Raw genomic sequence first — 60,000 nt, forward strand, 5'->3', positions numbered from 1 at the left:
GACAATAGACTCTTTATCGATGCGACATAAGCTGTTTTCAAAACGAGAAGTTGCTTTTCAGGGGGCAGTCGCTCTTTAACTGCCACCATGGTAGTCATGGTGACACTTCTCATTTGACATCACGCTCTGGAAGTGAAGACTGCGGTGTTCCTATAGTCTAGAATCCTAATGTTTTGTGCACTCAGTGTATACTGTAGACCCTACTCATACTGGATAACATGCAGAAATGCAGATGAGTGTTCAAAGTGGAAATCTCATATAAGGCCTCTCAGTTGTGTGTAGAATGAGGTGGTGTGTGGGGCCACACATCTGTTTGGATCACTCGCTAAGAAGCCTACTGTTCTACCACATTACCATCCTATGTGCTATGGCATTGTTCTAGTGAGAGAGCGTCAGGGCCAGCTGCACTGTTGAGTAAGAAAGAGCTTGAGGCCTCCTGAACTCCACAACTCAGCAAGATTACAACAGCAGGTCGACTGAGGTTAAAAGGCTGTGCTTTTTAACTTCACTGCTTTATGGCAGGATATTTCTCAACTTCCCCTCAGTAAAACAGACTTTAACGGGGAAAACACAAAACCATCGGAATGAAAGGAGGTTTATTTCCTTTCCTCCAGCGTCCCACAGAATTCTTTAAGACGTTATCTGACGCACTCAGAGTCACTGAGTCATGGAATTCATATAAAAGAAGTGGACCCGGCCAATTCTAACGGCTCTGTAATAAACACGCACACCTTTTCCAGCACGTTTCAACTCCTCATCGGTTTGAAAGAATCTCTTTACTGCAAAACTATTTATTTTCGTTGTAAGTCGTTTTTGAGTTGTTAGTATGGTTCATACAGTATGGTTCTAGTTCTAGCATCTGGTAACTGAAGTGCTACTGTGATTTCACGGTATGAAGTAGATGCACAGGAAAGCAACCCTATACTTTTCACTCTCTCAAGACAACTCCTGAAGTGGAGAAATAAAGACTCATTACCATACAGACTCTAAACATGAAGGCCAGAGTTTTTTAACTTTTTCCACTTCACAGACAGATGTATTTGCGCTTTGGGTACCATAATTGAGTCTTTATATATAATGTTGTCAGTTTGTCCAAGGATTGTGTCACGGATCCCCCCGGTACTGCTGCTCATTCCGTTCACCAGCTCCGGAGGTCTACGTCACCGGCCTTCTAGGCGTCACTGATCTGGTTCATTACCAACAACCCCAGACTGTCTTGTCTCATTACGCACACCTGGTTCCCATTCCCCCTGATTAGTATGTGTATATACAGTGGGGAAAAAAGTATTTAGTCAGCCATCAATTGTGCAAGTTCTCCCACTTAAAAAGATGAGAGAGGCCTGTAATTTTCATCATAGGTACACGTCAACTATGACAGACAAAATGAGGAAAAACAATCCAGAAAATCACATTGTAGGATTTTTAATGAATTTATTTGCAAATTATGATGGAAAATAAGTATTTGGTCAATAACAAAAGTTTCTCAATACTTTGTTATATACCCTTTGTTGGCAATGACACAGGTCAAATGTTTTCTGTAAGTCTTCACAAGGTTTTCACACACTGTTGCTGGTATTTTGGCCCATTCCTCCATGCAGATCTCCTCTAGAGCAGTGATGTTTTGGGGCTGTCGCTGGGCAACACAGACTTTCAACTCCCTCCAAAGATTTTCTATGGGGTTGAGATCTGGAGACTGGCTAGGCCACTCCAGGACCTTGAAATGCTTCTTACGAAGCCACTCCTTGTTGCCCGGGCGGTGTGTTTGGGATCATTGTCATGCTGAAAGACCCAGCCACGTTTCATCTTCAATGCCCTTGCTGATGGAAGGAGGTTTTCACTCAAAATCTCACGATACATGGCCCCATTCATTCTTTCCTTTACACGGATCAGTCGTCCTGGTCCCTTTGCAGAAAAACAGCCCCAAAGCATGATGTTTCCACCCCCATGCTTCACAGTAGGTATGGTGTTCTTTGGATGCAACTCAGCATTCTTTGTCCTCCAAACAAGACGAGTTAAGTTTTTACCAAAAAGTGATATTTTGGTTTCATCTGACCATATGACATTCTCCCAATCCTCTTCTGGATCATCCAAATGCACTCTAGCAAACTTCAGACGGGCCTGGACATGTACTGGCTTAAGCAGGGGGACACGTCTGGCACTGCAGGATTTGAGTCCCTGGCAGCGTAGTGTGTTACTGATGGTAGGCTTTGTTACTTTGGTCCCAGCTCTCTGCAGGTCATTCACTAGGTCCCCCCGTGTGGTTCTGGGATTTTTGCTCACCGTGTGATCATTTTGACCCCACGGGGTGAGATCTTGCGTGGAGCCCCAGATCGAGGGAGATTATCAGTGGTCTTGTATGTCTTCCATTTCCTAATAATTGCTCCCACAGTTGATTTCTTCAAACCAAGCTGCTTACCTATTGCAGATTCAGTCTTCCCAGCCTGGTGCAGGTCTACAATTTTGTTTCTGGTGTCCTTTGACAGCTCTTTGGTCTTGGCCATAGTGGAGTTTGGAGTGTGACTGTTTGAGGTTGTGGACAGGTGTCTTTTATACTGATAACAAGTTCAAACAGGTGCCATTAATACAGGTAATGAGTGGAGGACAGAGGAGCCTCTTAAAGAAGAAGTTACAGGTCTGTGAGAGCCAGAAATCTTGCTTGTTTGTAGGTGACCAAATACTTATTTTCCACCATAATTTGCAAATAAATTCATTAAAAATCCTACAATGTGATTTTCTGGATTTTTTTCTTCTCAATTTGTCTGTCATAGTTGACGTGTACCTATGAGGAAAATTACAGGCCTCTCTCATTGTCACGATCGTCATGGAGAGACCAAGGCGCAGCGTTGAATGCGAACATTATATATTTATTGAATGATGATCACACGATCAACACAACAAAAACGAAACGAGACGTCCCTGGTTACATAAATCAACCAACACGGAACAAGAAACCACAAACACAACGTGAAAGACAGACAGTTAAATATGGCTCCCAATCAGAGACAACCAGCTGACACTCGTTGCCTCTGATTGGGAGTCACTCAGACCAACATAGAAAATCAAACATAGAATTACACACCCTGGCTCAACATAACATTGTCCCCAGAGCCAGGGCGTGACAGTACCCCCCCTAAAGGCGCGGACTCCGACCGCGCCAACTAAATCCCACAGGGGAGGGACCGGGTGGGCACTCCGCCTAGGCGGCGGATCCGGCTCCGGACATGACCCAGGCACGGGTTGTGCTGGACTGACGACGCGCACCCCTGGCTTGGTGCGTGGAGGAGGAGCGGGCCTTACCAGGCTGACGACGCACACCGTAGGCTTGGTGCGTGGAGCAGGGACAGGCCGGACTGGGCTGACGAAGCACACCACTGACTTGGTGCGGGGAGCAGGAACGGGCCGAGCCGGGCTGACGAAGCGCACCACTGCCTTGGTGCGGGGAGCAGGAATGGGCCGGACCGGGCTGACGAAGCGCACCCCTGACTTGGTGCGGGGAGCAGGAATGGGCCGGACCGGGCTGACGACGCGCACCACTGACTTGGTGCGGGGAGCAGGAATGGGCCGGACCGGGCTGACGACGCGCACCTCTGACTTGGTGCGGGGAGCAGGAATGGGCCGGACCGGGCTGACGACGCGCACCTCTGACTTGGTGCGGGGAGCAGGAACGGGCCGCGCCGGGCTGACGAAACGCACCACTGACTTGGTGGGAGTGGCAGGAACAGGCCGGACCGTACTGGGAACACACACCACTGGCCCTACTTGGGGATCAGGAACAGGCCGGACCGGACTGGCAACACACGCCAGTACCTCTCGCCGTGCCTCTACAACCTCCTTCCCCCTGGTGACCAGTGACTCCCGTAACCTGGCGGCCTCCTCTGCCAACCCGCTGGACCGCTCTATCGTGGCCTCCTGCTGCCCCGACGTCGTGAGCCCCCCCCTAAAAATGTTCTGGGGGTCTCTCCTCCCCGTGGGCCAGGCCTCCATCGTTCTCGCCCAACTCTCGCTCCTCTGTCTCCAACTCTCGCCATTCAGCTCCTCAATGGGCTTGACCCAGTCGAAGCTCCTCCTCAACTGGTCCCAAGTCCACCCTCTCTGCTCCTCACTAGCCTTGACCCAGTCGAGGCTGCCACGGAGATCTGCCAGCGATGGCTCCTGGACACGCTGCTTGGTCTGGTTTAGGTGGTTTCTTCTGTCACGATCGTCATGGAGAGACCAAGGCGCAGCGTTGAATGCGAACATTATATATTTATTGAATGATGATCACACGATCAAAACAACAAAAACGAAACGAGACGTCCCTGGTTACATAAATCAACCAACACGGAACAAGAAACCACAAACACAACGTGAAAGACAGACAGTTAAATATGGCTCCCAATCAGAGACAACCAGCTGACACTCGTTGCCTCTGATTGGGAGTCACTCAGACCAACATAGAAAATCAAACATAGAATTACACACCCTGGCTCAACATAACATTGTCCCCAGAGCCAGGGCGTGACACTCATCTTTTTAAGTGGGAGAACTTGCACAATTGGTGGCTGACTAAATACTTTTTTCCCCCACTGTAAGTGCCCTCTGTTCCCAATTGTTCTTGTCGATTATTGTCCCATGTCGGTTGGTCTCGTGAGTACCGTGTATTGTGCTCTTGGTATTACTGGTCTCGTCCCGTGTATTGTTTCGAGATTGTGCTCTTGTTATTACGGGTCTCCTCCCATTTATTGTGTAGAGGTTTACACCTCGCTCTTTTGTTTGGGTTACAGCCCTGTGTTATACAGTGAAAACAGAAAAACGCATGTCAAAAATGTTATAAATTGATTTGCATTTTAATGAGGGAAATAAGTATTTGACCCCTCTGCAAAACATTACTTAGTACTTGGTGGCAAAACCCTTGTTGGCAATCAGAGGTCAGACGTTTCTTGTAGTTGGCCACCAGGTTTGCACACATCTCAGGAGGGATTTTGTCCCACTCCTCTTTGCAGATCTTCTCCAAGTCATTAAGGTTTTGAGACTGACGTTTGGCAACTCGAACCTTCAGCTCCCTCCACAGATTTTCCATGGGATTAAGGTCTGGAGACTGGCTAGGCCACTCCAGGACCTTAATGTGCTTCTTCTTGAGCCACTCCTTTGTTGCCTTGGCTGTGTGTTTTGGGTCATTGTCATGCTGGAATACCCATCCACAACCCATCTTCAATGCCCTGCCTGAGGGAAGGAGGGTCTCACCCAAGATTTGACGGTACATGGCCCCGTCCATCGTCCCTTTGATGCGGTGAAGTTGTCCTGTCCCCTTAGCAGAAAAACACCCCCAAAGCATAATGTTTCCACCTCCATGTTTGATGGTGGGGATGGTGTTGTGGTCATAGGCAACATTGCTCCTCCTCCAAACACGGGGAGTTGAGTTGATGCCAAAGAGCTCCATTTTGGTCTCATCTGACCACAACACTTTCACCCAGTTCTCCTCTGAATCATTCAGATGTTCATTGGCAAACTTCAGACGGGCCTGTATATGTGCTTTCCTGAGCAGGGGGACCTTGCCTGCGCTGCAGGATTTCAGTTCTTCACGGCATAGTGTGTTACCAATTGTTTTCTTGGTGACTATGGTCCCAGCTGCCTTGAGATCATTGACAAGATCCTCCCGTGTAGTTCTGGGCTGATTCCTCACCATTCTCATGATCATTGCAACTCCACGAGGTGAGATCTTGCATGGAGCCCCAGGCCGAGGGAGATTGACAGTTCTTTTGTGTTTCTTCCATTTTGCGAATAATTGCACCAACTGTTGTCACCTTCTCACCATGCTGCTTGGCGATGGTCTTGTAGCCCATTCCAGCCTTGTGTAGGTCTACAATCTTGTCCCTGACATCCTTGGAGAGCTCTTTGGTCTTGGCCATGGTGGAGAGTTTGGAATCTGATTGATCGCTTCTGTGGACAGGTGTCTTTTATACAGGTAACAAACTGAGATCAGGAGCACTCCCTTTAAGAGTGTGCTCTTATCTCAGCTCGTTACCTGTATAAAAGACACCTGGGAGCCAGAAATCTTTCTGATTGAGAGGGGGTCAAATACTTATTTCCCTCATTAAAATGCAAATAAATGTATAACATTTTTGACATGCGTTTTTCTGGATTTTGTTGTTGTTATTCTGTCTCTCACTGTTCAAATAAACATACCATTAAAATTATAGACTGATCATTTCTTTGTCAGTGGGCAAATGTACAAAATCAGCAGGGGATCAAATACTTTTTCCCTCACTGTGTGTATATGTGTTTGTTTTGGGCTTTGTCCCCGTCGTTGTACATGACGTACCTTGTGTTGGGTGGAGAAAATAAAACCCCTATTACGTATTCCTGCGCCTGTCTTCAAATCCTTATACATGACAGATTAGCTCGGAGAAAAGAAACTGTATGGTCATTTTCCCTCTGTACAGTATGAAATTGCAGTGACAGCTTATGGAACAGATGCATTTAATGACCGCAATACCAGGTGCTAGCAGCTACCGTGTCACTTGGATATCCTACTTAAAATTGCAATAATGGTCAATTTCTGTACACAGGCTGCATTTCTCAGGAGGAATAATAATTCTCTCTCCATCTGGACTGAACTGAACATGCATGCTTGGTGTTAAATCCCATGTTTCTCACTTGAGAACAGAACACTGAATACACCACCTCCGCAACCCGTTCGAACCACATTAAACAAATAATTGAGTGTCTTGAGGAATGGCAACTCAGAAAGTGCTTTGCTTGAACCCCCCCCCCCCCCCCCCCCATGAGATATCTTTAACATATAAATTGTGTGTAGAGACTAACTGTCTTCAACAGTGAGCCATTCATTCAGTATGGCTTCTCCGGGCCCGCGTTGGAGGGATGAGTGTGTGTGGTTTCGCCAAGCTAGTGTTGCAGGGATGGATGAGAGTAATGGTGGTTACAGTCAAATCTGGACCTGCTTTCAGTAATTGAATAGGCATGGCAGTTTCAGATATTCCCATCCCTCCCTCCCTCCCTCCAGTGACAGGGCAGGCCTGGTGATGATTCTAGCTGTTAGATGCATCAGGATGGAGTACAACACACTTCAGCAGATGTGCATAAATAGGGCCTGTTGTTAATGCTAATAAGGATGAAGTATAGAGAAGAGGACTGTCTCAGCTGCCATAAGCACTCTGTCAGGCAGCCAGTTATGCCATAAGCACTCTGTCAGGCAGCCAGTTCTGCCATAATCACTCTATCAGGCAGCCAGCACTCCCATAATCATTCTGTCAGGTAGCCAGCAGCACTCCTTAATTTCTCCACTCTGAGGGATTCATCAGATGGTCCAAGGAGGAAATCTCTGGCCCCAGGAAGCAGCAGCATGATGATGAGCCTGGTTGGCTGTAAGACTTCCTGTCTTCACCAGTCTATAGCCTGGCTGACACAAGCTATACAAGCTACACTCCAGACCTGGGGTCAAATAGGAGAAGTTTCCTTCAACATGGTTTAGCTGCGCTTGATTGAAAAAAAAGCTTTTGCAAAAAAATTGCCAACAGAATAGTCCCAAAAGTGCAAACTTCACCCATCTGCCATTCCAGGCACCTCAATCAAATGTTCAAAGCATTTTGAAAAGAAAACGGATAGTATTTGAACCCAGTCAGGCTCCTGTAGGTTTTAATGAGGACCTCCTCATTAATGAGCAATTAAACCCTGCACTAGCAAAATAACATGATATTTAAACACATTTACATCCCTCTATATTCTGTAGTTAATATCATTATGTTGTAAAGTAGGAATGTAACTACTCAGACAGAAACCCTGCCCTGTAATAATAATAATAATAATAATATGCCATTTAGCAGACGCTTTTATCCAAAGCGACTTACAGTCATGCGTGCATACATTTTTGTGTATGGGTGGTCCCGGGGATCGAACCCACTACCTTGGCGTTACAAGCGCCGTGCTCTACCAGTTGAGCTACAGAGGACCACCCTGTGGTGGATTCAATAGGCTTGTTCTGGACCAGAGCGCAAACCTCACCTAGTGTACACCTCAGTGCGGACAGACAGACCTCCCTTGCCCTTGGGAGCTGAGGGGAGTCCCCTGCCCTCACACAGAGAGAGCTCGGCTTGGGCCTGGCTCTGACTTCATGTCTGGGAATATCCTGTTGTTCTGTGTGTTTGTGTGTCTAGGCTTGAAAATTGGGTATTAGTATTAATTTATAACTAAAAACATTAGGGCTGTAAATCATCAGAACCAGCCCAGCATTCTAAGTCAGTAAACCTTACACACAATAACACATAACATGGTCATACGAAACACATCGTTATTTTTGAGTCTACACAGGGAGAGGGATATACACTGTGTGTACAAAACATTTGGAACACCTTCCTAATATTGAGTTGCACCCCTCCTTTTGCCCTCAGAACAGCTTCAATTTGTTGGGGCATGGACTCTACAAGGTGTCTAAAGCGTTCCACAGGGATGCTGGCCCATGTTGACTCCAAGGCTTCCCACAGTTGTGTCACGTTGGCTGGATGTCCATTGGGTGGTGGACCATTCTTGATACAAATGGGAAACTGTTGAGCGTGAAAAACCAAGCAGCATTGCAGTTCTTGACACAAACCGGTGAGCCTGGCACCTACTACCATACCCCGTTCAAAGGCACTTAAATCTTTTGTCTTGCCCATTCACTCTCTGAATGGCACACATACACAATCCATGTCTCAATTGTTTCAAGGCTTAAAAAATCATTCTTTAACCTGTCTCCTCCCCTTCATCTACACTGATTGAAGTGGATTTAACAGGTGACATCAATAAGGGATCATAGCTTTCACCTGGTCAGTCTATGTCATGGAAAGAGCAATAATGTTTTGTCCACTCAGTGTATCTTTATTTTGTTGACAGACAGAAGCTGATTCCTGTTGTAATGGAGCAGTGAATAGGTTGTGTGTTTGTGTGTATTGTGACAACCACCCAACAAACTGCCCACAAGGCATTCATAATGGTGTGTATTGTGAATAAAGAGGCAGGATTGGCCTAGCTGTGAATAGGGTTAGGATGGGTTGAGCTCAGCAGACTACAGGGTGGGGTTGGGCCAAGGTCATTATTGTGATTGTGAGCTACATGGTCTGTTGTATTGACTGTATGGGTTACACCAGTCATATTTATGACTCTGGGTTACACTGGGTGTGGGCATGACACAGGCAAGCAAACAACTATTAATAAGTTAATACCGTTTCTAAATAAATACCCATTTGTGTGTTCTTAAGCCTTTATAGCCTTTAAGTACTTGACACAGCCCTATTAGGTTAAAAACAAATGCCAGATGATGTCATGACTACAGTAGAAGGAAAACCAATCCCATGATGTGTGTATTGTAAGAGGTTAATGTACTGTAGGAGAAACCACATGGGTATTACATGAGGTCAGCCTGGGACAAACCACAGCCATAAATGTATATACAGTACTGCTTGTCGAACATCTCATTACAAAATCATGGGCATTAATATGGAGTTGGTCCCCACTTTGCTGCTACAACAGCCTCCACTCTTCTGGGAAGGCTTTCCACTAAATGTTGGAACATTGCTTTTGGGACTTGCTTCCATTCAGCCACAAGAGCATTAGTGAGTTCGGGCACCGATGTTGGCCGATTAGGCCTGGCTCGCAGTCGGCGTTCCATTTCATCCCAAAGGTGTTCGATGGGGTCGAGGTCAGGGCTCTGTACAGGCCAGTCAAGTTCTTCCACACCAATCTTGTCAAACTATTTCTGTATGGACCTCGCTTTGCGCACGGGGGCATTGTCATGCTGAAACAGGAAAGGGCCTTCCCCCAACTGTTGCCACGAAGTTGGAATCAAAGAATAATCTAGAATGTGATTGTATGCTGTGGCGTTAAGATTTCCCTTCACTGGAACGAAGGGGCCTAGCCCAAACCATGAAAAACAGCCCCAGACCATTATTCCTCCTCCACCAAACTTTACAGTTGGCCCTATGCATTGGGGCAGGTAGCGTTCTCTTGGAATCCATACTAACCCAAATTCGTCCCTCGGACTGCCAGATGGTGAAGCGAGATTCATCACTCCAGAGAACACGTTTCCACTGCTCCAGAGTCCAATGGCGGCAAGCTTTACACCACTCCAGCCGACGCTTGGCATTGCGCATTGTGATCTTAGGCTTGTGTGCGGCTGCTCGGCCATGGAAACCCATTTCATGAAGCTCCCTACGAACAGTTATTGTGCTGACATTGCTTCCAGAGGCAGTTTGGAACTTAGTAGTGAGTGTTGCAACCGAGGACAGACGATTTTTACACGCTTCAGCACTCGGGGGTCCCGTTCTGAGTTTGTGTGACCTACCACTTCGCAGCTGTGCCGTTGCTGCTCCTAGACGTTTCCACTTCACAATAACAGCACTTACAGTTGACCGGGGCAGCTTTAGCAGGGCAGAAATCTGACAAACTGACTTGTTAGAAAAGTGGCATCCTATTGCAGTGCCACGTTGATAGTCACTGAGCTCTTCAGTAAGGCAATTTTACTGCCAATGTTTGTCTATGGAGATTGCATGGCTGTGCTCGATTTTATACACCTGTCAGCAACAGGTGTGGCTGAAATAGTCGAATCCACTAAATTGAAGGGGTGTCCACATACTTTTGGTGTATAGTGGGGTCCTGGGACACACACACAGGTCAAACCACAGGAGATCATATCAAAAGTATAGATAGAAAGTTTAATTAATGGATTCAAAAGACAGAAGCAACATGACTGAAGAAGTGCAGCCATTTTATTTTTTATTTTTCCTCTACAAACAGTGTTTTAAAGGCCTACTACACAAAACAGACCATAACTGATCATCATAATCAAAACATCGCAAAAACAGTCATACTATATATAATACTAATGCACATTCTAACAGAATGCTTTGTCTGCAGTGTGTCAATTACTCTGTGTGCGTCCAGAATCGCACCCTATTCCCTGTATAGTTTAATCCTTTTGACCAGGCCACTAAATAGGGAACAAGGTGCCATTTCAGACACACAGGGTTCTATAGAATACCTCCAACTATATTACTTCAGCTCATAGTAATCTCAGGGTGGAATACGTCCGGGTTTCTTACTACAGTAATACTTCGACCATATAAAATTGTACAGCTTTTGGATGGTCTATATTCTACGAGTTTGTTTAGTCACTGTTGCCTCACCTTCTTTCCTTCCTTCATATGTCCCATAGGGGTAGCCGTAGTACAATGCAATTTCCTTATGCAATTTTACTGGTATATTCTTATTCTTAACCAATCAATAAATACATCCTGTGTATTTGGCTGTCAATTAAACCAATTTAAAAGGATTTCCATGCCTGGACTCCATACAGTACCGTACATACACAATTTACCCTGCCAAACCAGTAACAGGACCCTCAGAATAGCCTGGGTCCAGATGTGTTTGTTCTGTATAGCATACTCCTATGGTATCCATTGGAAATACAGGAATCTGGAACCAGGCTACCCTCAAAAACCCACCACCCTAAAATACCATATTTTAACATCATCCAGACTCTTTCTGAAACCTAAACCCCACAGAGAGACTTTTTTTTAGATCATCCATTTGATCAGGAATGTAGTTGGGCGTCCAAAACGGTATACATCTGGGTCTTTAAATCCCTGCTGTTAAGATGAATGGATGAAGTAGTGCTCCTGTCCTAAATCAGCACCATCTGCACCTGCAGACAGATTACTCCCTCTCTCCCAGGTGTGCTAGGCCAGGGGTAGGGATCTGTCAGCATGTTACCGTGACAACGCAGCACCTTCCTTTAAACGCCATGTATCACTACTCTGAGGAAAGCCTAAAATGAGTTACGTTTACAGACAGGGATTATTTTTAAACTTTTCACATGGTCTCTAAACTCCCCCTCAACGGATGTATGCTGAACTGTCCCGTTAAGGGTACTTAAAATGAAAGGGAAATAAAATATGTTTTATTGCAATTCTTAAAGTAAAAGTTAACATGGGGTTGTAATACGTATATATCCACACTCGTAAATATACATAAACATGACAATCTGATCATGAGCTCATAAAAGTGAAGAATGGGCTTCTTGGCCCTTATGTTTTAGTGGGGAGAGAGAATGGCATTCACATTCAGTAATGTGGTGCTTTGGTTTTCACTATGGACCCACTCAGGGTTAAATTGTTTTCAATAAATATAATTTGTACAAAATTAAGTGTAAATAAAATATAATTTAATTCTGAAGTGTCTGGAAGCATCAATCTTATCCTGGAGGCAGTCTATATTAGAAGGCTGCTGTGCTAGGAGGCTGAAGTGGGCGTAGCCAGATGGTACAGGTTTGGGGTCAGGGGTTAAAGGGGAGGAAATAGAGGCTAGTGGCAGGGTCTCAGGTCTCTGGGCTGCTTATAGAAGGAGCTATAGAGGCTAACTTAGTGATAATAACACTGTGTTGGATTGTGGTAGTAGTATTGGAGAGGTCAGGTTGGTCTCGGAGGCTGGGGACTGGACGGGACAGACAATCAGACCGCAGCAGCTCAGGGCTGGGTCTCTGTACTGACATCCTTCTCGTAGATGTAGCTGCCTACACCACCAGTGTTCACCCCTGGAGAGACAAGAACACCACAGACATACAGGTGTCCAGGCAGCGTCACATGCTGAAAATGTATCGCAGTATAACTAAACATTTATTTTCAGTTGGTGGTTTTGAAACAGCCTAAGTTGCATCACTTTTGTGTCGGAAGAGCAATACGAGTAGGTTCTTTAAAAAGCTATTGTACACCGCATAGACTACTGTTACAGTATAGCTAATACTTATGTGAGACAACAGCACCACCTGGTGGTTGAATAAAGAAGACAAGCGAAGCGCCTACCTTTGGGTCCAAAGAGACAAGCATAGCATGGCTTGTGGCAGTATGGCTGGCCATCATGCTGTAAAAAAAAAAAAAAACACACATGAAAACGTCATCATGCCATGTATTCATTGTTAACATCCACATTAGAATGCTTTTATCCCATTCAGGTGCATTCAAGAAGACCTGCCTGAACAAGGTGTTGTGTACATTCCCTAATTTTGATATTAATAATGAGTAGTTATTTACGATGCAAGATGATTTGTAGATCAGTGATTCTGTGCTATCAGGGCCTTGTTCAGGCCGACTCCCTTGAACACTGTGATTGTCTTTTTATAGCTGGCCCCTTCCTGTTTAAATGCCCTTCCTCTTTCACCCTCCTCCTCATCCCTTTTCCCTCCATCACCTCCCCTCCTTCCATCCATCTCTCTATCTCTCCTACCTCTGCATGGCTGCCGGCGGCCAGGGTCTTGCTGCACCTCTCACAGCGGAGACAGGGCCGATGCCAGTCCTTCCCCAGGGACGTCACCTTCTCAGCTGTCAAACACACACACACACACACACACACACACACACACACACACACACACACACACACACACACACACACACACACACACACACACACACAGCTTAGAAATGAGATGCATTCATCTCAGGGTTGCTCCAGCAGGTGCCTCGGATATGTTTCAAATTTAATTCAAAGGAATGACACACAGGAGCACCCGATACCATGGCAACTGCACGACAGATAATTCTCACCCTTGTAGTGTGATAGATACTTAATATAATGGCTACTTACCAAAGTAGACCTTCTTGTTGCACCTGGGACACAGGTTGGCCTCACCGGAGAAGGTGGTGATGCTGGAAGCTGCACACACACACAAAGTAGTATGGCCTCTGGCCTGCAACTGTGCAAAAACCCAGGGTGAACAGCTAAAGAAACTACCCTGTGACCGTCCCTGGTGTTAGCCTGGTGTTAGCCTTTACCCCTGGAGTGAGCCTGGCCTGTATAGTAGGGCTCTAATCACAGGAAGACAACAAGGGTCTGCTACTCCTTTAGGGTCAGGCTGTTAGCCTGGTGTTAGCCTGGTGCTAGCCTGGTGTTAGCCTGGTGCTAGCCTGGTGTTAGCCTGGTGCTAGCCTGGTGTTAGCCTGGTGCTAGCCTGGTGTTAGCCTGGTGCTAGCCTGGTGTTAGCCTGGTGCTAGCCTGGTGTTAGCCTGGTGCTAGCCTGGTGTGAGCCGGGTCTGTATAGTAGGGCCTGTATAGTAGGGCCTGTATAGTAGGGCCTGTATAGTAGGGCCTGTATAGTAGGGCCTGTATAGTAGGGCCTGTATAGTAGGGCCTGTATAGTAGGGCCTGTATAGTAGGGTCTGTATAGTAGGGCCTGTATAGTAGGGCCTGTATAGTAGGGTCTGTATAGTAGGGCCTGTATAGTAGGGCCTGTATAGTAGGGCCTGTATAGTAGGGCCTGTATAGTAGGGTCTGTATAGTAGGGCCTGTATAGTAGGGCCTGTATAGTAGGGTCTGTATAGTAGGGCCTGTATAGTAGGGCCTGTATAGTAGGGCCTGTATAGTAGGGCCTGTATAGTAGGGCCTGTATAGTAGGGTCTGTATAGTAGGGCCTGTATAGTAGGGTCTGTATAGTAGGGTCTGTATAGTAGGGCCTGTATAGTAGGGCCTGTATAGTAGGGCCTGTATAGTAGGGCCTGTATAGTAGGGTCTGTATAGTAGGGCCTGTATAGTAGGGCCTGTATAGTAGGGCATGTATAGTAGGGCCTGTATAGTAGGGCCTGTATAGTAGGGCCTGTATAGTAGGGCTTGAGTCAGCAGGAAGACAACACAGTCTGCTACTCCTTTCTAACAAAGTCAGCTCCTTCGGAAGATACTTCCACTATTTCACAGCTTTTCCCACGTCATCACTTACACAAGTGGACACGTAAACATGCATGCGCGAAAGAACGCGCACACGTAGCATGTACCTTTAACAGGAGGCCTGGGTGCGAACACCTTCTTCTCCTCAGCAGGTTTGGGGGGGGCATCCACGTCAGTAGGGGCTGGGCTATTGTTGATGGGGGCTTCATAAACATAGGACCCTGCTCCTCCGATGTTCACACCTACAGAGGTCAGAGGTTAGGTTCAGCCCAGAGCCATATCTATATAGATACCATAATATACATGTTTTTTCATATAACATATTACAAACATTTAACAATCATAACATATGGCTGTGGTTCAGCCCATCTGCATACTACACAACAGTGTGTTTCGAAACAGTACAATCAAACTGGAGGTTATCAGGAAGTCAGTTTGAAGTTCTTCAGATACTTTTAACCACTGGGCTTTGGACAGACGTACAAGTGTACTGCACCTTTTGGTCCGAAGAGGGCAGCATAGCATGGTTTGTGGCAGAACGGCTTCCCATCGTGCTGTTGAGGGAACAAAGAGAAGGAGAATGACAGACAGTGAGTAAATAACAATTGTAAACTAGGCGGTTCCAGCCCTGAATGCTGATTGGCTGAAAGCCGAGGTATATCAGACCGTATACCACAGGTATGACAAAACATTTATTTTTACTGCTCTAATTACGTTGGTAACCAGTTTATAATAACAATAAGGCACCTCGGGGGTTTGTGGTATATGGACAATATACCACGGCTAAGGGCTGTGTCCAGGCACTCCGCGTTGCGTCATGCTTAAGAACAGCCCTTAGATGTGGTATATTGGCCATATACCACACCCCCTCGGGCCTTATTGCTTAAGTCTAAAACACAAGACTAACAATCATAGCTTGGCAATTTCTGTTTTCTAGCCACTCATGCATTTTGGGAAAAAAAGGTTATTGGATTGTGTGTGTGTGAGAGAGAGAGAGAGAGAGAGAGAGAGAGAGAGAGAGAGAGAGAGAGAGAGAGAGAGAGAGAGAGAGAGAGAGAGAGAGAGAGAGAGAGAGAGAGAGAGAGAGAGAGAGAGAGAGAGAGAGAGAGAGAGAGAGAGAGAGAGAGAGAGAGAGAGAGAGATAAAAACACGACAGCCTCCTGAGAAAGGGAGAAAGAAAGGGAGTCTGGCTTGATCCCCACTATCCATTCTACCATGTCTGTGTGTTGTATCTACACTGCGGTTGTAACCAGGAGACCAGTACTGTTGATTTATCAAACGCCTCACATCAGGGTCCTGTTCAGGAGATGGGAATGGTTTTGAAACCTACTGAAAATTACCCAGGATAAGGGTTGGAAAATTCTGGTAACTTACCCAAAACTCCCAGGTTTTCCAGAAAATGCAGGATTTTCCTGTTTATTCCCTCATGTTTCCAGGAATTTTCCAACCGGGATTTTTATCAATGCTGGGTATTTTGGGAAAGCTACAGTTTTTTTTTGCAACCCTATCCAGGATCAAATAAAAATCAAATCACTTTTCATTGGTCATATATTTTGAAGATATTATAGCACGTGCAGCGAAAATGCTTGTAAAAATGCAAGTTTTCAGAAGTCGTCACACTTCTCCTGGCGTCAGTGACCCAAGGACTTCTGTGGGAACATCTCTTCCTGGAGATTGCCACGGCGAAGGTGTGGCTCTCTTCCGTGAGATACAAATATACAGCCATCCATCCAGACAATGCCATATTGAATCAACACGCCAGGCTGGCATCAGCAAGTCGCTACACGCTTCTTCATCACTGGCCTTCATCATCACTCATATTTGTTCTCTCTATTTTTCGACTACATCATCATCTCCATCCTCCTCATCTCCATCCTCATCCTCATCTCCATCCCCATCTCCATCCTCCTCTCCATCCTCCTCTCCAGCCCCATCTCCATCCTCCTCTCCATCCTCCTTTCCATCTCATCCTCATCTCCATCTCATCCTCATCTCCATCCTCATCCTCATCTCCATCCTCCTCTCCATCCTCATCTCATCTCCATCCTCATCTCATCTCTATCCTCCTCTCCATCCTCATCTCCATCCTCATCTCATCTCCATCCTCATCTCCATCCTCATCTCAACTCCATCCTCATCTCATCTCTATCCTCCTCTCCATCCTCATCTCAACTCCATCCTCATCTCATCTCTATCCTCCTCTCCATCCTCATCTCATCTCCATCCTCATCTCATCTCATCTCCATCCTCATCTCATCTCCATCCTCATCTCATCTCTATCCTCCTTTTCATCCTCATCTCAACTCCATCCTCATCTCATCTCTATCCTCCTCTCCATCCTCATCTCATCTCTATCCTCCTCTCATCCTCATCTCATCTCCATCCTCATCTCATCTCTATCCTCATCTCCATCCTCATCTCATCTCCATCCTCATCTCATCTCCATCCTCATCTCATCTCTATCCTCATCTCCATCCTCATCTCATCTACATCCTCATCTCATCTCCATCCTCATCTCTATCCTCCTCTCCATCCTCATCTCATCTATATCCTCCTCTCCATCCTCATCTCATCTCCATCCTCATCTCCATCCTCATCTACATCCTCATCGAGTTAAACAAATATCTTTCCTGGCAAAAAAAACCCTCTATTGCAGACATGAGACGCAGATGTCCAGCACTTCGACCAGAAATTCGACCTTCCTGAACTGGATCCCTTGTTCGCACCCCCTGAGGCAACTCCACTGATCCCAGTGTTTGCGTACGTGTATGAGCCTTGTAAGATGACAGAGATCCCAGGCAGTCTCAGGCTTAGAGATGGCTCTGTCAGAACCCTGTGTCCCTCTCTAATGCATGCTGGGCCGACGGTGGTCATGTAATAGTAGTCAGTGGTCAAATCAAACAGTCACGTAACAGACTGGACAGGCAGCCAGGGCCTGGGACAGATACCAGACCATCGTCCAGAAGAGAAGAGGAGACGTCCAAGTAAGTAGAACCTTGTCCAGAATAGCCACGGAACAGTGGTGATATAAATACAGAGTAGCCTAGGTCAGCCAGCCAGCCAGTCAGCCAGCCAGCCAGTCAGCCAGCCAGCCAGCCAGCCAGCCAGCCAGCCAGTCAGCCAGCCAGCCAGCCAGTCAGCCAGCCAGCCAGCCAGCCAGCCAGCCAACCAGCCAGGGAGCAGGAGGATCATCAGGATCTAGACCAGAGAGCAGACATGCAGTCCTAATTCATCTTTCCTCCACGCCTCCATTTCTCACCTCGAAGGTTCGAGGGGAGGGACCTTGGATATTCTCCTCCAATACAGTTGAGGAGGAGGCGAGGAGAGAGGATGTAAGAGGGATTTCCTCACAGGAGATATGTGCTTTACTGGCCTAGGAGTGGGATCTCCTCACAGCAGATATCACACTGGCTACATTCCTAGTGCTTTACTGGGCCTAGGATCTCCTCACAGCAGATATCACACTGGCTACATTCCTAGTGCTTTACTGGGCCTGGGATCTCCTCACAGCAGATATCACACTGGCTACATTCCTAGTGCTTTACTGGGCCTGGGATCTCCTCACAGCGGATATCACATTGGCTACATTCCTAGTGCTTTACTGGGCCTGGGATCTCCTCACAGCGGATATCACACTGGCTACATTCCTAGTGCTTTACTGGGCCTGGGATCTCCTCACAGCGGATATCACACTGGCTACATTCCTAGTGCTTTACTGGGCCTGGGATCTCCTCACAGCGGATATCACACTGGCTACATTCCTAGTGCTTTACTGGGCCTGGGATCTCCTCACAGCGGATATCACATTGGCTACATTCCTAGTGCTTTACTGGGCCTGGGATCTCCTCACAGCGGATATCACACTGGCTACATTCCTAGTGCTTTACTGGGCCTGGGATCTCCTCACAGCGGATATCACACTGGCTACATTCCTAGTGCTTTACTGGGCCTGGGATCTCCTCACAGCAGATATCACACTGGCTACATTCCTAGTGCTTTACTGGGCCTAGGAGTGGGATCTCCTCACAGCAGATATCACACTGGCTACATTCCTAGTGGCTTTACTGGGCCTGGGATCTCCTCACAGCAGATATCACACCTGGCTACATTCCTAGTGCTTTACTGGGCCTGGGATCTCCTCACAGCGGATATCACACTGGCTACATTCCTAGTGCTTTACTGGGCCTGGGATCTCCTCACAGCGGATATCACACTGGCTACATTCCTAGTGCTTTACTGGGCCTGGGATCTCCTCACAGCGGATATCACACTGGCTACATTCCTAGTGCTTTACTGGGCCTGGGATCTCCTCACAGCGGATATCACACTGGCTACATTCCTAGTGCTTTACTGGGCCTGGGATCTCCTCACAGCAGATATCACACTGGCTACATTCCTAGTGCTTTACTGGGCCTGGGATCTCCTCACAGCGGATATCACACTGGCTACATTCCTAGTCGTCTTATAGTGTTATAGTACACTAATATACCACCCCCCTGGTCCCAGATGTGTTTGTGCTGTATTAGAGTTGGTTATAGCCTGGTCCCAGATGTGTTTGTGCTGTATAGGAGTTGGTTATAGCCTGGTCCCAGATGTGTTTGTGCTGTATAGGAGTTGGTTATAGCCTGGTCCCAGATGTGTTTGTGCTGTATAGGAGTTGGTTATAGCCTGGTCCCAGATGTGTTTGTGCTGTATTGGAGTTGGTTACAGCCTGGTCCCAGATGTGTTTGTGCTGTATTGGAGTTGGTTATAGCCTGGTCCCAGATGTGTTTGTGCTGTATTGGAGTTGGTTATAGCCTGGTCCCAGATGTGTTTGTGCTGTATAGGAGTTGGTTATAGCCTGATCCCAGATGTGTTTGTGCTGTATTGGAGTTGGTTATAGCCTGGTCTCAGATGTGTTTGTGCTGTATTGGAGTTGGTTATAGCCTGGTTCCAGATCTGTTTGTGCTGTATAGGAGTTGGTTATAGCCTGGTCCCAGATGTGTTTGTGCTTTATTGGAGTTGGTTATACAGCACAAACCGATCTGGGACCAGGCTAATCTACTACTGGGGTCTGGAGGGAAATTGTGGCGAGGACAGAGAGATGACATTTAACATGTATGATGTAATCATTTATAGAGATGAAACAACCCAGGCCAGGTCTGCATCTAGTATCTACTGATGACTGTCTGAGGTCTGGTCTGGGGGGAAATTGCTTTTCGGATTTTGCTGCAGAATTCCCATTCTTCCTTACTTCCTGTTCTTTTCTGATCCAGGCCCAGGGACAGTGCTGTTTCACACAGCAGGGGATGTCCACTATAACACACAGACATGGTGGAAATAGAATGGTTGGCTGCTAGGCCATGAAAAAGCCTGTTCTGATCCAGGAAGCAGTGCAGTTTCACAGTAACAGCATGTGTGGAGGAGATATGAGAGAGGACTGGAGGGGATATATTGTATATTCACTATAAAACACAAATATAAAATAGAATGGCTGTCTTACAGAGTTAAATAGAACAGTTTTACAATATATTATACTTGTATTTCTATGGGCTGGCTTGCTAGGTCATAAAGTGACTAGACAAACAGCTAACCTTCAGCAAGGACATAGGCCGCACATCTACAGTGTACAGTGATAGTAATGTTTCAGTGTCATTCTGAGAGCTGTTGATCCATCTGGATGTGTGTGTGTGTGTGTGTCAAATAGTCAATACAAAACTGAGGCCTGCATTGGATTTTACCATTACGCTATACCACGTGGATCTACAGATGTTGGATCTTAATTTGATCCCCCTGATGCAGGAAAAGTTTCCTGCAATACAGGACATTTAAAACTTGAAGTTTGTAATTTCCACTTTGAAATTGCAGACTTCATTTTCCATTACAAAATATGTATCAACCCCTTCAAATATGTCCATGAATTATAATCCACATAATAATTCCCATTTCCTGTTGCTGCCGGATTATTTTCCTGCTGTAACAAACTGGCTCAAATTAAGATCCTACATCTGTATAGGGACTGATCCTACATGTGTGAACCTACAGACCTACAGACCCACAGAAGTTGATGTCATTGTTCATCACTCACCTCAGCATGTCCTCCTGCGTTCAGGGTTTTGTTACAGCGGCCACACTTCAGACAGAATTTATGCCAGTCCTTCCCCAGTGATGACACCTTCTCAGCTAGAGTGAAAGAAAGAAAGAAAGAAAGAAAGAAAGAAAGAAAGAAAGAAAGAAAGAAAGAAAGAAAGAAAGAAAGAAAGAAAGAAAGAAAGAAAGAAAGAAAGAAAGAAAGAAAGAAAGAAAGAAAGAAAGAAAGAAAGAAAGAAAGAAAGAAAGAAAGAAAGAAAGAAAGAAAGAAAGAAAGAAAGAGAGTATTAGAGAAAACAGAGAAAACATTAGAGAAAACATTTGAATAAAGCAGCATTTCCTCCTTTCATTGAAATCCAACAACTTCACTTCCTTTTCTCAGTCTTCTTAAGAGGTCTTTATATACATCTTATATACACCCATTGTAACTGTCACTCCTTTACAGTAGATCACACTGTAGTTAGTATAATGATTTTCTGTGTGCTCCACTGTTTCCTATTTGGTAGCCTATTAGGCAATTAGAGAAGTGGGTATTATGATCCTGAGCGTGCTTGTAGTGCACCATATACTGTAGGATGCTGCTGTGAGGTCATCAGGCAGGGTACAGCTGGACAGCAGGGTCTCAACAGCAGCTAACTCAAATCCCTTAATATCTCTCTCCCCCTATCCCCCTTCTCCTCCTCCCTCTGTCCGACCCCAACTCCGTTCCCATCCCCTTTTACCACCAGTCTCTCTTCCAGATCAGTCCAGACGCATCGCCAGACAAGAGTTGTCCTAATTGTCCTAATTATACCCTTTCCAATTTTACAACCCTCTCTCCCTCCCTCTCCCTCTCTCTCTCTCTCTCTCTCTCTCTCTCCCTCCCCTCCAGACAATGGTCCAGAGGAGGTCTGCAGGACCAGCTAACCTCCCTACAGGAAACACCTTCTCTTACAATGGCAAGGCACAATCAGCCGGAAGTTAGGCCAGACCCCGCTTCCTACACCTCCCTCATCCCCCTCCTCCCTCATCTCCTTCCCTCTCTTCTCCCTCCTCCTCTCCTTTCCTCCTCTCCTTCCCTCTCTTCTCCCTCCTCCTCTCCTTCCCTCTCTTCCCTCTCTTCTCCCTCCTCCTCTCCTTCCCTCTCTTCTCCCTCCTCCTCTCCTTTCCCCCTCTCTTCTCCCTCCACTCTCATCTCCCTCGGCTCCTTCCCTCTCTTCTCCCTCCTCCTCTCCTTCCCTCTCTTCTCCCTCCTCCTCCCTCCTCTCCTTCCCTCTCTTCTCCCTCCGCTCCTTCCCTCTCTTCTCCCTCCTCCTCTCCTTCCCTCTCTTCTCCCTCCTCCTCCCTCCTCTCCTTCCCTCTCTTCTCCCTCCTCTCCTTCCCTCTCTTCTCCCTCCTCCTCTCCTTTCCTCCTCTCCTTCCCTATCTTCTCCCTCCTCCTCTCCCTCCCTCTCTTCTCCCTCCACTCTCATCTCCCTCGGCTCCTTCCCTCTCTTCTCCCTCCTCCTCTCCTTCCCTCTCTTCTCCCTCCTCCTCCCTCCTCTCCTTCCCTCTCTTCTCCCTCCTCTCCTTCCCTCTCTTCTCCCTCCTCCTCTCCTTTCCTCCTCTCCTTCCCTATCTTCTCCCTCCTCCTCTCCTTCCCTCTCTTCTCCCTCCTCCTCTCCTTTCCCCCTCTCTTCCCCCTCCTTCCCTCTCTTCTCTCTCCTCCTCTCCTTCCCTCTCTTCTCCCTCCTCCTCTCCTCCCCTCTCCCCCCTCCTCTCCTCCCCTCTCCTTCCCTCTCTTCTCCCTCCTCATCTCCTTTCCTCCTCTCCTTCCCTCTCTTCTCCCTCCTCCTCTCCTTCCCTCCTTCCCTCCTCCTCTCCTTTCCCCCTCTCTTCCCCCTCCTTCCCTCTCTTCTCTCTCCTCCTCTCCTTCCCTCTCTTCTCCCTCCTCCTCTCCTTCCCTCTCTTCTCCCTCCTCATCTCCTCCCCTCTCTTCTCCCCCTCCTCTCCTCCCCTCTCCTTCCCTCTCTTCTCCCTCCTCATCTCCTTCCCTCTCTTCCCTCTCTTCTCCCTCCTCCTCTCCTTCCCTCTCTTCCCTCTCCTTCCCTCTCTTCTCCCTTTTCCTCTCCCTCCCTCTCTTCTCCCTCCACTCTCATCTCCCTCGGCTCCTTCCCTCTCTTCTCCCTCCTCCTCTCCTTCCCTCTCTTCTCCCTCCTCCTCCCTCCTCTCCTTCCCTCTCTTCTCCCTCCACTCCTTCCCTCTCTTCTCCCTCCTCCTCTCCTTCCCTCTCTTCTCCCTCCTCCTCCCTCCTCTCCTTCCCTCTCTTCTCCCTCCTCTCCTTCCCTCTCTTCTCCCTCTTCCTCTCCTTTCCTCCTCTCCTTCCCTCTCTTCTCCCTCCTCCTCTCCTTCCCTCTCTTCTCCCTCCTCCTCTCCTTTCCCCCTCTCTTCCCTCTCCTTCCCTCTCTTCCCTCTCCTCCTCCCCTCTCTTCTCCCTCCTCCTCTACTTCCCTCTCTTCCCTCTCCTTCCCTCTCTTCTCCCTCCTCCTCTCCTTTCCCCCTCTCTTCCCTCTCCTCCACAAACAGAACTGCACAGTGACAGTAGAACACAGCTCCAGCGTAATCTAACCAAATCGGGCGGCAGGTAGCTTAGTGGTTAAGAGCGTTGTGCCAGTAACCGAAAGGTCGCTGGTTCTAATCCCCGAGCCGACTAGGTGAAAAATCTGTCGATGTGCCCTTAAGCAAGGCACTTAACCCTAATTGCTCCTGTAAGTCGCTCTGGATAAGAGCGTCTGCTAAATGACTAAAATGTAAATGTAAATCACAGAATAGCCTAGATCAATGATTTCTTACCAAATGGGAGTGATTACAGACAATGTAGGCCTATGAGTAGGATGGGACAGAAGGCTATGCCAGCCAACACTGTATCATTGTGTGAGGGATAGGTTAGCTAGATGATAAACAGGCCAGCTAAGAGATGTATGAGTGAGATGGGACGGGAGGCTATGCCAGCCAGCCAGCCAGTCCTCTGTCATTGTCTGATGGATAGGTGATAAAGAGGCCAGTTAAAACAGCTCTTCCGTTTAAAGGGTTGCTGTTATTGTTAGAGGAGAGACGTGGTGAGAGGAGTGTCTGGGTTATGAGTGTGTGAGATACAGTGTGTGTGTTTTAGTAGAAGAGGAAGATGCCCAGCTGTCTATCCCCTGGCTGTCCTCCAAACAACCACTTCCCCTATACGATACCACACACACACACACACACACACACACACACACACACACACACACACTAGGAATGGGCATTTGGACATTATTTCACTATTCGAATAATATCATGATATTTTTTCAGATATCCGGATAAAACAAAATTAAATAAACATCTCTTCAATCTCTTGACCAATCAGAATGACGCAAATGCACATGGCAGCGGACAGGCTGCTTTTCTCTGTAGTTTTTCGCTAAAAGCAACAGTGAAAGAGAAGTCCGATTTTCGCCATGATAGAACTGATTCTGTTACAAAAATACTTTCTGGTGAGTGTTTTGCATTGATCTGTGTCAGGTCTTGTGGACACTCCATTAGGTGCCCCCCGGTAATTGCTAGTTAAAGTGGGGCAAATAGCATACCGATGTCAGGGCAGCCTGGAGGGATATGTGTGCAGCATAGCTCAACGCACGGTTCTAAAAACTACATTCAAAAGTTTGTTTTATTAAATTAAGTATTTCAAATGTCATGGTATATCCTTGTAGGTGTCACGCCCTGGCTCTGGGACTCTGTTATGTTGAGCCAGGGTGTGTAGCTTCTATGTATTTGTGTTCTAGGTTCGTTATCTAGCTCATGTGTTTCTATGTTGGCCGGGGTGGTTCTCAATCAGAGGCAACGAGTGTCAGCTGTTGCTTGTTGTCTCTGATTGGGAACCATACTTAGGCAGCCTGTTTTCCACAGTGTTTTGTGGGATCTTGTTCCGTGTATGGTTTGTGTCTGTTACCTAGGACTTCACGTATCGTTTTGTTGTTTTGTTTCGTGTGGTGAATCAAATAAAAGTATGTTCACTCATCACGCTGCGCATTGGTCCACTTCCTCCAACGATCGTGACAGAAGATCCCACCATAACTGGACCAAGCAGCGTGTCCAGGAGCCAACGCCAGAGGTGAATCTAGCGGATATCCACCTCGACTGGGTCAAGCAGCGTGTCCAGGAGCCAACGCCAGAGAGGACTCTAATGGATATCAACCTCCACTGGGTCAAGCCGCGTGAGGAGGAGAGAGGTTGGACTTGGGAGCAGAGGCTGGAGAGTCTGGCGAGAGCCATGGAGGCCATAGCCACGGGGGAGAGACGAACCCAATACATTTTTAGGGGGGGCTCACACCGTGGACGACGGGACTGCTGGAGGCAGATAAGGGGCGAGTTAGTGGACGAGGAGAGAAGGCCACCGGGTTACGGGAGCCATTGGCGAGTAGAGGGAAGGAAAATGTAGAGGCACGGCGAGAGGTACTGAGGTGTGTTGCCAGTCCGGTCCGGCCCGTTCCTGATCCCCGGGTAAGGCCAGTGGTGTGTGTTCCCAGTGCGGTCCGGCCTGTTCCTGTCCCTCGCACCAAGCCTGTGATGCGCGTCGCCAGCCCGGCCCGGCCTGTTCCTGCTCCCCGCACCAAGCCAATGGTGCGCGTCGCCAGCCCGGCCCGGCCTGTTCCTGCTCCCTGCACCAAGCCAATGGTGCGCGTCGCCAGCCCGGCCCGGCCTGTTCCTGCTCCCCGCACCAAGCCTGTAGTGCACTTCGTCAGCCCGGTTCGGCCCGTCCCTACTCCCCGCACCAAGCCTGTGGTGTGCGTCGTCAGCCCGGTCCGGCCCGTTCCTGCTCCCCGCACCAAGCCTGTGGTGCGCGTCGTCAGTCCGGCACAGCCCGTGCCTGGGTCAGCTGCTCCACATCGGAGCCTAAGCAATCCGCTCCACCGATGTCCAGTCCAGCTCCAGCCAGCGGGGCCAGACCGGATCAGGGGCGCTACGGAGGGTGGTGGTCAAGCCCGGAGCCGGAACCGCCTCCGAGGAGGAATGCCCACCCGGCCCTCCCCTGTTTGGTTTATGTTTGGCGCGGTCGCAGTCCGCGCCTTTGGGGGGGGGGGGGGGTACTGTCACGCCCTGGCTCTGGGACTCTGTTATGTTGAGCCAGGGTGTGTAGTTTCTATGTATTTGTGTTCTAGGTTCGTTATCTAGCTCATGTGTTTCTGTGTTGGCCGGGGTGGTTCTCAATCAGAGGCAACAAGTGTCAGCTGTTGCTTGTTGTCTCTGATTGGGAACCATACTTAGGCAGCCTGTTTTCCACAGTGTTTTGTGGGATCTTGTTCCGTGTATGGTTTGTGTCTGTTACCTAGGACTTCACGTATCGTTTTGTTGTTTTGTTTCGTGTGGTGAATCAAATAAAAGTATGTTCACTCATCACGCTGCGCATTGGTCCACTTCCTCCAACGATCGTGACAGTAGGTAACAATTTCACAAGCATCATCTAATTTAATTCATAACAAAGCTTTTTCATTGTCAAAATAGGCCTATTTTTATTTGTATTTTTTATTAACACACTCAAGTAATCGAATACTAACGTCCGTTAGGATATCCGGATAACCGTGTCCATCCCTAACACACACACACACGGCAGAGTCGAGTAAAAATTCTACATTTTGAAAAGGCTCCATCTTGACCCGCTAATGAAAGGTCACCACCATCAACCCTGCCTCGTTATGGTAATAAGTGAACATACTAGCGTAAACAAACACACCGGAGCTCAGAGGGAAATCCTCAGGATATGCTAGTTAACAAGGTAAACACTGCTAAGGATGTTGAAAGTCCTAAAGGATAGCTGTGAGTTTGATGACAGCAGAACTGAAAATATTATGCTTAGCTCTAATGGGCTAGTGTTCCAAACAGCTTGATTACAGCTGCTTAATTATCAACACTAACGAGCCAGAAGCACCCAAACACCATAACTCCCACACACACGCGACGCGCACACATCACACACAGTCACTCAAACACACAGTCTCACACACACACACACACACTGTCTCACAGACGTACGTGCACGCACGCACACACACGCACAACCCAGGCCAAGTGGATGAGCTGAGCTTACCCTGGATCTCTGAGTCTGTTAAACAAAGTCTAAGAAGTCATCACAGACAAATAATTACTAGACTACACCGCCTTGAACAACATTGACACAGCTGAACTACATGCAACACTACTGCAGCAGGAACAGGAAGGAATGTCCAGTGGGATAGTGATACCCTCTTATGACATCACTCGATAACTGGATTACAATTTAACTCAAATCCAGTCAGCAGGAAGACAGCATATGACTGCCCTCTCATATCTGATGTGTGTGTGTGTGTTACTGTGTGTTACTGTGTTTCAATCTAGGCATCATGCATATAGTCCTACAGTAGCCCCATAGATTGCCAACAGCTCCAGCATTTCCACAGTCGGCTAGATGTGAGAACCGAATTCTACTAACTATAGCCCTCCATCACATTAAGTTATCTCTGTGAAATTAGCAAGGCGGTTAACCCCCAACAACAACTGCTCCCCGGGCGCCGATGACGTGGATGTCGATTAAGGCAGCCTCCCGCACCTCTCTGATTCAGAGGGGTTGGGTTAAATGCGGAAGACACATTTGGGTTGAATGCATTGAGTTGTGCAACTGACTAGTGATCCCGTTTCCCCTACCCCCTTTCATTATGGAGTTCATCTATCACTCAGGCTAGGCTACATTCTTTCCCACCAGCATCTGGAGAAGCTCTATTTAAAACACTACATGCCCTGGATGAAGAACATTCTTCTTGTGACAAATATTTAATTATTAGGTTACAATAAGGGACTCTACACTTGTAATATTGTCAGATTCTTGATAAAATCCATTTAAGTCTATTTCATTTATTTATTTGTTACGTTGATTTGGCAACAAAACATACATCTCAGAGTATGAGAACTGGTGCGTTGCACCAGATTTAGCTGGCAGCTAATACCAGTCCCCGCTATTCAGGAAGTAAACTGAAAATCATTTCAAATTTTCCTCAAAACAATTTTTATGGAATTGACCCCAATGCTGAATACAGAATATAAATTGTGTGTTTTTTGTTGAATGAACAGTATGATGCTATTTACATGTGTACAAGTGTACTGTAGGCTAAATAGTTCCAAATTACAGTTGGTTAGATTTCTACACAAGCCATCATTAATGTGGACCAGTCTGTTCTTCAGCCCTTCCATACTATAACCCCCCCTTTCCCTTCATGTCCCAACCCCCCCTTCCCTCTATCCCTCTCTCCCCCTTCCCTCTATCCCTCTCCCCCCCTTCCCTCTATCCCTCTCTCCCCCTTCCCTCTATCCCCCTCTCCCCCTTCCCTCTATCCCCCTCTCCCCCTTCCCTCTATCCCTCTCTCCCCCTTCCCTCCATCCCCCTCTCCTCTATCCTCTCCAGCTGAGTCCATGCAGGCGTTTGTAGTGTAGTGCTCTCCTTTGTACTATTCCAGCCCTCCTCTGATAACAGTCCTATTCCAGCCCTCCTCTGATAACAGTACTATTCCAGCCTTCCTCTGATAACAGTCCTATTCCAGCCCTCCTCTGATAACAGTCCTATTCCAGCCCTCCTCTGATAACAGTACTATTCCAGCCCTCCTCTGATAACAGTACTATTCCAGCCCTCCTCTGATAACAGTCCTATTCCAGCCCTCCTCTGATAACAGTCCTATTCCAGCCCTCCTCTGATAACAGTCCTATTCCAGCCCTCCTCTGATAACAGTCCTATTCCAGCCCTCCTCTGATAACAGTCCTATTCCAGCCCTCCTCTGATAACAGTCCTATTCCAGCCCTCCTCTGATAACAGTACTATTCCAGCCCTCCTCTGATAACAGTCCTATTCCAGCCCTCCTCTGATAACAGTACTATTCCAGCCCTCCTCTGATAACAGTACTATTCCAGCCCTCCTCTGATAACAGTACTATTCCAGCCCTCCTCTGATAACAGTCCTATTCCAGCCCTCCTCTGATAACAGTCCTATTCCAGCCCTCCTCTGATAACAGTCCTATTCCAGCCCTCCTCTGATAACAGTACTATTCCAGCCCTCCTCTGATAACAGTCCTATTCCAGCCCTCCTCTGATAACAGTACTATTCCAGCCCTCCTCTGATAACAGTACTATTCCAGCCCTCCTCTGATAACAGTCCTATTCCAGCCCTCCTCTGATAACAGTACTATTCCAGCCCTCCTCTGATAACAGTCCTATTCCAGCCCTCCTCTGATAACAGTACTATTCCAGCCCTCCTCTGATAACAGTACTATTCCAGCCCTCCTCTGATAACAGTACTATTCCAGCCCTCCTCTGATAAACGGCATGTCCCAGTACCCACCATGGACCTGACTCCTGAGGGCTGGGGGGGCTATAGGGTCGATGGCGTGTGTGCGTATGCATCCGACCTCCTCTCCCGCAGCAGACACGAAGGAACAACATTCAGCCTGTGTACCCTCTGCATCCTCTCTTCATTCTACTCTTTTAAATACACTGCCTGACTGATAGTAAAAAGAAATACACACCCTCGAGGCCAAATCACCTTTGCTGTGTTTAAGACAATGGCTATTCAACATTCACACAGTCCCATGGCAAAGGTTGGCATTGTAGCCTAAATCTACTGACATTCTTTACCTGACCCTGGCTTTGAATGTGGTTTGATTTAGTGAGGTACCAGTTACATCCAATTGAACACTAGGGTCAAAGTCACTCTCAGACTGTGTAGTCTACATATATTACATTACAACTGATTTCCAGCATCCAGCTCCCTAAAATCTGAATTTCTAATTATCCCCAAGACCATAGCCATTACAGTAATACTGTAGCTTAAAGCGTTATCTTTATTTTATGCCATCTGATTGGCTGGGTAGACAGGTCGTATATACAGTGGGGGAAAAAAGTATTTAGTCAGCCAACAATTGTGCAAGTTCTCCCACTTAAAAAGATGAGAGAGGCCTGTAATTTTCATCATAGGTACACGTCAACTATGACAGACAAATTGAGAAAAAAAAATCCAGAAAATCACATTGTAGGATTTTTTTATGAATTTATTTGCAAATTATGGTGGAAAATAAGTATTTGGTCACCTACAAACAAGCAAGATTTCTGGCTCTCACAGACCTGTAACTTCTTCTTTAAGAGGCTCCCCTGTCCTCCACTCGTTACCTGTATTAATGGCACCTGTTTGAACTTGTTATCAGTATAAAAGACACCTGTCCACAACCTCAAACAGTCACACTCCAAACTCCACTATGGCCAAGACCAAAGAGCTGTCAAAGGAACCAGAAACAAAATTGTAGACCTGCACCAGGCTGGGAAGACTGAATCTGCAATAGGTAAGCAGCTTGGTTTGAAGAAATCAACTGTGGGAGCAATTATTATGAAATGGAAGACATCCAAGACCACTGATAATCTCCCTCGATCTGGGGCTCCACGCAAGATCTCACCCCGTGGGGTCAAACTGATCACAAGAACGGTGAGCAAAAATCCCAGAACCACACGGGGGGACCTAGTGAATGACCTGCAGAGAGCTGGGACCAAAGTAACAAAGCCTACCATCAGTAACACACTACGCCGCCAGGGACTCAAATCCTGCAGTGCCAGATGTGTCCCCCTGCTTAAGCCAGTACATGTCCAGGCCCATCTGAAGTTTGCTAGAGTGCATTTGGATGATCCAGAAGAGGATTGGGAGAATGTCATATGGTCAGATGAAACCAAAATATAACTTTTTGGTAAAAACTCAACTTGTCGTGTTTGGAGGATAAAGAATGCTGAGTTGCATCCAAAGAACACCATACCTACTGTGAAGCATGGGGGTGGAAACATCATGCTTTGGGGCTGTTTTTCTGCAAAGGGACTAGGACGACTGATCCGTGTAAAGGAAAGAATGAATGGGGCCATGTATCGTGAGATTTTGAGTGAAAACCTCCTTCCATCAGCAAGGGCATTGAAGATGAAACATGGCTGGGTCTTTCAGCATGACAATGATCCCAAACACACCACCCGGGCAACGAAGGAGGTCGTTCAGGAGCTCAAACCAGCCAGGTCGTTCAGGAGCTCAAGCCAGCCAGGTCGTTAAGGAGCTCAAGCCAGCCAGGTCGTTCAGGAGCTCAAACCAGCCAGGTTGTTCAGGATTGACATTGAAATGGGACATCTATCCATGTCCTGAGGAAAATGCCTTCAAAACGTGGATGGTAGCTGACGGGAGAGGACGTGTTTTTCTCTGGCTGGAGGTAAGTAGGTAAGTAGGTAAGTAGGGGTAAGCTACATGTAGTGTTGAGTAAAGCTTAACCATGTATTAGATCGTAGGTAGGTAGTTAGCTGTAGTTAGGTATTGTATTTATTGTAGGTTAGTATTATTGTTGTTATTGTAGCTTTCCGTGGGTAATTTGTGGGTTAGTTTCGAGGCATGAGGCTAGCTAGCTAGCGGGTAGCTATTGGTAACGATTAGCAACGCTGGAGAGCTGGTTCCAACGGTAATGTACTCCTACCCAACGTTTAACTTTTGCTTAACCATGTATTAGATCGTAGGTAGGTAGCTAGCTGTAGTTAGGTATTGAATTTATTGTAGGTTAGTATTGTGGTTGTAGTAGCTTTCCATAGGTAATTGTGGACTAGTATCGAGGCACGAGGCTAGCTAGCTAGCGGGTAGCTATTGGTAACGATTAGCAACGCTGGAGAGCTGGTTCCAACGTTTAATTATTATTATTATTATTATTATTATTTTTTTTTTTGCTGCGTTGTGAAGGGAACTCGACACGGACTTGAATTGTCTGTTTGGTGTGCTGACACACTCTTGGCAGTTTGTTGTGGCCAGGTGTTGATGCTAAGTTGTGTGTTAATGGATGCTAGCTTGCAGGTTGGCTACGGCGTCATAGCTAGGCTTCGTGGGTTGTTGTGGGTAGTTACTGTGTCTTGGCAGTGTCCTCGGCCGTGCCAGCTGTAGCACGAAGCTAGCTAGCTAGCCGTTCTTCAAACAGAGTCGACACAGTGGCCATTGCTAGCTACCCAACATGACCATTTGGCTGTACTGTAGTAGCTAACCACAATTTACTTGTCCTAGCTAGCCAACGTCTAATCATTGCTGCGTCATATAAGGAACTTGACACAGACACGAATGATCTGTTTAGTGTGATATCACAATATTGGTGGTTTGTTGTGACCAAGTGTTGGCGCTAAACGGTGTGTTATTGTTATTGGATGCTAGTCTGCTAGTTGGCTATGGAGTCATAGTAGGCTAGCTGAACAAAGTGGGTTGAGTCTACTCCTTTAAACATTGAACCGCTGTGGTTCACAACAATTCTGATTTCCAAAGGCGGAAGTTGGGAGAGTTTTTGTTCGGGTGGTTCAGTGAAACAATTTTAGTTTCCGAGCTAGAAGATTTGGTGAGGGAGGCCCTGCTCTCTCCACTCCCAGATGCTTAGCCCATTTCATTCCGATCTCCTCTGCATTTTTGTAGCCATTTGCTACAGCCTGTCAACTATGCCTCTGCCTATCCCTGTTCTCTCCTCTCTGCACAGGCTACACAAACGCACCACACCGCGTGGCTGCTGCCTCTCCAATTTGGTGGTCCCTGCACGCACCACCCACGTGGAGTTCCAGGTCGCAGGCAGCCTCTGGAACTGCCGTTCTGCTGCCAACAAAGCTGACTTCATCCCAGCCTATGCCAACCTCCAGTCCCTCGACTTCCTGGCGCTGACGGAAACATGGATCACCACTGAAAACACCGCTACTCCTACTGCTCTCTCCTCGTCTGACCATGTGTTCTCGCATACCCCGAGAGCATCTGGTCAGAGGGGTGGTGGTACAGGAATCCTCATCTCTCCCAAGTGGACATTCTCAATTTTTCCCCTAACCCATCTGTCTATCTCCTCATTTGAATTCCATGCTGTCACAGTCACTAGCCCATTTAAGCTTAATATCCTTGTCATCTATCGCCCTCCAGGTTCCCTTGGAGAGTTCATCAATGAGCTTGACGCCTTGATAAGTTCCTTCCCTGAGGATGGCTCACCCCTCACAGTTTTGGGGGATTTCAACCTCCCTATGTCCACATTTGACTCATTTCTCTCTGCCTCCTTCTTTCCACTCCTCTCCTCTTTTGACCTCACCCTCTCACCGTCCCCCCCTACTCACAAGGCAGGCAATACGCTTGACCTCATCTTCACTAGATGCTGCTCCTCTACTAATCTCACTGCAACTCCCCTCCAAGTCTCCGACCACTACTTTGTTTCCTTTTCTCTCTCACTCTCCTCCCACACTACTCACTCTGCCCCTACACAGATGGTAATGCGCCGCCGCAACCTTCGCTCTCTCTCTCCCACTACTCTCTCCTCTTCCATCCTATCATCTCTTCCCTCTGCTCAATCCTTCTCCCTCCAATCTCCTGATTCTGCCTCCTCAACCCTCCTCTCCTCCCTTTCTGCATCCTTTGACTCTCTGTGTCCCCTATCCTCACGGCCGGCTCGGTCCTCCCCTCCAGCTCCGTGGCTTGATGACTCATTGCGAGCTCACAGAACAGAGCTCCGGGCAGCGGAGCGGAAATGGAAGAAAACTAAATCCCCTGCCGACCTGGCATCTTTTCACTCCCTCCTCTCTACATTTTCTTCATCTGTTTCTGCTGCTAAGGCCACCTTCTACCACTCTAAATTCCAAGCATCTGCCTCTAACCCTAGGAAGCTCTTTGCCACATTTTCCTCCCTCCTGAATCCTCCCCCCCCCCTCCCCCCCTCCTCTCTCTCTGTGGATGACTTCGTCAACCACTTTGAAAAGAAGGTTGACGACATCCGATCCTTGTTTGTTAAGCCTAATGACACTGCTGGTCCTGCTCACACTGCCCTACCCTATGCTTTGACTTCTTTCTCCCCTCTCTCTCCAGATAAGATCCTGCGACTTGTGACTGCAGGCCGCCCAACAACCTGCCCGCTTGACCCCATCCCCTCCTCCCTTCTCCAGACCATCTCCGGTGACCTTCTCCCCTACCTCACCTCGCTGATCAACTCATCCTTGACCGCTGGCCATGTCCCTTCCGTCTTCAAGAGAGCGAGAGTTACTCCCCTTCTCAAAAAACCAACACTCGACCCCACTGATGTCAACAACTACAGACCAGTATCCCTTCTTTCTTTTCTTTCCAAAACTATTGAGCGTGCCGTCTTTAGCCAACTCTCTTGCTATCTCTCTCAGAATGACCTTCTTGATCCAAACCAATCAGGTTTCAGGACTGGTCATTCAACTGAGACTGCTCTTCTCTGTGTCACAGAGACTCTCCGCACTGCTAAAGCTAACTCTCTCTCCTCTGCTCTTGTCCTTCTAGATCTGTCTGCTGCCTTTGATACTGTGAACCATCAGATCCTCCTCTCCACCCTCTCCGAAATGGGCATCTCCGGCGCGGCTCACTCCTGGATTGCGTCCTACCTGACCGGTCGCTCCTACCAAGTGGCGTGGCGGGAAGCTGTCTCCGCACCACGTGCTCTCACCACTGGTGTCCCCCAGGGATCGGTTTTGGGCCCTCTCCTTTTCTCCCTATACACCAAGTCACTTGGCTCTGTCATATCCTCACATGGCCTTTCCTATCATTGCTACGCTGACGATACACAACTAATCTTCTCCTTTCCCCCTTCTGATCACCAGGTGGCGAATCGCATCTCTGCATGTCTGGCAGACATATCAGTATGGATGACGGATCACCACCTCAAGCTGAACCCTGGCAAGACGGAGCTGCTCTTCCTCCCCGGGAAGGACTGCCCGTTCCATGATCTCGCCATCACGGTAGACAACTCCGCTGTGTCCTCCTCCCAGAGTGCGAAGAGCCTAGGCGTGACCCTGGACAACACCCTGTCGTTCTCCGCCAACATCAAGGCGGTGACCCGCTCCTGCAGGTTCATGCTCTACAACATTCGGAGAGTGCGACCCTGCCTTACACAGGAAGCGGCGCAGGTCCTGGTCCAGGCACTTGTCATCTCCCGTCTGGACTACTGCAACTCGCTGTTGGCTGGGCTCCCTGCCTGTGCCATTAAACCCCTACAACTCATCCAGAATGCCGCAGCCCGTCTGGTGTTCAACCTTCCCAAGTTCTCTCACGTCACCCCCCTCCTCCGCACACTCCACTGGCTTCCAATTGAAGCTCGCATCCGCTACAAGACCATGGTGCTTGCCTTTGGAGCAGTGAGGGGAACGGCACCCCTGTACCTTCAGGCTCTGATCAGTCCCTACACCCAAACGAGGACATTGCGTTCATCCACCTCTGGCCTGCTGGCTCCCCTTCCTCTGCGGAAGCACAGCTCCCCCTCAGCCCAGTCAAAACTGTTCGCTGCTCTGGCACCCCAATGGTGGAACAAGCTCCCTCACGACGCCAGGACAGCGGAGTCACTCACCACCTTCCGGAGACATTTGAAACCCCACCTCTTTAAGGAATACCTGGGATAGGCTAAAGTATTCCTTCTAACCCCCCCCCCCCCCCCCCCCAAATTGTAAAGTGGTTATCCCACTGGCTATAGGGTGAACGCACCAATTTGTGAGTCGCTCTGGCTAAGAGCGTCTGCTAAATGACGTTAATGTGCCCTTGAGCAAGGCACTTAACCCTAATTGCTCCTGTAAGTCGCTCTGGTTAAGAGCGTCTGCTAAATGACTAAAATGTAAATGTAAATGTAAGGAGTGGCTTCGTAAGAAGCATTTCAAGGTCGTGGAGTGGCCTAGCCAGTCTCCAGATCTCAACCCCATAGAAAATCTTTGGAGGGAGTTGAAAGTCCGTGTTGCCCAGCGACAGCCCCAAAACATCACTGCTCTAGAGGATATCTGCATGGAGGAATGGGCCAAAATAACAGCAACAGTGTGTGAAAACCTTGTGAAGACTTACAGAAAACGTTTGACCTGTGTCATTGCCAACAAAGGGTATATAACAAAGTATTGAGAAACTTTTGTTATTGACCAAATACTTATTTTCCACCATAATTTGCAAATAAATTCATTAAAAATCCTACAATGTGATTTTCTGGATTTTTTTTTCTCATTTTCTCTGTCATAGTTGACGTGTACCTATGATGAAAATTACAGGCCTCTCTCATCTTTTTAAGTGGGAGAACATGCACAATTGGTGGCTGACTAAATACTTTTTTCCCCCACTGTACAGCATATTGCTTCCACCCCTCTAATCCTCTCAGATATATTGAAGTGGCTCAACAGTAGGGGGTTGATTTGTGATTCAGCATTAGACGTGTCCCTCTGTAGGATGTGACTGGTGCAGCCTCTGGGACACGTGTTTTGGTCAGGACCAGCACCGCTTCCCTCAGGCTGGCTGATGCAACACAAGTGCAAAATAAACTTAGTCTGCATCCCAAATGGCACCCTATATTCCCTATGTAGTGCACTACTTTTGACCAGGATCCATAGGGACACAGCCTAACTTCCCCTGGCTTTGGAGGTCGCCTGTTGCCTCAGTCAAGGCCAGGTTTCCTCCCTCTCTCTCTCTCCATCCGTCCCCCTCTCTCTCTGCGCTCCCTCCGTGAATTTCGTGACCTCGTGATTTGGGCTTGCTGACGTAAATGTTCTCTCCAGGCTGCAGCCTGGAGCGCAGTGAAGCAGCTAAATAACGGTCTTCCTGTCTGGCTGACTGTACTGGTCAAGAGCAGAGCAGAGGACAGAGGAGCCTCAAACAAAGCACAATTTTTTTCTATAGACTCTCTGCCTTGCCTCGTTCACCTTTGCTCGCTCTCACCTCAGCCTCTCACCCTCAATCCTAACTCATGTGCAACCACTAACCAGCCAGGACTTTGTGTTCTGAACTGGAGGGTCTACATATGGGCCAACATGTCTCTTTTCCAGAGAACTACTGGGCTGGCATGTTACAATGGAATCAGGACTGTGTGACTGCTAACGGCACCCTATTCTTACAAGAGTCAGAGAGCAAACGTAGCTAGCTAAAACAATTCACCAACTAGGCCTAGATGTTTTGCCCATTTCATGCAGCCCTGCGTGGCACAGTGTGGAAATGATAATAAAAGTGTAGAAATTGATGAAAATGCAGGAGAATAAAAAATTGTTTGGAGTTGGATTGAACAGTATAAAACAATCAGAATGGAGAAGGCCCCGTTTGAAATCACTTATAATGTATGTGTTGCCACCCTAGGGTCATGAACTACTCATAAAGCATATTTAGAACTTTTATTATTCAAAAACATAAAATACCATCCCAAATGTGAAAAATATTGTGATATTTTGCCCATATCACCCAGCCTTATTACTGGCTAATGAAAACCCTGCTGTGTGTCCATAGGATAAAGGAGTGTTTACTGTACTGTGTGTCCATAGGATAAAGGAGTGTTTAGTGTACTGTGTGTCCATAGGATAAAGGAGTGTTTAGTGTACTGTGTGTCCATAGGATAAAGGAGTGTTTAGTGTACTGTGTGGGAAATAGGGTGTTCTTCTCTTCTGCCCTGACAGAGCCTGTCTAAGAGGAGGACTAAGGTATTCTAGAACCCTGAAAGCACACAGGTGTAGGTACTATACAGACAAAGACAGACAGAAAGAACCTTGTGTGTCTCGCTTTAAATAAAGACCCCCCCACCCCGCCTAACTCACTTAAATTCAGGAGAGGAATTCAAGGCCTGGCACTAGAAAGAGAAAGTAGGATAGAAAGAGAGAGCGAGAGAGAGAAATAAGATTCAACATAGAAGAGTTTCATGGCAGCACAACATCATTCTCTTCCTAGTTTGTTCACACTTACCATGCTGTGCACAAGAGATGCTGCCTGCCATTATATTGGTCCCCTTAGGCTAATTCGGGTTCAAGTTTGGTATACTGAGCTGTGCCACCACACAAACACACACACACACCCCTCCCTCTGGGTATCTGTCCTGGTCGCATATTAATCAATAGTCCCTGTGCATTTAATTTCCAATACAGATTCACATCTGTGAAGCTGCAGCAGTTGGAACACTAGAACTTTCATCTAACAGATGTGCAGCCATGCACTCTGGGAGTTAGAGTCCATGTCAATAACTGAAGGGGTCATTCTGCATGATTTCTCTGCCAACCCTTAGGCTTTATTTTGGATTTCATGAAATTAGCCTAAATCCATGAGAATCCTGAATATAGGTTAAACATCACCCTACTTTATATTATTTATTCTTTAATCCGGCACAGATTCTCTACATGGAATAGAAAGCTATGAATAAGTAGAGACAGGCTAAGCAGAGATTTAACATGAGAAATAAGATGATTGTAAAGTCTTTAAACACCTCTAATACAGTCAACATTTGCCTTAAGTTAGAGGTGACAAAATATCATCATCTGCTAACAGTAGCACAATAAAATAATACAACATTTCCTTTAGAAGCCAAAGTTTGCATTTCAGACAGTGACACCACCAAGGGTTTAAAATGATAGTCTCCAGAAAGAGAGGTAGGGATAAAACACCCAGTGTTCCAATATTGGGCGATGCTAGCTGCTGGAGGACTAGGATGCGTGCAGACAGGGCAGTTCCTTCTCTACAGATGGCAAAGGCAAACCATACTGGCAAACATAGCTCAAGCAATTTCTACATCAAATTCTAAAATTATTTTCAGATGCATTATTTTGCTTTGGCATAGCCATTCTCCATAGTAGGGGGCAAGGTGCATAGCGGTCCTGATCTATAAGGCGCATGTCAACCCCCATGCTGCTTGAATTCATGCAGCACATCCAGTAGCAACACTTTCTTCCAGCTAAAGGGAGTTAGGTCAGGTGGTTAAAGAGAGTTGTGTAGGTGGTATTGTAGCAAGGCAGGAAGCCCAGCTCCTTCATTCTAGAGTAGCATTCTAGAATTCCTGAGTGACATCACCCTGACGTTCCAAGTTCCGACTAAGCAGAGGGCAGCATAGCCAAGAACAGTACCAGACCTCGCCCAGACCAGACCTCATCACTTCCTGCACCAAAACTGTTATTACACCTAGTTACTCACTCACTCTCCAATAATCCATTACATTTACATTACATTTTAGTCATTTAGCAGACGCTCTTATCCAGAGCGACTTACAGTTAGTGATTACATATTTTTTTTTATACTGTCCCCCCGTGGGAATCGAACCCACAACCCTGGCGTTGCAAACCCTTATAATGCAGACAAACCCACAGTCTCTACCCTGACTGTTCTCTCAGGCCTAGCCCCTATAATCAACTAGGCTATTCCCATTAAAACTGTTACTATAGTTTTACTGTACAAAAATCTAAAACCAGCATGCAACAATTTAAAAGATTTTACTGAGTTACAGTTCATAGAAGGAAATCAGTCAATTGAAATAAATTCATTAGGCAGGGACACAGTCATGGGTGGGCCTTGGAGGGCATAGACCCACCCACTTGGGAGCCAGGTCCACCCACTGGGGAGCCAGGCCCAGCCAATCAGAATGAGTTTTTCCCCACAAAGCAACTTTATTACAGAAATAAATACTCCTTAGCTCCCCCCCTCCCCCTCCTCAGACGATCCCGCAGGTGAAGAAGCCGGATGTGGCGGTGACATGGTTACACGTGGTCTGCAGTTGTGAGGCTGGTTGGATGTACTGCCAAATTCTCTAAAACGAAGTTGGCAACAGCTCTGGCAACAGCTCTGTTGGACATTCCTGCTAATTGCACGCTCCATCAAAACTTGAGACATCTGTGGCGTTGTGTGACAAAACTGCACATTTTAGAGTGGCCTTTTATTATCCCCAGCACAAGGTGCACCTGTTTAATAATCATGCTGTTTAATCAGCTTCTTGATATGCCACACCTGTCAGGTGGATGGATTATCTTGGCAAAGGAGAAATGTGTATGGAAAATGTCTGGGATCTTTTTATTTCAGCTCATGAAAAATGGGACCAACACTTTACATGTTGCGTTTATATTTTTGTTCAGTATAGTTACTTACTTACTCACTCTCCAATCCTCCATTCGGACTCCAACACAAACCTCCTAGCCTAGTCGCTGTGCACAGTGACCCCAGCATCAACTGTACATTTTTACTATAGTTAGACCTAGTTACGCACTCACCCACTCACTGACCTGCTCTCAAATCCTGACTTCCTATGCAAACACAAACCCTGTAGTGTTGAAGTGTAGCACCCTCTATAGCAGGGGTCTCCAACAGGTTGATCGCGAGCTCTCGCAGCCCACCTATGAGTAGGTCGCCAAACAATTCTGAAAGTACATGCAATTTTCACGTGTTCCACCGCAAACTGTCATAAACAAATCTCACAAGTATCAGACACCGGAAACTCCCAGCTGCTATCTAATCAACGCAAGTTTGACATTATCCCACCCCTGGTTAGCCACTATTGGCTTAAAAAAGCCAAACTTAACACCATATCTGGCCATTAATTTCCAGCAATATTACCGCTGTATGTCTATGGAGGACTAAAAGTGCCACAATTAAATAAATAAATACACCATTAAATAATTACTTAAATGTGTCATTAATTAATTAAAATTAGAATTAAATACATAAATGTGTAATTAAATGTATCATTAATTAATTCAAATACCGATTCATTTTATGTAAAATACATATATAATTATTTCACTATTTACATTTACATTTCATGATCCTGCATTGCAGTGATTCATGAATTACTTAAAACTGTCAAACTGACCCATCAAAAGTTGGTAGGCGGAACCTAACGCCTGATTGGTTACCCTCTGCATCAAGCCAAGACAAATCAATTCCGGATAATGGATTGATGCAGAGCTACTGAACACATTCCAATACACTGGGTGGCGCTATTCACCTTCAATAAGTTCCTCTGCTTTACTAGCTACATGCTCTGGGTCAGCAGGTCCTGCTTCTACATCCTCTGCTAAGTTTAAAATGTCTCTAACCAACTCCCTGGAAAGTTCACGGAGATCCTCCATTGTCTCTATCCAGGTTGGCCTACTCTACTTCAGACCAAAGCAATGGATCAGACTAGATTCGCGTTAGCCCCGCCCACTGACTTTGATGGGTCAGTTTGACAGTTTTAAGTAATTCATGAATCACTGCAATGCAGGATCATGAAATGTAAATGTAAATAGTGAAATAATTATATATGTATTTTACATAAAATGAATCGGTATTTGAATTAATTAATGATACATTTAATTACACATTTATGTATTTAATTCTAATTTTAATTAATTAATGACACATTTAAGTAATTATTTAATGGTGTATTTATTTATTTAATTGTGGCACTTTTAGTCCTCCATATATGTCTGTGTGGTGCATGCATTTGTCTATCACTCCGTGTCCCAGTTAGCAACAAGCAATCGGCAGGCAGACGGCCCTTCAAAGTGATAATGGTGCGCCGTCAGTAAAGTGATAATGGTGCGCCGTCAGTAAAGTGATAATGGTTCACCGTCAGTAAAGTGATAATGGTTCACCGTCAGTAAAGTGATAATGGTTCACCGTCAGTAAAGTGATAATGGTGCGCCGTCAGTAAAGTGATAATGGTTCACCGTCAGTAAAGTGATAATGGTGCGCCGTCAGTAAAGTGATAATGGTGCGCCGTCAGTAGACTTGCTCATTACCCTTACTGGCGGGGCGCCAGCTTGTGGGTGCAAATTGCCCCATCAGAGATGCAAATCAACCCATCAGAGATGCAAATCAACCCATCAGAGATACAAATCACGTCATAAGCGGCAAACTCTGTTCACCCGCTGGTGGTAGGACTTGATAGCCATCTGCATTAGGAAGGCGTATCATAGCAAGGGGCACACTTTTTTTTTTGCGTGCTGGGGTGTAGCCAGTTTGATGTGATAACCGTCTTGTGGGTTGACAGAAATACTTTTCCAAAACCTTCTCAATTAAATTTTAAATGTAGGCTTACCTGGCAGAAGTATATCATGAGGAAGTATATCATTTGTATCTATTATTTGTTATTTGCTAACTTTGCCACGAAATGAGCAGCAGCAATACAGAACCATCGCTAGACCGGTACATTAGCGTCACATTCCTCACTCGCTAGACCGGTACATTAGCGTCACATTCCTCACTAAAGGGGAATTAAAGGGAAAATACACTCAAATCTAAATTTGTTAATTTTCGTCCAGACCTTTAAAAAAAATGGTCTCCTGATGTGATTTTAGCATTGACATGGACTCAGAACATCCAATTTCATTGTTTCTCTATGAACAATTGTAATTGTGAGAGTGAAAAACAAACAAAAATCTAAAACCAGGAAAAATACAACTGAGAAAACATCACAGATTTTATAGGGCCCCCCCTTAGAATAGTTTATTAAACATTATTTTACTAGGTATATTGACAGAAAACATAGTGCACTACTTTCTCTTGTAGACTAAGGACCCGGGGAAGGGTTGCAGGGGAAAGAAGAGAAGAATGTGCCTATTTGAAAGCTAGAAAAAAAATTGTAGCTTGTGCCATGTTTAATTTTTTAAAAGTAGCTTTCATGCTAGAAAAAGTTGGAGACCCCTGCTCTCTAGCCATCGTGGGTATTATCTGACCCTGCTGGTCATCTATGAAGGTTTGAACATCCTGAAACCCGGTACCGCCAGAAGAGGACTGGCCAAACCTCAGAGCCTGGTTCCTCTCTAGGTTTCTTCCTTCAAGGGAGTTTTCCTAGCCACTGTGCTTCTACATCTGCATTGCTTGCTGTTTGGGGTTTTAGGCTGGGTATCTGTTAAGAACATTGTGACAACTGCTGATGTAAAAAGAGCTTTATAAAATACATTTGATTGATTGATTTTGACCTAGGCTTGTCACTGTCTGTGGTCAGTTACAGCTACTGTTCCCCAGCATCAACTGTTCCCAGCAGCCCCAGCATCAACCCCATACTGCACTACAGATAAATATGCGTGCCCCAGGCAGCACTCCACCCAACTGTGATGTGAACACTTCACCCCACCCCACCACACGCAGTCGCAGTAAAACATTTCTTCAATCAGGCTGTTTCCCTCCCTCTGTGCGCACACGTCTGTGTGTTACCTCCCTGTGTGTTACATAAAAATGAATAAATAAATGAGGGGCAATGACATGACTCACCAACGAACGGCTAACCTTATAAACGAGGCAGTGTTATACAGTATGTCATATAATGGTATTTGGTGCTCATCTGAAATCGTATTTGCCTGCTGTACGCTTCCAATTGCCTGACTTGAGGGACTCTGGCATTGGCCCATAGGATGAGCAGAAGCTGAGATGTGCACAGGCTGTTTTGCTGTTATAATATAACAGATGCTTCCACTCCCTTAATTGATTTGGACCCCATGGAAGCTTCATGTGCTGTGTTAGGTGGTGATGTGTATGTGTGTGAGTGACTGAGTGGATAGTTCGAGACAGGATGAGAACTGGCCAGGAATAACTGTTTGTTCCATGCTGACAGCAAAACAACACACACGGATACACATGCACGCACAGACACACACACACACACACACACACAAACAGTACACACAGCAATATATAAATTATATATATTTTTACCTTTATTTAACTAGGCAAGTCAGTTAAGAACAAATTCTTATTTACAATGACGGCCTACCCTGGCCAAACCCTCCCCTAACCCGAATGATCAGGTGAATGCTTTTATCATGCCATCAACTTATATATGACACGTGTGTGTGTGTGTCCGTGTGTGTTTATAAATCACAGCTCTACACTGCCCAAGTTGATGTTTGGTATCTTTGTTTGTGATCTGGGCATATGGTTGAGATAGAACAGCAGGTTTGGAACTGACACAGTTTGACCAGAACATAAGGCTACACTGCCTCCCTTCATATTGAGCATTTGGCATTATCACACACTAGGCAATGACTGAGTAAGCAAGGACTGACTGTGCAGCAACCTCCAAAGCCAACTGCCATAGACATATATATCCCAAGCACAACACATTTACTAGGCTATGTCATAGATCAGTGTCAGAGATTAATCCAATATTTTAGGAATTTTAAATCATTTTAATGGATACATACAGGGTAAATGTTCCACATATTTGCAAGGATGTTTTTGTGAGATTTAATGGATGTTTTTCAGGCACTAGTCTTATCCTCTATTGTTACTAAAGTAATTACACTGCAAAGTATTGGTCCACTAAAACGGTTGTTCTAAAAATGGGTAACCCTTATTTCAGGAATGTTAGGAACGTGACAGGCTGAATACTAGAGCACCATAAGGGTTTAGAAAAATAATCTAATTGAGTACATTTACAAATCCAAAGTAACTTAATTTATTTAATAAATTAGCTATTAAAAACAACAGCTATAATGCAGACTTACTACTGCTTATAAATGCTGGTCCTCCTTGATAATACATTTAAACTTTTAGCTAGCTTTTGTAAACAATGGAACATTGTGGCAATTTGTACCCACACATTTCGTAATTTCGGGTATGGATATTTTCTACATAATTCTTTGTATAAAACACAGCTTAAACTAGCTAAAACGGGGGTAAAGCCAATAACAACTTGGCTAGCCTAGCTGTAGCAGGTTGCACTGACTCTTCGCAGTGGTCTGAGTGGCGCATTGGTCTAAGGCACTGCATTGCAGTGCTAACTGTGCCACTAGAGATCCTGGTTCGAATCCAGGCTCTGTCGCAGCCGGCCGCGACCGGGAGACTCATGGGCGGCGCACAATTGGCCCAGCGTCTTCCAGGGTAGGGTAGGGAATGGCCGGCAGGGATGTAGCTCAGTTGATAGAGCATGGCGTTTGCAACGCCAGGGTTGTGGGTTCGATTCCCACGGGGGGCCATTATATATAAAACATATAAAAATAGGTGTTCACTAACTGTAAGTCGCTCTGGATAAGAGCGTCTGCTAAATGACTAAAAATGTAAATGTGAAAATAATTTCCCACGGGTGTTTTTTCGCTAATAAATCTAAGCTAACCATGTGCACCAGAAACTAACGCTAGATAAGAGTCAGAAAATGAAGTTACTTACCAAAATACACTGTCTTGTCACACTTGGGACACTTTGAAGCCATGTTGCGATGGTTCTATCGACGAAAGATCAGAGAAAGTGGTCTGTTTACAAAGTGAAGTTCTGTGTCCACGTTCTCTTTCTATCTCATTCAAGCGCAAGTGCTGCTCTGTTCCATGAAGCCGAGAGCATCTCTTTCACATCACCGCGCATCATTTGCATAAACCCCGCCTCTTGCGCCTCGTGGTCCCTCTTTGGTCCGGCTCACCGTCAGTCACAGACCGGGCGGGAGACCAGGAGCGCCTCGCGGGCAGTGATGTCTACGGACTCGAATTCAGACGGGAGCACTCCGTCGTTCCACATAACACCCACTTTCTACTTTCCTTTTCCCTTTCCATTTTTCCACCCGGCGAGTAGGCAGTGTTTGATTTAACCACAATGCGCTCTTTCACTGGAGATGAATAGCTTTTGACAGATGTTGAAATTTGAAATCAGTGTGCTGGCAGAATGAATGAATGAATGGATGTTCATAGTCAGAAACATGGGGGTAATAGCTGAGATTTTTTTTACTTGTTCAGGGAAGCTTAGTAATAATATAATACTTTATTTCATGACCAGTGCCCTGACATTTGACTGTTCAATCTGTAAACTCCCTAAAAACATGGGTTATGTTATCTGTATTAACATGGCATGCCTACAAGCAGCTGTTGAACTCTCACACATGCTCCCCTCACTGACTACATAATATGTTTGCCTTTATCTTTCATCAGAGGAGGGAATGCATGTATTTCTTTCCAAGCTACGTGACTGTTAGTTAGGTCACCCATTCACACGGTGCTGTCCTGTCTAGGCCCTGGCCTCTTGGTGACATTCTGCAGGTCCCAACCCAAGAACACCCACATTCTCCAGGTGGAAGCTATTTCCCAGAGCCCTGTGAGTTTCCCAGATGATTAGCAGCGTGCCTCAGCCTGTGACCACTTCATCTTATCTCACTCTCACTGACTGTTTTTCTAACCGTCTGTCTGTCTGTCTGTCTGTCTGCTGAGTGTCTGTCTGTCTGCTGCGTGTCTGTCTGTCTGCTGCGTGTCTGTCTGTCTGTCTGCTGAGTGTCTGTCTGTCTGCTGAATGTCTGTCTGTCTGCTGAGTGTCTGTCTCGCAGGCTGGCTGTCGCAGGTGACTTTGTGTGTGTGTGTATGTGTGTGTGTGTGTGCCAGAGAGGACATGACTTCATTACCAGTCGGTCGGTCACCTCCATCACGTTGCTGTGGTTGCAGGTCTGTGTTCAGCTCATTCAGCTTCAGTGCAGAATCTGTCTCGGAACAAAACGATTGGCAGAAAGGTTCGGAGAGAGCTGGAAGAAAGAGAAAGAGAGTAGGGAAAGAGTAAAAAGGGTTCACTAACTAGTGATCTGAAAGAGATGCTTTCACCTCCCAGCTTCAGGGAACGGAACACTTACCTCATAACACTTCAATGTGATAGGGAAAGAGTAGGATACTGACCGAACATGAGAGCGTTAGGCAGGACATAGGGAAAGAGTAGGATACTGACTGAACATGAGAGTTAGGCAGGACGACATAGGGAAAGAGTAGGATACTGACCGAACATGAGAGAGTTAGGCAGGACATAGGGAAAGAGTAGGATACTGACCGAACATGAGAGAGTTAGGCAGGACATAGGGAAAGAGTAGGATACTGACTGAACATGAGAGAGTTAGGCAGGAGATAGGGAAAGAGAGCAAAAGAGATCAAGAGAAAAGGGGCAAAATGATTGTTATAAGGGAATGGATGAGAGGATGGATGGATGAGAGGATGGATGAGAGGATGGATGGATGGATGGATGGAGGCCGGAAAAAAGGGACAGTGTAAAGGGGATGAACTGTTGGATGAGAGGATGCTGCTTGGCTCTGAGGCACTGAGCCATGGTGAGGCCTGTTTATACAGTCTATGGCTATGTGCCTAGGCTGGATCTGGTCTGGAGGGGCACTGAAGTGGCTAAAGACAGATCCAGGTAAACATATCTCTGATCTGCTGCTTGCTTCAGACTTCACCACTAGCCTGGTCCCAGATCTGTTTGTGCTGTAAATTATAGCCAATGGCCTAGGAGTTGGCTATATGACAGAAACAGATCTGGGACCAGGCTACTACTCCACTGGCACTGAAGTAAACCAGTCAGTCCAGAGGGAGATAACAGGGGTGTGAACCAGAAACCAGGGATATGTTTGTTCCTTCCTGCAGCACACAAACACACACACACACACACACACACACACACACACACACACACACACACACACACACACACACACACACACACACACACACACACACACACACACACACACACACACACACACACACACACACACACACACACACACACACACACACACACACACACACACACAAACACACACACACACACACCTGCTCCAGAGATTCCTCATGTTCACCCCATCAGACCAACCAACCAGTCCAGGGGGATAGTCTAGGCCAGGGGTATAAACCAGGACAGGGCAGGGGTGTGAACTGAACCAGAGATGTCTGTTAATGTTCCTGTTCATCCTGCAGCACACACACACCTGCTCTAGAGACTCTTCACGCTTACACACCCATCAGTATGATAATCCATAGGGCCCAAGAGCTAACAGGTGTCAGAACCCCTTGGCCGCCATAACCCTTTCAGTCTGTAGGCTACTGCCTTCCTAACACACACACACACTTCTCACAGATGCTAATTTAAATGTGTGTTTGACGTGAGCCATGTGATCCTCTAGCCAGTGTTTGGTGAAGGCATCCAACAGAACACTCCACCCTGTCTATGGCCTCTTGCTCACACACACACACACACCACCCAGCCCTAGCCTCTCGTTCAGCCAGTGGACACAAGCTAGTGAGAGGCTCCCACTACAGAATAATATACGTCAGTGTGTGGAGTGTGTGGAGTGTGTGGAGTGTGAGCAGTGTGTGGAGTGTGTGCAGTGTGTGAAGTTTTGAGGAGTGTGTGTGGAGTGTTGAGGAGTGTTGAGGAGTGTGTGGAGTGTTGAGGAGTGTTGAGGATTGTTGTGGAGTGTGTGGAGTGTTGAGGAGTGTTGAGGAGTGTGTGGAGTGTTGAGGAGTGTGTGGAGTGTGTGGAGTGTTGAGGAGTGTTGTGGAGTGTGTGGAGTGTGTGGAGTGTTGAGGAGTGTTGCGGAGTGTTGAGGAGTGCATGGAGTGTGTGGAGTGTTGAAGAGTGTGTGCAGTGTGTGGAGTGTTGAGGAGTGTGTGGAGTGTGTGGAGTGTGTGGAGTGTGTGGAGTGTTGAGGAGTGTTGAGGAGTGTTGAGGAGTGTGTGGAGTGTGTGGAGTGTTGAGGAGTGTTGAGGAGTGTTGAGGAGTGTGTGGAGTGTGTGGAGTGTGTGGAGTGTTGAGGAGTGTTGAGGAGTGTTGAGAAATGTGTGGAGTGTGTGGAGTGTGTGGAGTGTTGAGGAGTGTGTGGAGTGTTGAGGAGTGTGTGGAGTGTGTGGAGTGTTGAGGAGTGTGTGGAGTGTTGAGGAGTGTTGAGGAGTGTTGAGGAGTGTTGAGGAGTGTGTGGAGTGTGTGGAGTGTGTGGAGTGTTGAGGAGTGTGTGGAGTGTTGAGGAGTGTGTGGAGTGTGTGGAGTGTTGAGGAGTGTGTGGAGTGTTGAGGAGTGTTGAGGAGTGTTGAGGAGTGTTGAGGAGTGTTGAGAAATGTGTGGAGTGTGTGGAGTGTGTGGAGTGTTGAGGAGTGTGTGGAGTGTTGAGGAGTGTGTGGAGTGTGTGGAGTGTTGAGGAGTGTGTGGAGTGTTGAGGAGTGTTGAGGAGTGTTGAGGAGTGTGTGGAGTGTTGAGGAGTGTTGAGGAGTGTTGAGGAGTGTTGAGGAGTGTGTGGAGTGTTGAGGAGTGTTGAGGAGTGTTGAGGAGTGTTGAGGAGTGTGTGGAGTGTGTGGAGTGTTGAGGAGTGTGTGGAGTGTGTGGAGTGTTGAGGAGTGTGTGGAGTGTGTGGAGTGTTGAGGAGTGTTGAGGAGTGTGTGGAGTGTTGAGGAGTGTTGAGGAGTGTGTGGAGTGTGTGGAGTGGAGGCACTATTAAAGCACATACCTCTAGGAGACACAAACAGCTGAGGAATCTGAGAAAAGTATGGGTGTGTTGTCTGTGTGTGTGTGTGTGTTGTCTGTGTGTGTGTGTGTTGTGTGCGAGTGGAACATACATAATTTATCATATTTAAACAGTCATTACATAAAACTATGTTCAAGGGGAAGCGTTTAACCCTTGTTAAACTGCACTGAGAAGTTGAACAGATTTGAGTCAGTAGGCCTAAGCAGACAGGAAGAGTGGCAGACAGACAGACAGACAGACAGACAGACATTGGGAGTGGTAGACAGACAGGGAGAGAGACAGACAGGGAGAGTAGCAGACAGACATACAGACACGGAGAGTGGCAGACAGACAGACAGACAGACAGACAGACAGACATGGAGAGTAGCAGACAGACAGACAGGTAGAGTGGCAGACAGACAGGCAGACAGGTAGAGTGGCAGACAGACAGGCAGACAGGCAGTGTGGCAGACAGACAGGCAGACAGGTAGTGTGGCAGACAGACAGACAGACATGGAGAGTGGCAGACAGACAGGCAGACAGGTAGTGTGGCAGACAGACAGGCAGACAGGTAGTGTGGCAGACAGACAGACAGACATGGAGAGTGGCAGACAGACAGTGCTATTACTAGTCTATGACTACTAATCTCGCACACTACAGTCTTATCAGGATTGAGAGTTCAGAACAGGTTAATGTTTTTCATCATTAATCTTGTTCTGGAGGCAGCTCTGCAGTGGTCATTAGCTGGCACAGCCACGGTCATTAGCTGGCAAAGCCACAGTCATTAGCTGGCACAGCCACGGTCATTAGTTGGCACAGCCACGGTCATTAGATGGCACAGCCATAACGTCATAAAATCTGATTTTAAACCTAACCCTAACATTAACCCTAACCTTAACCACACTGCTAACCCTGATGCCTAACTTTAACCTTAAATTATTAATTTTTGTAATGAATTGTTACAATAATTATAGCCAATTTTGACTATGCAGCTGGCCTATCTATGGAGAAATCGCTCAGTTCTGCCTCCAGGACAAGACCCATGACAATAAACGTCAACCTGCGTGTTCAGAGTGTCAGTGAGTGGGCAGGTATCTGTATCTGGAAATTGGAAGAAGAATAGAGCTAGCTTTATCTCACCTCTCCTCTCTGTGTCTCTTCCAAGTAGTGGAAAAACAGTTTGCATAGAACAGGCAGAGAATGCCAAAGCCCCAAACCTAGCTCCATCTCCAGCTCCATCCCCAGCCAAACCCCATCCACAGCTCCACCCCTAGCCCAATCCCCAGCCCAATCCCCAGCCCCATCCCCAGCTCCAACCCCAGCCCCAGATCTAGCTCCAGCTCTAGCCCCACCCTCAGTCCCCAGCCGCTACGCCCCTCTACCCAGGCCCCAGCCTCTACTCCACTCTACCCAGGCCCCAGCCTCTACTCCCCTCTACCCAGGCCCCAGTCTCTACTCCCCTCTACCCAGGCCCCAGCCTCTACCCAGGCCCCAGCCTCTACTCCCCTCTACCCAGGCCCCAGCCTCTACTCCCCTCTACCCAGGCCCCAGCCTCTACTCCCCTCTACCCAGGCCCCAGACACCACACCCCTCTACCCAGGCCCCAGCCTCTACTCCCCTCTACCCAGGCCCCAGCCTCTACTCCCCTCTACCCAGGCCCCAGCCTCTACTCCCCTCTACCCAGGCCCCAGACACCACACCCCTCTACCCAGGCCCCAGACTCTACTCCCCTCTACCCAGGCCCCTGCCTCTACTCCCCTCTACCCAGGCCCCAGACACCACACCCCTCTACCTAGGCCCCAGACTCTACTCCCCTCTACCCAGGCCCCAGCCTCTACTCCCCTCTACCCAGGCCCCAGCCTCTACTCCCCTCTACCCAGGCCCCAGACACCACACCCCTCTACCCAGGCCCCAGCCTCTACTCCCCTCTACCCAGGCCCCAGCCTCTACTCCCCTCTACCCAGGCCCCAGACACCACACCCCTCTACCTAGGCCCCAGACTCTACTCCCCTCTACTCAGGCCCCAGGCTCTACTCCCCTCTACTCAGGCCCCAGGCTCTACTCCCCTCTACTCAGGCCCCAGGCTCTACTCCCCTCTACTCAGGCCCCAGACACCACACCCCTCTACCCAGGCCCCAGCCTCTACTCCCCTCTACCCAGGCCCCAGCCTCTACTCCCCTCTACCCAGGACCCAGCCTCTACTCCCCTCTACCCAGGCCCCAGCCTCTACTCCCCTCTACCCAGGCCCCAGACACCACACCCCTCTACCCAGGCCCCAGACTCTACTCCCCTCTACCCAGGCCCCAGCCTCTACTCCCCTCTACCCAGGCCCCAGGCTCTACTCCCCTCTACTCAGGCCCCAGGCTCTACTCCCCTCTACCCAGGCCCCAGCCTCTACTCCCCTCTACTCAGGCCCCAGGCTCTACTCCCCTCTACTCAGGCCCCAGGCTCTACTCCCCTCTACCCAGGCCCCAGACTACATGCCTGCCACGTCCACTTGTGCCCCATCTCAGATTCCACAGAATGTCATTTTCACTATGTGGGGATATTGTTTTACTCAGCGGCACATAGCCTTATGGCCCTCTCCAGGGAGTTCCCCCTTGCTCTTTACTCCCACTGCTGTAACCCTCTAACCCCAAACCTTCTCTAGCCCCATCCCCAGCTTCAGCCCCAACCCCAGCTCCATCCCATCCCCAGCTTCAGCCCCAACCCCAGCTCCATCCCATCCCCAGCTACAGCCCCAACCCCAGCTCCATCCCCAGCTTCAAACCCAGCTCCATCCCAGTCCCAGCCCCCAATCCAGCCCCAACCCCCACTCCATCCCATCCCCAGCTCCAGTCCCATCCCCAGCTCCAGCCCCAACCCCAGCTCCATCCCCAGCTCTAGCTTCAAACCCAGCTCCACCCCAGCCCCAACTCCATCCCATCCCCAGCTCCAGCCCCAACCCCAGCTCCATCCCATCCCCAGCTCCAGCCCCAGCTCTAGCTTCAAACCCAGCTCCATCCCAGTCCCAGCCCCCAATACAGCTCCATCCCCAGCTCCACCCTCCAGCTCCAACCCCATCCCCAGCCCCAGACTCAACTCCATCCCATCTCCAGCTCCAGCCCCAGCTCCAGCTCCATCCCCTCCCATCCCCAGCCCCAAACCTTCTCTAATCTAAAACTCCTATTCATAGACACCGTATTTATACAAATCTGTCACTATACAAATCAGCTCTGTGTTTGTTTACGAAAGGGGACTGGGAGAAACAAATCACTTTATGTTGTTTGGTTGGCTGTTTCCAGGGTTGCTCCTCCAGGGGTGTGGCACACTTAGTGGAGAGAAGGAACAGTGGATGGAGGCAGTAGTTAGTAGTAGCGTAGTGGTAGGAGCTTCTGAGTTTTTTTCTGTTTCCACCATAGTATAAGTTATGTGATCCCTTCCCTCCATCAGCTCCCACTATAGGCTACTATTACTATGTTATTACACACTATTACATACAATAACTAAAATACTATTACATAAAGTTACTATACTATTACAAACAATAACAAAAATACTATTACATAAAATTACTATATTACAAACAATAACTAAAATACTATTACATAAAATTAATATATTACAAACAATAACAAAAATACTATTATATAAAGTTACTATATTACAAACAATAACTGAAATACTATTACATAAAGTTACTATACGATTTCAAACAATAACTAAAATACTATTACATAAAGTTAGTATACTATTACAAACTAACTAAAATACTATAACATAAAGTTGATATATTACAAACAATAACAAAAATACTATTACATAAAGTTACTATATTATTACATACAATAACATACTGTATAGGATACGTCAGCTCTGAGATACTACATTTGAGGAATGCAGTCTACAGTAAGGATCAAGTCTTAGAAACACTTTGTCTTTGTGTGTTATTAATCGGCTATAAAAAAACGTCAGATGTTTTTATGAATGAACGAAATGAAAGACTTAGCTGTCTTCAGTGTCTTTAGTGTAACTAATTGGTCATTGATCAGTGATCCATCGTTCTGATAGGGTTTGGCTGAGCCAGCGGAAGTGTCAGTGGTGATTCTGCTGCGGGTGCCCTTCTTTCATGTGATGTGCTCTTCTATTCTGCCCTCTTTAGCAGAGGGCTCACTCACATTGCGACTGCACTTGAAGAAACTTTCAAAGTTCTTGACATTTTCCGACTGACCTTCATGTCTTAAAGTAATGATGGACTGTGGTTTCTCTTTGCTAATTTGAGCTGTTATTGCCATAATATGGACTTGGTCTTTTACCAAATAGGGCTATCTTCTGTATACCACCCTTACCTTGTCACAACACAACTGATTGGCTCAAACGCATTAAGAAGGAAATAAATTCCACAAATTAACCTTTAACAAGGCACACCTGTTAATTAAAATGAATCCAGGTGACTACCTCATGAAGCTGGTTGAGAGAATGCCAAGAGTGTGCAAAGCTGTCATCAAGGCAAAGGGTGGCTACTTTGAAGAATCTAAAATCTAAAATATATTTTGATTTGTTTAACACTTTTTTGGTTACTACATGATTCCATATTTGTTATTTCATAGTTTTGATGTCTTTACTATTATTCTACAATGTAGAAAATAGTAAAAATAAAGAAAAAACCCTTGAATGAGTAGATGTGTCCAAACTTTGACTGGTACTGTTTATGAAATTATTCTTGAATCATGTAAGAGCTATTCACATAGGCCTACAGTGCGTCCTCAATAGCAGCTGCTGCAGATTCAATGAACTGCACAGATATACAGTAGGGGTCTGGCTCAATCCAAGGATGCTTGCCTGGCTATCCAAACTCCTTGCTTCAGCCAAACGCTACGCCACGCCTACGGACGTGAGTTTCTTTTCTGCAATGAGTCTGGATCTGAGTACCTCCCAGACATTCTAACCATTCTGAATGGTCCCAGAAACCGATGGGTTGGGCCAGAGCTCGAACACACATGGGTAAAGCAGCATTTTGAAAATTCATCATTGGCTTTGATACTCTGATTGGTTGGAGATGATCCAATCGCTGATGACTTTGTTTTGTACAACACCCCTCATTGCGACGTCACCACGCAAACGACTTCAATGATGTCAGTCTCAGACTGAAGTATGTAGCGAACATAGAGCAGCGGAATAATTCAGTTTGAGTCGTCAGGCAACAAGGATGCCGCCTTTTGAGGCAGGCAGGAAGGCAGCAGGCAGCTAGCTGCCTTTGGATTGAGACAGACCCCTACTGTAATCTGCAGCACCTCGTATTGAGGACAATCTTTATATGATAAGCTGCTCTTACATCGTTCAAGAATGATTGTATAAATCAGACCAACATCATAAAAAAATGAAGAAAAAACATGAAAAAAGGCTTTGGCCAAAACAGTCTCTGCTCTGTTTGACATGGCTGCGTGTGTGAGTGTGAGAGAGAGAGAGAAAAAGAGAGAGAGAGAGAGGATAGTTCAGTGTCTGCTCTGTTTGACATTCTGGTAATCTGGCAGCTATCTTTGTCTGCCGGGAACTCCCTGGCTAAATCGGGAACAATATCTGCTTTGCTTAAGCGAGGAGGTCTCGCCCTCTTGGCCCTTCTATGGCAATCCACACTTTTCTAATAAAAAGGATGAAAACGCTATGGAAATTTTCCAGAAAGCCAGCACTAAACAAAGACTGTGTTTCTCCAATTTTCAAACAGAGCCTAGTTTTTACCCTGTTTTGGTCCCAGTAAAACTAGATGACGAGTCACATTCTAGTGTTATTCACAGTTTTGTTCCACTTGACAACAAGCAAGGAAAGTTGCATCTGAAAAGCTGTAGTATAGGCAGTCTGGCACACAGTAAAGAAGTCTACACTCAGTGACTAAATCACTTAGCATCGGAACTAGGAGGAGGCCAGCTACACACAGTAAAGAAGCCTACACTCAGTGACTAAATCACTTAGCATCGGAACTAGGAGGAGGCCAGCTACACACAGTAAAGAAGCCTACACTCAGTGACTAAATCACTTAGCATCGGAACTAGGAGGAGGCCAGCTACACACAGTAAAGAAGCCTACACTCAGTGACTAAATCACTTAGCATCGGAACTAGGAGGAGGCCAGCTACACACAGTAAAGAAGCCTACACTCAGTGACTAAATCACTTAGCATCGGAACTAGGAGGAGGCCAGCTACACACAGTAAAGAAGCCTACACTCAATGACTAAATCACTTAGCATCGGAACTAGGAGGAGGCCAGCTACACACAGTAAAGAAGCCTACACTCAGTGACTAAATCACTTAGCATCGGAACTAGGAGGAGGCCAGCTACATCAAATGCAAATGGTTGGCAACTCCTGAAATGTGTGTTGGTGTGTACTGTGTAACCAGATGACATAGACGTAGCAGAGAAATGCCAGACTTTGAAGTATCACAGCTTTGGAAGGCTGGTGGTGTGGTGATAGCCAGTAAAAAGACAGATGTGAAATTCGGAATAAGATACTGTAAATTCTATGTCGGAGCCTCTAATTCCATATTCCATTGATATCTGTGCCATTGCATTTGATACCGTTTTCATGGTCTCAACTTCATAGTTTTCAGCATATACCGCACATACCATCATCTCCCCACCAACTGTCTGGGTTTCTCTGTGAAGATTGAACAGCCCTTGGAGGAGGTTTGTAGCAGCTGTCTCTCCAACTGGACATGTCCGGGTCTTAGTTGGCTGCTGCCTGGTATTCTTGGCACATGTTGTTCCTCCTGTGCTGTGGAGGGTGAGTCTTTCCTCCTGTGAAGGCTGGAAGGCGGAGTGGAGGGGCACTGGGCAGGGGGTGGAGTGGAGGGGCACTGGGCAGGGGGTGGATTCCCCTGCAGGGAGGGGCACTGGGCAGGGGGTGGAGTGGAGGGGCACTGGGCAGGGGGTGGATTCCCCTGCAGGGAGGGGCACTGGGCAGGGGGTGGATTCCCCTGCAGGGAGGGGCAGATGGAAATGGTGGTCCTTGGCTACTGAGGCAGCTGAGGTGTGTGTGTGTGTTGTGTGTGTTGTGTGTGTGTGTGTGTGTGTGTGTGTGTGTCCTTGTCTTCAGGGGAACTGAAAGAGGTGGGGGGGGGGGGGGGGGGGGCAATTTCCTTTTACCAAATATTTCACTGTCTCCATCCTTCTCCCAGTCTGTCAGTCCCCACTTCATCTTATGAGCCAGACTTTACAGAGACACATTCATCCGGTTTCACAAGTCCAGTCCCCACCCAGTCTGTGCATTTTATAATGGTCTATGCCATGGTCATATCAATATCAGTGACGTGTGCAAGTTGGTTAATCCCTATGTATCTTTTCTTGAACCTAATGAAAGGGTTTCTGAAGGAGAGTCATTCCACCTCAAAAAGCACAAGAAATAGGATTTCAATTATTTTGTTGAAAGATTATTTGAACTCTGAGAAATTAAGCTAATTGTTGCACCTAAATTGGCCATTTCAATTTATAGGATTCATATCATATTCAATAAATATAGTACCCAACATCTGATTTGGACCACACCTTTTCTTAACAATGATTAAGACGTGAGGAATCCAAATAAATGGCCAAAAGCCACCCATGGACCACCCAAACACCACACCAAGCTAAGCTGCTAGCCATCAAGAGACAGGTTGAAGCCTGCTTAACAGAGACGCTAAGCTGCTAGCCATCAAGAGACAGGTTGAAGCCTGCTTAACAGAGACGCTAAGTTGGTAGCCACCAAGAGACCGGTTGAAGCCTGCTTAACAGAGACGCTAAGCTGCTAGCCATCAAGCTAATGAAATTGGTACCTGATGAGTTTTGCAATGGAGCCCTCTTTGTCTGGAGAACTAAATGAACGGTTCCAGCGCTGTAGGAGTTTATTTTTAGTAATTTAGCAGACGCTCTTATCCAGTGAGTGCATACATTTTTCATACTGGCCCCCCGTGGGAAACGAACACACAACCCTGGCATTGCAAGTGCCATGCTCTACCAACTGAGCTACAGGGGACCTGTATCTATTGCGCTTTTGTTTCGGGACAAACCGGATCACTCGGAGTTCCAATGCGGCAATTGTTTGCTTGCCGAGGATTATAGGCTTGAGGTGGCTTCCTTGATCACGCAGGTCGCCAGCCTACGGAAGAAACTGGGGAAAACGCAGAGTGGAATGTTTACATTTTCTACGCCGGTGGCTGGACGGCGTTCGAGCTTGTTGGATACATCTCCGCCTTGTCGTTTGTCGTTATCCGACTGGCCGGTGTTGCCCGGAGCTCCACCATCTGATAGCGCCGTCGAAGGAGCACAGCATGAAGAGAAAGGCAATCAACGAGGGTCGCATGTCACGAGCCGTGGAAGCCGAAGACAGCGACCTCCGCAAAGCAGTCTACACTCCCAACGAGAGGCCCGGAGCGGATACAAACAACTAATAGTTTTGCCGTACTGGAGCCTGATCTTCCTGGACATTCATCGCTGGGGGTGCCTGTGTCTGCGGCCGCAGTGCCTACTACTACGATTTCGAAGTCGACATCGGCAACCTTCCGTCCCTGCTCTGGATCGAGTGGTGCTTCTCCATCTGTCGGAGGCCTGCATCCTGTGAAGCGTGGGAGTGGGCGAATTTCCTCATCCTTCTCGCCAGCCGTGATTTTGGGCAGCTCCATGGTAAGAAATGTGACCGTTCCTGGTGCAAAAACAATGTCCTATCCCAGAGCTTGAGTAAATGACATTACTAAGCTGCTCCCGAATGTACTATTTCAGGACATGGAAATCGATTCTATCGTAGTCCATGTGGGTTTTAATGACATTATGAAGGGCAGCTCTGAACAGTTGAAACTGGATTTTAAAGAGCTGATTGACTCTCTGCTAGACACTAATAAAAAACCCATCATATCTGGCCCTGTGCCCTCTCTGAATCGTGGCATTGAACGCTTTAGCAGGATTCTTGCTCTTCACAACTGGCTACGTGATTATTGCAGCTCAATGGGTATAACTTTTGTTGACAATTTCGATACCTTTTGGAAACCAAACACGTTTTATAAGGAGGATGGGATCCACCCAAATCATTTGGGTTCCTGGATCCTTTCACAGCATTATAAGGCTGCGTTGAGACAATGACTTAGCAATGACCCAAGCCCAGCTCAGCTAACCCCTACCATTGTCAGAAGAACCGATGTGGATGTGGTGGAGGAGTCAGGCGCAGGACACAGAGGCTTCGTCCAACAGACTTTACTAGTCCAAAGTGCAAAATACAATACACGACCTCGAACAAAAACAGAGGCGAGGGAATTACGCAAACATGCGTAAACACTAAACAAAACAAACAGAGCACAAACACGCAGCTCCGAACGACAGGCAGACAACAACACACAATCTAACCAATACAAAACAGGGAACTTATAGGACACGTAATCAGAACACAAACAGACACAGGTGTACAAGACAGACCAAAGCAATCACACCACGAAACATTCAACGGTGGCAGCTAGTACTCCGGGGACGGCGAACGCCGAAGCCTGCCCGAACCAGGAGGAGGAGCAGTCTCGGCCGAAACCGTGACAGTACCCCCCCCTTGACGCGCGGCTCCAGCCGTGCGCCGACCCTGGCCTCGGGGACGGCCAGGAGGACGCGGACCCGGGCGCGTGGGATGCCCACGGTGGAACTCAGTCAGGAGGGATGGATCGAGGATGTCCCTCCTAGGCACCCAGCACCGTTCCTCCGGACCGTACCCCTCCCACTCCACGAGATACTGGAGACCACTCATCCGGCGCCTCGAGTCCAAGATGGTCCGGACCCTGTACGCCGGGGCCCCCTCGATGTCCAAAGGGGGCGGAGGGGTCTCTCCTATCTCATCTTCTTGGAGTGGGCCAGCTACCACCGGCCTGAGAAGAGACACATGGAACGAGGGGTTAATATTTTTGTACTCAATAGGCAATTGTAACCTGTAACACACCTCGTTCAATCTTCTCAGGACTTTGAAGGGCCCCACAAACCGCCGACCCAGCTTCCGGCAGGGCAGGCGGAGGGGCAGGTTTCGAGTCGAGAGCCAGACTCGATCTCCCGGTGCGTACACCGGTCCCTCACTGCGGTGGCGATCGGCACTCGCCTTTTGTTGACGGATGGCCCGCTGCAGATGGACATGGGCAGCGTCCCACGTCTCCTCCGAGCGCCGAATCCACTCGTCCACCGCAGGGGCCTCGATCTGGCTCTCGTGCCACGGTGCCAGGACCGGCTGATACCCTAAAACACACTGGAAAGGTGTTAAATTGGTGGAGGAGTGGCGGAGAGAGTTCTGGGCCATCTCTGCCCAGGGGATATACCTAGACCACTCCTCCGGCCGGTCCCGGCAATAGGACCTCAGAAACCTACCCACATCCTGGTTGACTCGTTCAACCTGCCCATTGCTCTCTGGGTGGTACCCCGAGGTAAGGCTCACCGAGACCCCCAAGCGTTCCATGAACGCCCCCCAGACTCTGGAGGTGAACTGGGGACCTCGGTCAGACACAATATCCTCGGGGACCCCATAGTGCCGGAACACGTGGGTAAATAGGGCCTCGGCGGTTTGTAGGGCAGTAGGGAGACCCGGCATTGGGAGGAGACGACAGGCCTTGGAAAACCGATCCACAACGACCAAAATGGTGGTATTCCCCTGGGAAGGGGGTAGGTCGGTCACAAAATCCACCGAGAGGTGGGACCATGGTCGTTGTGGAACGGGCAGGGGATGTAACTTACCCCTGGGCAAATGTCTAGGCGCCTTACACTGGGCGCACACCGAGCAGGAGGAGACATAAACCCTCACATCCCTAGCTAACGTTGGCCACCAGTATTTCACGCTAAGGCAGTGCACTGTCCGGCCAATACCTGGATGTCCAGAGGAGGGTGATGTATGAGCCCAATAAATAAGACGATCACGAACCTCGAGCGGAACGTACGTCCGCCCCACAGGACACTCGGGGGGAGTAGGGTCGGTACGCAGTGCCCGCTCGATTTCCGTATCGACCTCCCATACCACCGGAGCCACCAGACAAGACTCCGGCAGTATGGAAGTAGGCTCAATGGACCTCTCCTCTGTGTCATACCGCCGGGACAGGGCGTCTGCCTTACCGTTCTGGGACCCTGGGATGTATGTGATCTTAAAAACAAACCGGGTCAGGAACATGTTCCACCTAGCCTGACGAGGGTTCAATCTCCTAGCTGCCCGGATGTACTCCAGGTTACGGTGATCAGTCAGAATGAGGAAAGGGTGTTGAGCCCCCTCAAGCCAATGCCTCCACACCTTTAGGGCCTGGACTACAGCTAACAGCTCCCTGTCCCCAACGT

General features: G+C 47.4%; 1 protein-coding gene across 1 annotated transcript; it reads right to left on the minus strand.

Moving 5' to 3' along the window:
• Positions 1 to 10,712: 10,712 nt before the first annotated feature.
• On the minus strand, positions 10,713 to 44,794 carry LOC311102518 (cysteine-rich protein 2-like). Its single transcript, XM_084143881.1, has 8 exons — positions 44,645 to 44,794; positions 20,753 to 20,847; positions 15,182 to 15,239; positions 14,793 to 14,927; positions 13,612 to 13,680; positions 13,252 to 13,346; positions 12,831 to 12,888; positions 10,713 to 12,562 (listed from the first exon to the last, which is right to left on the minus strand). Exons 1-8 carry the CDS (start codon positions 44,685 to 44,687, stop codon positions 12,495 to 12,497), a joined length of 621 nt encoding a protein of 206 aa, XP_084000007.1. The 5' UTR covers positions 44,688 to 44,794; the 3' UTR covers positions 10,713 to 12,494.
• Between the last annotated feature and the right edge of the window lie 15,206 nt (positions 44,795 to 60,000).

Source organism: Coregonus lavaretus (genome assembly GCF_964263955.1).
Source record: "Coregonus lavaretus genome assembly, chromosome: 27".
Lineage (NCBI taxonomy): Eukaryota > Metazoa > Chordata > Actinopteri > Salmoniformes > Salmonidae > Coregonus > Coregonus lavaretus.

What these genes read in the sequence shown, in the direction of transcription:
- LOC311102518 (XM_084143881.1), bottom strand. Translation starts at nt 44,687, where the DNA reads ATGGCTTCAAAGTGTCCCAAGTGTGACAAGACAGTGTATTTTG. An exon ending in CAACAAGAAGGTCTACTTTG is followed by an intron (nt 13,347 to 13,611) that starts GTAAGTAGCCAT and finishes TGTGTTTGACAG; the next exon opens with CTGAGAAGGTGACGTCCCTG. An exon ending in CCGCCGGCAGCCATGCAGAG is followed by an intron (nt 12,889 to 13,251) that starts GTAGGAGAGATA and finishes TTTTTTTTACAG; the next exon opens with CATGATGGCCAGCCATACTG.